This window comes from Mustela erminea, chromosome 3 (assembly GCF_009829155.1).
Source record: "Mustela erminea isolate mMusErm1 chromosome 3, mMusErm1.Pri, whole genome shotgun sequence".
NCBI lineage: Eukaryota > Metazoa > Chordata > Mammalia > Carnivora > Mustelidae > Mustela > Mustela erminea.
In genome coordinates this window covers 77,347,248-77,419,336 of record NC_045616.1, presented here as the reverse complement: position 1 = coordinate 77,419,336, position 72,089 = coordinate 77,347,248, and the positions used below count along the sequence as shown (strand labels likewise).

Genomic DNA, 72,089 nt, shown 5'->3' with positions numbered 1-72,089 from the left:
CTCTGCCACATATACATACATGTACATATGCACACACATAAACACACACACATACACTCAAATACACATACATCCATGTGTATATACATATATATGCACACAAGCACATATACCCACATGCAAATACACACCTAATTACTCTAGTACACAACACATGCAAGTGTGCCAGCAAACACAGATATGATTACACACATATACGAACACACAAACACACACACACACTTAGGTAAGCACATGCACATATGTACATATGTACACCTACTCATACAAATCACTTTAGGTGCTTCACCTCATTACTTAAATCTTTTCCCATTCTTCTCCTAACATCCTTAAGAACTTCCAGGATAAGGGGAAGGAAACAGGACTATGGTATTGATTCTCTCCTTTTGGAGTTTAAAGAATGTTTGCTGATATTTCCACTCCCATTTTGGATGAGTTACCCACAGTCTCCAGGCTAGTGGCTGTTAGGAAAGACCTTCCTCCCTAGCACTGTGTGGTCAGGAGTCATGTTTCTCCTGGTGGCTTTGCTAGGTGAGCGTTAAGATGGGCTGAGACCTGAGCTCATTCATTCAGAGTGAAGCTGCTGGGGCCAGGTCCCTGGTGGCCTCTCCACATGCTACAAACCTGAAGCCCAAACCGTCAGTAAATATGTGGACCATCCTATGTCACTGGCCTCCTTGTCCAAATAGGTGGAATGGATGGGACTACAGTTTTAGTGACATACATATCACTTAATCTAAATACCACATTTCTTCATGACAAAGGCTGTTAACTGTTGGAATTGTTTTCCGAGAGAAATTGTTGGATCTGTATAAAAGTATGTGAAAGTAGGGCATATTTCTCTTTCTCTGGAAGAGTGTCTAAGTGGATGAATGTCTAAGATAGCCATTTAGTGTTCTTCTAAGAACTAACATTGTCTGCAGCTTCCTGGGAAATGCCTCTTCAGCAGTTTGTAAACTCTTCTATGACTTCAAACACTAAATCTATGGAAATAAAAACCTAGATTTCAGGCAGTTTTCATCACATGCTCTTTGGGCATTTTGATCATTTTGCCTCAGTGGCAGAAGTGCTGAAGCACTTGTGGACCACAGTTATTTTAAGAGGGAAGTGTAAAATGAGTTTACAAATGGGAGCCAGCTAAAACTTAAATTCTAATGATAGTTGTAGTATTGATTTCTTTGGCAAGTCTCTCTTTTATTCTCTGTTTTTTTTTTCCTCAACAGGAAAACCTAAGGCATCCTTTGAAAATTTCATTAAGCCCTATTTATATAGAGCCTCGAAGATTGTTCCACTTTGTGAGAATGAAGTTACAGATTGCCTTTGAAGCTTCTGGTTGTACTTCTACCACTGAAAATGATTCACTACTGCTTAGCACTGTGGTCACTTGCTATTATCTTAAAAATATACTTATGACTTGGGAATTGTCAAGAATTTCTAGGAATTTGAGTTTATCATTGCCAAATCTTAAAGGCTATTATGTGTCATGAATTTGGAGACAGCAGATCTTGTATGGTGTTCCCTCTATCTGAAATAGTCTTCCCCACTGCCCTTCCTGACTTTTATCCATCCTTTTGGCCTTAGTATTAATGTAATTTCTTCTGGGGAGACTTACCGGATGCTGAGAATATATTAGCCCCTTCCATGTTCTTTTAAAATGTGTATCTTAGGGGCTTCTGGATGGTTCAGTTGATTAAGGGTCCAACGCTTGGTCTCAGCTCTGGTCTTGATCTCAGGGTCACGAGTTCAATCAAGCCCCATGCTGGGCTGCACACTGGGCATGATGTTTACTTAAAAAAAAAAAAAAGTGTGTATCTGAACTCACTTCATCCTTTGAGTAATTGTTGATGGTAGTCTGGTTGCCTCCCTTTATACCCAGCCTCTGTGCAATGAGCTCTCTGTGGCAGCAACTGGGATCAGCTGGGAATCCTGATTGTCATATCCCCTGTGTCTTGCAAAGTGTCTGACCTCTACCAGCTCTTAAGTGGTGAATGAATGAATGAATGGGTAAAAGAATGAATTTATTGAACATTTACTGAGTGTCAGGCAGCAAGTAAGGTACTGGGCAGAGCAGGGATGGGGGAAGGAAAAGTGAGATTTGGAGGGCTTAAGTTCTAGTGTCAGAGATGCATGAAGGAACTGATAATTAAGATTGTCAATTGCTCCAGTGCAGCTGGTACAAAAGGCTGAGGGAGCATAGGCTTGAGCATAGTTGTGGACATTAGGACATAGTTCAGGAAGCTCAGTGAATAATGTTTGATTATTCAAGTTTGGAACGTTTTGTAGTGTCTAAATGAGCTTAGGTATTTCAAAAGTTATGCATTAAGCAGATACAAATCAAGTAATTCATAGGAGATGGTTCCTAGGTGCTAGGACAAACGCTTTCACGTCCATTCCCATTTATTTTATTCTTTTTAAAAAATAATTAATTCTTCTTTAAAGTAGGCTCCATGCCCAGGATGAAGTCCAACATGGGGCTTGAACTCACAACCCTGAGATCAAAACCTGAACTGAGCTCAAGAGTTAGATGCTTAACTGCTTGAGCCGCCCAGGCACCCCAGTTCATTGTCAATGAAAAAATGATTTTAAATATGAAAAATGCGTGTGTGTTTTCCTTCTAACATGAGTGTCTAAGCTGGGCCTACATATGAATTAACAGGTAGGGTAAAACATAAATAATTGTATTTCTCTAAACTATAGCAAACTTCCCCTGAAAAACGGTGGTTTCCTTTCAAATAAACCAAAGTTGCTATAAAGAAATCCACTGATAGGAAAATGGCTGATAATTAATATCAACGTTCTGTCACTCTGGGTTCCTGTTATCCACCAGAAGCCCTCACAAGAGGCAAGTAATAAAGAGAGCTAAGTGTATGCTTTCAAAGGTACATGTAGCATTATGGTTTTGAGACTTGTCTGAAAGAAGAGCCATCCCTGAAAACACTCAGAGTTTCTTTCATCTTTGGCAGGCAATCTGTGCTGTGACCTTTCTCCATCCCTGCCAGGAGGGACAGCCTCAGGACTGCGGCAGCTGTACCAGACCTCTTTCATCCTCTGACACAGACCTGAGATGTCGCATCCCTGTGCCACTCCTCCTCCCCCGGGGCTTGTGGTGGCCATTCACAGGAAGCTGGTGTGGACTAGAAAGAAGCAGTGGGACTCTCTCTGGGCACATGCAGAGTCTGTGAAAATGAATTCAAACAGACAGAATGAGTGAGATCTCTGAGAAAACCTGAATCTGTGCTGAGAAAGCAAATTGCACAAAGGGAGTTTCTGCAAAGAACACACTTCTCAGTTCCCTCTCGTTCGTTACTGGAACTGTCATCTTGTCCTGAAACCTCCAATCTCAGAACCTGACAAGATGGTTCCCTGCCTCCTGCAACCTCCGAGAGCACAGAAATGTAATTCAGCCTCTGCACATGCTTCTCTGGACTTTGAGAAGGAGACATGACCAGTTCCTCTGTGCTCCAACCACCCACTCAGGCAGAATGTTTGAGGGCCTGTTGTGTGCTCGGCCCTATTTGAGGCACACCTCTAATGAAATCAATAGAAATACTAGCCTTGATAGAGCTTACATTCCAGTAAAGGAGACAGTTATCAAAATAAATAAACCAACTTCTCACATTACTTAGTGAGGAGCACTATAGCAGGTTAAGAGATGATGAAGGGTTGGGGTTGGGGGGAGCGAAGCAGGGTGGATGTGTGTCGCTTTAGAGTTGCCAAGGAAGAGACCTACAGGAATGAAGGGTTAGCCAAGTGGGTATCTAGATAAAGACATGTGATCTGTGGATAGAGTTGTAAGAGTTGTGAGGAGATGGGCTGGTGCCTGGAGCGGACTGAGCGTGGACAAGAGTGGAAGATGATGAGGCAGAGGGGCTACAGGGGGTGGAAGGTGGTACTGGTGGTCACTCCTGTGGGGCCAGGCTAAGTCTGTTGTTCTGGGAGCCATAAAGCTTTTGCAAGGCTCTGAGCACAAGAGTTCTGACCTGGAGTTACCTATGGTAGTCTCTTTCCTAGAAGGACAGGTCTGCCTTCAGAGAGCAATGGCGTATACATTTGTAATTATGTTCATATTTTAACAGGTCTTTATTCACTTTGAAATTAGAATTGCTGATTCCCGAGATTCAGTGAAAGCTTCAACCAGGGGGTCTCCCAAATAATGACACAGATTCCCACAGCTTCCCGGGATGCAGCCAGGGTAAGTCTAGTTTTGAAGGAAGAATCTAGCACAGCTGCCTTCTCTTGCACATTCTACTCCATGTTTCTTGTTGTTTGGAACTAGGCCTCCTGTTCCTTCCTTATTCCATATCTTGACCCCAAACTATTCTTCTGCTTCAAGAATACATTTTGTCAGATGGGAACTACCTCCTCCTTCCCCCTTTAAAAAGCCTGATGGTTTTGTTTGCTATTTGGGTCACACAGATTAGAGTAAAACTGGACTTGCTTCTTAAAATCCCTTTGCCTTTTCTCTTCTTTAAAATAGGAAATGGGATGCCTGGGTGGCTCAGTTGGTTAAGCGTCTGCCTTAGGCTCAGGTCGTGATCCCAGGGTCCTGGGATCGACTCCCGCATCAGACCCCCTGCTCAGCAGGGAGCCTGCTTCTTCCTCTGCCTGCTGCTCTCCCTACTTGTGCTCACACTCTTGCTCTCTCTCTCTCTGACAGATAAATAAAAATCTTTTTTTTTAAGGTAACTTACTAGCATTTAAAAACAAACAAACAAATGAATGAATAAATAAAATTGGGGGAAATACTTCCCTCCATGGGCTGATGGGAGTAATGGACGAGATTTCCCCATTAAAAGAGTGAAGAATTTCCTAGAACTTTTCTTTTTAGTTGATTTCTCTTTCCATTAAATATTCCTACTATTTGTTTCTAGCCCTATGGTTCCTGAATAGAAAAATGTCAATCTAATAGAAACAGTTTGGTCACATTTTGGGGGGCCTATCTATTAAAATGGTCGGCATCCTTTCTGGTAATCATTGTGTTACAGTCATGTATTAACTATGAATGCAGTTCACAAATATTTGATGAGCACTGCAGCGTACCAGGCATCCCAGATGTGGGGGGACACACCAAGTGGGATAAGTGTTCCAGTAGGGATCCTAGATGTTTAACAAGCAATAGCAAGACTTGTTAGTAGCACAAATAAAGAACTACACAGTATCGTAGATAAGACTCCAGGGGAGGCTTAAAAGAATCTGAACATTCTAATGCCTATAATAATACTTAGAGGTATTTGTTGTGGTTGTTACAAAAATCCCCCCCCCCCCTTCACTAATGTTTTCCTTTACCTATTTTAGGGGATTGTTTCATTTCCTAATTTAGGCTTTAAAATATGCTATCTTTTTATTCATTATTATGGTATACTTCAATCGTGCAAATGGAGGTGACAAAAACCAGTCTCCACACTTTCAGAAGCCCAGACCCATTGTAGTCCAAGAATAGGTTTTGGATTTGGTGAGAGCAATCAAAACTGACAAGATCAAACCACCTGGTTTCCCAATTACCCACGCTTTCTTCACCATGGCTTTATCAGCTCCCTGTGGGGCAAATGTTTCCAACTTGTTTCTTTTTTTTCTTTTCTTTTCTTTTTTTTCTTTTCTTTTCTTTTCTTTTCTTTCCTTTTCTTTTCTTTTCTTTTCTTTCACTGAAGTAAACCACCTTCTATCCCCAAATATGGAAAACAGCAAGGCTCTTAAATTATTCATTAGAATAGGATTTCTTTCCAGACAGCCAAGGGTAGGCTTAAAAAGTATCACTGACTATGTGTTAGGAGCACCGTTCTCACTGAAATGGAACTTGGCTATACAAAGAGTTGATGTCTAGTAACTTTTTTTTTTCTATTCATGATTGTCTTTTCTCTGTTAAAAGAATCATGTGGCTCTCCCCTAGCTGAAAATAGAAAAGAAGAAAATGATGTTAAAATGTTGTGTTTCCTGATAAGGAGAATCTGCAACACTTAGACATCTTAGGTGTAGGGGGAACCTCCTATCCTTATGTTGCTGTTGCGGAGCTAGGATATTTAGAAATATCTTGCTCTCCACAAATCATAGTCTCACATTGCTCCCAGTTTATGGCAGAATAGGTCTCACCTTCATAATATACTCACACAGCTCTTGGAATTACAACCTTTGTAACTAGAAACATGGTTTCCAAGCAGATAAGAAAGAGAAAGGAGCAAGGATTGGCTTCATCTTTTGTTCTTTTTTTTCAAAGTCTGATCCGAATCATCTGTCCCAAATCCCAAGAACCTTTGAAGGTGGGGACATGAGGCCATTGGAATGCTCGTCAACCCACATATTTATGTATGTGGAAAGTGGCTTCTGCTAGCAGTTCTTGTTGGCCATGGCCTGTAACTATCAGGGCCCTCCCTGCCTGTCATACCATACATACCTGAGAAAGCTGTGATTGCCTTCGATTTCCACTAGAGACCTCTAGCTGCTCACAGGAGGGCTGGGGAGTAGCCGGTCTCACCAATGGGCATTCCTCCACAAGTGTTAGAGGTTAAGAGTTTGCCAGGGGCCCCCAGGGAGAAGATGAAGTTCACCATCAAGGAAAAACACTTCTGTATTATCTTTTTCTTTCTCTCATTTCTTTTCTTCTTAAACACATTGACATTCATCTAGGCAGGCACGTTGTGAAAAATTGAAGAGGAAAGAATGTATTTTTAAAAAATGCCACAGGAATGACAAAACAGAGATTTTTCTAGGTAGAAAAGCACCTTCTCCAAAGAGTTGTCCACACTGACACTTGGAAGCCAGGTTCAGTTCTTGGCCTAGGAGAGTGTCCCCTGTCAGCTATAAGGCAGGATGTGTGCTGCTTAGAGGTGGTGAGACACAGGGCATTATTATGAAGCCGAACAAAATGCCCTTCATATTCCACCATGCCCCAGTGTTTTCCTGCAATGCCTAGGTAGCCTTCTCTTAGGTCCTTGCCAGCTTGAGTGTAGAGCCTGTAGCCATGACCCCATGTAACAGTCACGGATAGGACGCAGCTGTAAAGCGAGACTGGTAGATGAGGTTTCATCCTTTTCCCAAAAAGGCAAAACACATTCATCTCCACTTGTCTTTGAATGGTCTATAATAGAAACGGGCCAGAAGGGGGTATAATCTCCACTCATTTAACCTGTGCCCCTGTGAAAAATTGCTATAGCTTGGATTTCAGAAACTGAGTGTGACTAATTTTCCCCTCCACCATGGTTTTCACTATACAGCAGCACGAGAAAGAGAATCGAAATAGGATGAGGTCACTGAGTCTAGAAAGGCTCGCATGAGTTGACCCAAACTTCTCCAAAGACTCTCCAACATCTAGTTTTCTCTGAGATAGTTGTGAATTCTTTGTGTATGCTTTTAGGAAAAATCCTGCCTTTCCTTTACATAGACAGTTATCTGTTTACTCATTTCTTCATTCACTTATCAGATGCCCACAACGTGCCAGTCCCTGTGATTTGCAAGGAAAACGTAAATGGAGGTGCACAAGGACTTGAGTGGGAGTTTCTAACATCGGACCCATGGTGGATCCCTAAGATTGACTTTTTATTTTTTTTTAAGATTTTATTTATTTATTTGACAGACAGAGATCACAAGTAGGCAGAGAGGCAAGCAGAGACAGAGATGGGGGAAAGCAGGCTCCCTGCTGAGCAGAAAGCCTGATGCAGGGCTCGATCCCAGGACCCTGGGATCATGATCTGAGCCGAAGGCAGAGGCTTTAACCCACTGAGCCACCCAGGTGCCCCTAAGATTGACTTTTTAAAGATGTGTGTAATCCTCTTCAGGTGTATGTGTGTATGCATGCGCGTGTGCATGCACAAGAGCGAATTTCAAGATTTCAAACAATCCTTAAAGGAGTTGATGTAAAAAAAAAAAAAAAACAGAAAAAGAAAAAAGAAAAGCAAAAGAAATTAACCATTGCAGAGGCTGACAGTTATGTTTCAAAGACTGCATTAGAATTGCCATATACTAGAGCTCTGCACAGTATCCTGAGCTCACGGGTGGAGCGATCACAACTGTCCATGACACTGAGGTCAGGGAAGGCCACAGAAAGAAGCCAGCCATTTGTGTTTCAAGTGAAGGTTGAGTAGGAATTCACCAGGTGGCTCGAAGGGAGGGTAGCTGGAAGTCCGCAAGCCCGGCAGGGCAGCTCACCCCCACAGTCTGAGGCCATCCTACAAGTTGGAGCATGATTGGTATTTTCTTCACTGCAGCTTGACAAATGGAACGTGGCTTGTCATTAGTCAACGATTACAGTCAGAGGAGCTCCATAGGCATGCCCTGGCGGACCACAGATGGCCGAGACCACATGAATACATGGTATTCTGACCAGATGCAGAATGAATGCTCCAAGTTTGGTGGGGAAGGATCAAAAGGATTCCAAATGCTTGGTGCTGGGCCAGGATTGCCGGAGTGCCCAACCTCAGCACCAGGTTGTTGCTCTGAAGCTCTGACCTGCACTGGCATGTGGCCGGAGCCCTGCATGGGGGTGAGGAAAGCTGGTCCCGATGATTCTGACAGCCGCTTACTCAGTGCCTTCCCATTAGTGTCAGCTTCCTCTTCTCTGCATAACAGTTAGCATCTACTGAGAACATCTAAGTTCCCGCTGTTGTGCTAGGGGACTCACCTGCCTCCTTTCATTTAAGTCCCCCAGAACCTTACCAGGTAAGTTTTATCCTCTTCATTTTCCTAATACGGACATTATAGTCGGAAAACTTGAGTAACTCCATTGAGGTTAGGTAGCTCAGAAAGTGGTGACACCAGCCTGGGACCCCCATAGTCTCTGTGACTCCACAGCCCGTAAGCATTTTAGTTCATCTTATTCGTTCTGGATAAGTCTCCGTCTTGATAGTTCAACTGTGTTTGAAATGCCATCATCCTGAGGCTATTGACTTATCAGTGAAACAGCAGCTGCAAGTACAATTTGACGCTTAGCTCTGCAGAGCCAGAGTAACGTACCAGGCTTACACTGCTTGTGTGGGAAGTTAGAAAGCTGAGTTTCTCTGCAAGTGGGCCAGGTTTTGATGGTCAAGACAGAGTTTGATACGAAGTTTACATGATATTTTCGGGGCTCAGATTAATCTGTCTTCCTTTTTTTTTTTTTCTTTCAAAGATTTTATTTATTTGACAGAGAGAGATCACAAGCAGGCAAAGAGGCAGACAGAAAGCGAGAGACAGAGAGAGAGAGAGAGGAGAAAGCAGGCTCCCCGCCTAGCAGAGAGACCGATGTGGGACTTGATCCCAGGACCCTGAGATCATGACCTGAGCTGAAGGCAGAGGCTTAACCCACTGAGCCACCCAGGCGCCCCTAATTTGTCTTCCATTTGATCTCGTTATTTTCACTGAGATCTGACTATACCTTTAAAAGTAAGTAAGTTTGAAATAGAAATATATCTTTCAAAATATCTCAAGTTGCAAAAACAAATCTGGATTTGAATTTGTGGATTATTACTATATGAGGATCTACCTATAAGGTATTCCATTTGACCATAGCACAATGAATTAGAAACCTCAGGTCTTTTTTAAGGGAAGGAGGTTGATTGGTCTAAATGTTTTTGAACTTGCCTCGCAAAGAGTTGAACACAATACTTAATATTTTTTCTTTGTTTATTTTAAAGTAGCTTGTTCGATATGTTTTAGCTATCCCTAAAGCAAATGTCATCTGAAAAATGAGCAACCAACAAATGTAATCCTTTGATAACATCTTTGGCAACTTGAGTCATTTCAAATGAAAAGGGCAGTTCCAAGTAAATACCCACTCTTTAAACTGTGGGAATTTTACAAATACTAAAAAAAAATAATTCTGGGGATGGTGTTTTTTCCATATTAAAAATTGAACTTTAGTCCTATTAAAAGAGACTTGTCTCTGCTATATTTCCTAACCAGTACATTTAAACTTGAACAGTTCATATACCCACTATAGCATGGCACAGATACCAGTTATAGAATCCATTATGATGTGTGGATGTTGTGAAGTAGTAGCAATGAATAGGCCTGTTGCAAAGTAAGACTGATAGTCGTTCAATTAACTAATTAACTTTGTAATGGCAGACTCCAAAATCCTAGGTAATATTGGCAGATGCTATGCTTTTTTTTTTTTTTTGAAGATTTTATTTATTTATGATTGAGATAGTGAAAGAGGTAACACAAGCATAGGGGAGCTAGAGAGGGAGAAGCAGGCTCCCTGCTGAGCAGAAAGCCTGACTCAGGACTCCATACCAAGATGATGGAATCATGACCTGAGCCGAAGGCAGAGGCTCAACTGACTGAGCCGCCCAGGTGCTCTGCTATGCTTTTTTTTTTTTTTTTTTTTTTTTTAAGACAAGGCAGTTGACAAGGTATTTTTTCCTTTTTGAGATTTACAAGTCTTTCAACCTTTCAGAAGCACAGCAAGTAGGTGGCTAGAACTCTGCCACCCCAACTATTTAGTTAAAAATTGAAAAACTAGTCAATTTTGAGGTTGAAGAGCCAGATGCTTGGCATTCTGTCCTCAAGTTGCCTGAATTTTGACATTTTCATTGTAAATGAGAAAGAGTGGTGTCACAGGTGATAGGGACGATGCAGAAAGAAAGAGATCAAAGTAAAGGGAATCAGGTGTAGGGATAGTTGTGATTTTACCTAGGAATGTCGGTCTCTTGAGGAAGCTGCACTTGGATGGGTGGAGGAAAGGAGGTGAGGAGAGTAAGCCCTACAGATCCTTAGAGGAAAAACAGTGCAGGCAGCTGGAATGCTCACAGAGTTCCCAAAGATAGGAGCATATCTGCTATGATGTGAGGAGAGCAGTAAGACTAAACTCTGCGGGGTAGGATTTCAGACTGTCTTTAAAAATCAAAAATAGAAATCATCAAAAAACCTGCTCATCACCTCTTCCTTACTAGTTCTTCAAACAAAAGCTTAGCTTCATAAAAAACCGTGTGGTGATTGTCTGTGTCAACTTGACTGGGCCATGGGATGCTCATATCTGATAAAACGTTTTTTAGTGTGTGTGAGGGTGTTTCTGGGAGAGAAGAACATTTAAATGGTTGGACTCAGTCAGCAGATCACCCTCACTGATGTGGGTGGGGGTTGTCCAGTCCGTTGAGGGCTTGAATGGAAAAAGAAAAAAAAGAAAAAAAAAAAGGCAGAGGAAGGTTGGACGGGATTCATATTTTCTCTCTGCCTGACTGAACTGAGCGATCTCCCCTTGATCTGGGCACTCCTGGTTCTCAGATTCAGGCTGGAATCTACACCAGCCACTCTCTGGCTCACTGGCTTTGGAGCAACACCACTGGCTTTCCTGGGTCTCCACTTTGCAGACTACAGACTGTGGGACTTCTCAGCCTCCGTAATCACATGAGCCAGTAGTTTATAATATATATATATTCTTTTTCTCTGGAGAATGCTGGCTAACACCGCTTTATTACATATTAGAAATGGAAGACAGGATGGATTTGGCAATAGTTCCCAAGAACAGTGCAACTGATGTGTCATTGTTTATTTTTGAATTTTTGTTTTTCTCAGAAGAATATAAGCTGGCCCTCCCTTTAGGACAGTGTGCAGACATGGCTGCAAACAAGCACAGGCTGACCCATGGAGTGAAGTCGTGGTGCTTTTCCTGACCCAACAGTGTATGTAGAATGAATGTTGTTATTGTGTCCTGATCTGAGGATTAAATCCTCCCTAGGTATGTAGTGACAAAGCAGAGGAGAATTAAACCACACCTTTGAGGATGCATTTGGGCTCTTGGAAACATTCCTAACACTTCAGCCAGTTCTACTCGCTTCGCTATAATCAGAGCAGTAAAAAACACATTTGGAGAAAGTTTTTAACCATGATGACTCCTTCTCAAGGGAACTTATCAGCAAGATTGGGTAAGGTTAGGGAAGTAAACAGGGGCTTGATTAAAACCAGTGAGGATCAAATTGTGTTTATTAACATAAAACAAATATTGGTTTGGCTTTTTGTACATAATTTTGTTAAATTATGAATTTATGCATGCATTTATTTATTTATAAGAACATGTATGTAAAGATACATATCAAATAATGAGACCAAATAATATCTCTTAATGAGACCAAATAATATCTCTTAATCCTTATTTATATAACCCATGGAAAAATTCTTTCTGGTGTCCTTAGATTTACATTATGCCCACACTACCATATTTGAGGCTGTCATGAAATCTGGCATATAGATTGAAGCTATGTGTATGCAGAATAACTTGAATAGGATTTGAAGTCTAAGAAGAGAGTGTGTATGGAATACTTAAAGCATAGAAACAAAGGCCTACGTACAATGGCTTTTAACCATATTAGGTTAATCAGAGAGATTATTTATTTTTCTTTTTTTCCTTTTTCTTTTTTTTTTAGAGAGAGAGAGAGCATGGGGGTGGTGTGTGGGGCAGGGTGGAGGGAAGGGGCAGAGGGAGTGAGAGCGAGAGAATCTTAAGCAGGCTCCACACCCAGAGCAGAGGCCAAAGCTGGACTGGATTTCCATTGGCGTCTCCATCTCACGATCCTTGAGGTAAGACCTGAGTCAAAACAGGAATTGGATGCTTAACCAACTAAGCAACCTGGGTGCCCCAGAGAGAGATTATTTAAATCTGTCTTTTATTTCATAGACTCATAGACTGTTTAGCTGTTGATCTAAAATCAAAATATGTTTTCTCTTGGTAGGACATCAAAATAAATTCAATTATGGGTTATGTTTTATTAATGGGAATTTTTAAGATAGTTGTTAATTAGAATAAATGGCAAACGAACTTACTTTTTAAGATGGGAGAAAACTTTTGGAGGTGATGGATATATTTAAGGCATATACTCTGGTATGCTTACCTTCAAACTCATGAAATTGTGTACATTTTATAAATACAGCTTCTTGTATTTTGATCATACCTCAATAGGGTGGTTTAAAAAAGAAAAAAGAGCTTTCTTTTATAACAAAAATAGCTTCTCTTTTCTTTGATTATAAAAATAGTGAAGGTTTATTTCAAAGAACTTGGAAAATACAGTAATTTACATGGACAAAAATCCAAAAAACACCCCATTAACATACTACTCAAGGTAATTTTCAGCATTGTGATGCATTGTCTATACTCCTTTAATATGCATATTAATATTTTTATGTCTTAGGGAATTATGTGTGTAAATTACACACAAACTGAAAACATATTACATAAACAATTTTGTTTTCTAATTAACTGGCTTCTAATGAATTTATACTTAAGATTTTAAAAAGCACAAAATTCTGGTAGCTAAAAAGTGAAAGTCTCTCTTCACTCCATCTTCAACCTCTATTTTAAAACTTGAGGTAATGTTGGTGACTGTTGTTTTATACGTTTGTTCCAAATTGACTGACAGATATTACAATTGTATCATCCCACAGAAAACATTTTCATCATAAGCTTGTGATCATGCTATCTCATGGAAAGTCTTAAAAATAAGAGCTTAGGAGGTTTTATAACACATAATGAAGTACAGTGAAGGTCCCCTTTTTTGGTAAGACCATCCCAATATGTAATTTTTACTTTAAATCATTTACAACAGTCTGCCACTTTTCCAATTCCATACACCAAGTCTGTTTCCACATCCTGACAACCGTCTGCTGGCCACGTTGAGTCACCTCAGAAGCCAATTTCTTCCATAGGACGTTGTTCCACTGTAGCCTTCACTGCCTTTCCCACCCCAACATCTGAAGAGCAGGTGAACCTTCCTACAGAGGCCATGACCACTTTCCCTTGGGCCTTCACAAGCTCTAGCCTCTTTTGTTCTATCTGTGCATAAGATTCAAAGCCTCTCTCTTCTCATCTTGCTAGGCTTTAAAAATTTCTTCTGTGTTTAAATTGGTCCTTGCTAATACAAAGTTCCTTAATATTCTAAGTAATACAAACTTTCCTACTTCTCAAATTCCTGTTTTTACTTCCTTGCTCTCATCTTAAATATATAACTATCAGAAGGGAGATAACTACTTATTCCATCCTAATATCTTTGCTTTGATTGAAATAACTGTCAGGTCTTTCAAAAAAAAAATAACATTCTTTATGTATGCTATAATTTTATGACTGGGGATTTCCCTGTGCTTTCAGCTTCCTCATATGCATACTCATTTTTCTTAACATTAAATCTCGATGCAAGTTCATTCAAAGAAATTTTTGGCTCATTAAAAATATATATAGGGGCGCCTGGGTGGCTCAGTGGGTTAAGCCACTGCCTTCGGCTCAGGTCATGATCTCAGGGTCCTGGGATCGAGCCCCACGTCGGGCTCTCTGCTCAGTGGGGAGCCTGCTTCCCTCTCTCTCTGCCTGCCTCTCTGCTTTCTTGTGATCTCTACCTGTCAAATAAATAAATAAATAAAATCTTTAAAAATATATATATATATATATATCTCCTTTAATTAAACTCTCCTCTACATATCCATCCATGATGTGCTTGGTCATGAATGTTTTCCATTGGTATGTGTTTTCAACCAGCAACATGTCTGTTTTAAGAAGTTGTGTTTCACTCTCTTAAAGTGCTTTGGATTGTGCCGGAAGGATTCTTAGTAAATGCTTGTGATAAAGCAGTGAGGTCTTCAATAGAATGCTACTATGTATAGGATTACTAACTTCCTTTGGTGGATGGGGATGACACTTGATATCACCTGCTCACTCTCATATATAATGATTCAGGGGACATGTGAAATTCCTGAAACTTATCCCATCATCTCTGTTATCTCATTTTCCACCTCCTACCTCCTTTTATGATATACAGCATATGTATTACAGATACTTTATATAATTTCATAGTTTTTTAAAGAATTTTATTTATTTATTTGATAGAGAGATCACAAGTAGATTGGGGGTGGGGAGAGCATGCTGCCCGCTGAGCAGAGAGCAGATCAGCCCAATGGCCTGATCACAGGGCCCCAAGACCATGACTAGAGCCAAAGGCAGAGTCTCAACCCACTGAAGCACCCAGGTGCCCCCAATTTCATAGTTTTTAAAAAATATCTCAATTATTCCAGTCGAGCCTCTTAACTGATAAAAAATTTTAAACTAGAGACCCTAATGCTCTATGATCACAAGTGCTATGCAAGAAGAGATTAATTCTGTAGCTTACATTTCCCAAAATAAACAGAAAACAAAACAGAAAATCTCCATGAGTAGTAAGATTTGTACAGCTTTTACTATGACCTAAAGTGACTTTATAAATTATATCCCAAACTATAGAGGCTTATACTCATTAGTAATTCAGTAAGTAGATTCTAAAAATATAATAAATTCAATTAATATATTTAAAAGCTAATAAAATGAACAAGTGACTCAAAGTCATTTTAAGGCTGAAAAACTTCATATGAATTGTAACAGAAGCAAGAACAATCACATTTTCTGGTTCTGGAGGAGGACAAAAATGTTCCTACTGGACCACATTATTTTTTAGCATTTCCAAAAGATAGAGCCCAAACTAGGCCTTGATTGACTTCATAAGTAGGACTGGAAACAACCCAACCCATGAGTTTCCCCTGATGTATTTGCTGATGTAATCATAGGTGTCCAAGGTGTCCATGTACTCTGAAAATGTTACTCTAATGGGAGATCTGTCCCCTTCCAAATCTACTTTTGTCTTGACCCATCTTGACCCCAACCAAGTCTAATTTTTTTCTGCTCCCTTTCTTCTTCTCTCCCTATCATAAGCATCCATGCCCAGAGGAAGAGTATACTTTTACCAACACACAATTCTGAACCAGTGGAATTTGTTCTTACAATGGGGTCTTTTGTCCCAGTTTCCCCTTGTTAACATCCTCCTTCTTAATCCTTCCTGCTCAAGCTGCCATGTACAGGGAAAACCTGCTCTCATGGAAGAATCTGCCTTGTCTCTTGCCTCTGCATAAAAGCATGGGAGCGGTTTAAAGTATCACTTATTCCAGGGGCATTTGTCCTTGTTAATGGGTGTAACTTTAGAGTTTGCACGTTATTTCATGTTTATAGACTTTGAGAAATTCTCAAATTCCTTTGAGATAGGTATTCATAACCTCATTACGCAGATGAGTTAAAGCATATATGGCTCAGTGCCCCGTCTCTAGTCACAAGGCTAATAGGTACGGAGCCTGCGTGTGAGGATAGCTTTTGCTAAAATTAGTGGTTGAAACACAGACTAAGAGCCTTGTCTAAATAGAATAATCCTGATGTGAGAGAATTTCCGGCAGATCAGATATGGTGAAAAGAGAAAGGCAAACCTTTCTGGAATCTGTCAGATTTAGGTCGATTGTATTTAATTTCATTGTTACAGACGTATCTTTATAAATATCCAAATATAATTATCTGATACTGAGGTAATGCCATTTGATGGATGGGAAGAATTCTGTGGGATGGCGGCTTGAAAGCACCCTTCAGGCCTGAGCTTTTAGCTAGCAAGTCACATTGAAGACTACTGTGTTTCTTAACATGCAAATAATCTCCTAACTTTGTTTTCTTCTCCATTTCTTCGTGCCACTTTTTGTCTCCATATCTATCCTGATTTTGTTTGCATATGTCATCATGCTTAGTATTTCAAGGAAATGATGGATGGATCCCTGGCTTGATCATTTTACTCTTCTGCAGCCCAAAATCTGCCATAGAAACAATTCAGAACAAACTGACTTTTCAGCATACATGTTATGAACTGAATGTCTGTGTTCCTCCAAAATTCATATGCCAAAGTCCTAATCCCCAGCATGATGGTACTTGCAGGTGGAGCCTTTGGGAGATAGTAGGTTTAGATGGGTCATGATGGGATTAGCGTTCTCAGAGGCGAGACCAGAACTCCTATCCTCTGAGATCAATACTGTTAATGTATTGATTTAATATATGATAAAACAGGTGGGGAAAGGTAAGTTCTTACCTGAAATTTCATGCAGTGGAGGCAGATTTTAGCCCTAACAATTTGACTCCATTGTATAGTTTGCTATAATTCACAGTTCACTCAGTGGTGTGGAATGTAGCACCTGCACATAGGAAATAGCCTAACCTCAAGAATAAACTTATTGCCACAAGAGATCCTAGCATACAGCCTGAACTATGCAAGAGTTCTTTAAGTCTGTGGCACTTTACCAGGATACTATAGACTGAGTGGCTACATTTGCACTGTATTTTAATTATGTTTTCTTCCAAGTTGTCACCGGCATGATTTTGACGGCTGAATATTTTATTCTGAGCCCTGAAACTGAGATGAAGCTTAGTGATACCCTCAGTGATAATTATAGGAAAAGGGATGTTTGTGGTAGAAAATCCAGAACCATCCTGCAGGCCCACAAGCTGCAGTTTGACAGGCTTGCTTGAAGTTCTCACACTCGGAAAGGAAGTCCTACTTGCTCATGCGTTTGGCAGAGAGCCCATTGAAACTGCTTTTGTTTTGTTGAGAGCCACTGATCTGTGGGGAATGCTGGGATACAGAAGAGATCAAGAGGACACTTTACAAGGTCCGGGATACTGTAGAAACCTATAAAGGCAGCAGTTTTGGAATAGGTATGCAGGACATCAGGGTGCAGGAGCTATGTGGGGAAGCCTGGATGGGGGTGACCAAAGTTTCACTTCTAGGCTCTTGCAGGTTCTATATGGAATCATTCATTCCATGTTATTTTTTCAAAGATGGGGATAAAATAATAAAACTCTATTGACCTGAACCCTGTTTTTCAGTCTTCCTATTTGTGTTGTCTCTAATGCTGCAAGACGAAAATAAAATAGTAAGAAAAATAGTAACAGCTTCCATGTAAGGAGCATCTCTAATGGGCCAGGCACTGATTTAGGACTTTAATAGTTTATCTGATGGGCTTTTTACAGAACCCCACAGATTTTAATGCTTGATTTATATATCTAAGCAGAAATATGGGCTCAGAGAGAGTTCCTGATCACATAGCTATAAATAATAGAATTGATTTTCAAAGGTGTGTTTGTTTATTCTAAAGTCAATTCAAGAACAAAAACATTTGCCAATAACTAATAACTAATATATTGTATTCTCTAGTCCCATATAGAGTTCAACTTCTGTAGCCGTAATAACTGTCTCAGTAAACCAGTTAACTTCTTTTCATTAGGTAAGTTTTGTTACTTCTTTTAGGTCCTAGGAGTAAACTAGGGGTTATTTTTATCACCTGTCATAATCAAAGCATACCAGCTCACCACCAGTTTCACCAGGATCCTGGTGGGTCATATACCTCCCTTAGTCAAGCTAGAACGGTTACTCTGTTCTCATTTGTGAGACAGAATTTGTGTTTATTATCAATCAAAATGTCGTTGAGATTGCAAATATGCAGATGAACAATTTTAGAAATGTGTTTATATTCCATTTTGTTCTTTTAGGCTAGGTTTTGTGCTTGGTGGTTGAGAGATAATTGCACATTTTTTAGGACATCTCAAAGATATAACTGAATATCAAATTTCTCTTTATTCCATGAACTCTTTAAGTCATTTTTGATAAAAACTTTTACATTTCACGTTTTAATATCCAGTTTCATTTAGATACAATTTGACATTGCTTCAAACTCACATAAAGATAGAAACATTGAGATGAAACCACTGGTATTTATGAAAATTGCTTTGCTGGATTAGCCTATTTAGAACCCCTCAGCCCTGTGAGATAGAATTTCAGTCTAAATAGGTTTGCTTTCCTCAATTGATGAGTCCCAAATCCTAGTTTTTGGCACAGTTCCTTTGGATGAGGACTCAGTACTGAGCCTTGTCCCTAAGCCAGACAAATGAGACTTCTGTTTGAAATATAACATATATCTAAAACAATGCTTCCTGAACATTTTCATCTTTTGGATTGTGATCCATTTTGTGGTTACCACTAGAAATATTGCTGTTAAATCTTGAGAAGCAGACATGAGTATGCCTTTCTATTCTTCTATGGATGAAAGGCAGTTTCACCTCAGGGTTAAAGAAACAACAATGTTCTACTCAAATGGAGGGAAGGTAGAGAGATATCTGTTGTTTTATTTGATGAATTCTGGAATCAAGTCTTAGATTTGCCTTCACACTACCAAGTTAAAGAAATTAAGGATGATGCAAAATGCAGAATATTTAATATTAATTAATATGGATATTTAATATTTAAGTTTCAGATATATGGCATTATAATTTGATATTCATATACACTCCAAAGTGGCCACCATAATTCCCATTCTAGTTATCATTCATCTAGTTACCGTTCATCACCATACACTTGTACTCTTTCACCCATTTTTATCCACCCTTCAGCCCCCTTCTCCTTTGATAGCCATCAATCTGACCTTTGTGTCTGTGAGTTTGTATTTGTTTTGGGGGGTTTTTTTGGTGGTTGGCTTTTTAGATTCCACATATAAGTAAAACCATATAGTGTTTTTCGTCCTGTTTGACTTGTTTTACTTAGCAGGATGCCCTCAAGGTCCATCCATATTGTTACAAATGGCAAGATTTCTTTTTTTATGAGTGAGTGGTATTCCATTATATCTGTATGTATACATACCACACACATACACACATACCACATCTTCTTTATCCATTCATTCACTAGTGGACACTTAAGTTTTTTTTTTCCCACCATATCTTGGCTCTTGTAATTAATGCTGCAATGAGCACAGGGGTATGTATATTTCTTTGAGTTAGCTTTTATGTATTCTTTGGGTAAATACCCAGAAGTGAATAGTTGGACCATAAGGTAATTTTATTCTTAATTTTTTGAAGATGTCCATCCAGTTTTCCATAGTGGCTGCACCAATTTAAGTTCCCTTTTCTCTATATTCTCTCCAACACTTACAGTTTCTCTCTTTTTGATAAAACCTATTCAGAAAAGTGTGAGGTGATACCTCATTATGGTTTTGATTTGTATTTCCCTGATAATTAGTGATGTTGGACATCTTTCCATGTGCCTATTTCAATAAATGGTATTGGGAAAAATGGATGTGCGAAAGAATGAAACTGGATCATTATCTTACACCATATACAAAAATTAACTCAAAGTGAATAAAAGACTTGAATGTAAAACCTAGGCCATAAGTTTTCCAGAAGAAACAGGTGGTAAGTTCTTTGACATTTACCTTAGTGATGATGCTTTGGATATGATTACAAAGACAAGGGAAGCAAAGGCAAAAAGAAATAAAACTGACACATTCTACTTTATTAGTGATCCATTTTTACTACTTTTTCTTGAGAATCAGTATCTGAGGAAGGAGCAAGAACTAGTTGCTACTAGAATGCCTTGGCTATATCTGCCCGTAAAGAGTGATCAATGACATAAACAGAACTTTCTTGGGTCTGAAGGTATAGAGGCAGGTAAGAGGAGATTATCTAGTATTGACGTGGCAAACATTTCAAATCTCGGAGTCTGGGTATGCAGCCTGGGTAGCATGCTGAGTAGGAGATTGATTGCTTTATCAGTTATTTCTGGATGTTGATATGCCCAGGATATAATGGAGAGTGGTGTTATAATCATCTGACCTTCTGGACATCTCCCTCCATCCAGGCTGCCAAGACCAGCAGCATTGGATGGAACCAGAGGAAGTAATGGGGATAATGCCTACTCACTTACATCCTTACCGCATATCAATTCTTTGCACTCTTTATTAGATACTCTTGGAGTAGATAAGAATAAAAGCAACATTGAATTGAAGCCAAGTCTTCATTCTTGCCCATCACCAACATATGAGTGAACTTTGAAATCTGACTCTTTCATTTATAATTCACAGATTGTTGTATGGGCTAACAAATATCTTGAAGCCCAACTTATTTGACTTTAAATAAAAAGACAAATTCCTAAATATGATGATACATAAAGAAATAAACAGGTAATCCTTAGGTAAGAAACAAATTGTTTGCTCCCTGACTGTGAAATGCAGATATTCTGAATTACACACTGGTTCCATTTTTCCAACTCTAGGATGTACATAACGTGGACAAGGACAGGAAAAATATTTTAAAGCATGAATTTTACATAAAAAACATTAAATGAATGTAAGCAATAAAGACAAAAGCTGTGAGTAAACACAATTCAATTTGGGAGGATTTTTTTCATGCCCATAGAGAATTAATTGAAAAATATATATGTAGCTCTTAAAAGGTAGAAAGTGTGCAAAAAAACATCATTTTTCACAATAACAAAATCTTTGTTATTTTGAAGCTTTGAAGTTGCCAAGGTGCTGAAAATAAGACTTTCCAAAAATGTCTTGGCTATTCTCTAGTCCCAACTGCTATCCAATCTACAGTTTAACTCTAAAAACATTATTTGCTACATCAGGCTTCACTAACTGCCTTATTAAGAACATATTTTTCATTTTCCCAAGGCTTCAATATCATGATTATATTATTATATTATTCAAGACCATCATGGTTGCAAGAGATAGTGATGAAATTATAATTTTTCTAAGCCTTCAGGTATATGTGTACTTGAGGCCAAATATGGATTTGAAGAATCAATAGCTCTAACTGTTCAAAACATTCATTTTTGGGGGCTCCATGCCAGAATAGGGAGAGTGATATGCTTGTTGCTGGCTAATATTTAAGTTGTTGACTGGAGTTCAGAGTCAAATAGACCCTGGTACAAATCCCAATTCTGTCACTTACTAGTTTTCGGATATTGGGACATTACTAAACTTCTCTGAGCTTCTGTTTTTCTTATATATGAAATTGGTTAGCAGGAAAATTCGAAGATCAACAAGAAATCCAGCCGAGACCAAGTTCACCTACCAAGGAGTGCGGTTTCAATACCAAGGAGAGCAGCAGAATTCCAGAGGAGGAGAAAGCCAAGCACGGAACTCATGGCTTTTTCCCTGTGATTTTTTTTTAGTCTTGCAGTTAATTTAATTTTTTTCTTTTTCATTTTTTTTTTTTCTCGCCTTCGGGTAAATTTTTTTTTTTTAACTGTTACCTTTTTCTTTTTTAACGATTTTTTACTAGTTTATCTAATATGAGAGAGAAGACACATTACCACGTTCTTTTTTGGGGATGTTATAAAGCTCTGGAAAGAGCCAGATCATACAGAAGAGTTTGTGTAAGCAGCCAGATAAGCAATATACCGTGTAAGGTACTGAGTTGATCCAGAACATCTTGCTCTGTGGGTTGGGGTCTTTTCAGACAACATGATGACATAGAAAGAACTGGATAGAAAAATACCGAAAGAATAACTAAGAACATAAGCAGGAATACTTCTATTCCCGTTTGCTAAGTGAAGAGTAACACCAGATCTACTCAGTGATATCACCGCGAGTTCTGCTCTTTCTCAATCAAGAAATATTCAGTGGTATAATAGTGCGACACCAGAAGTGCTATGAATACATACTAATGTAAATATTAGAGACCTTTTTAGATTGCGCTTGAATTTTGTTTTACTCTGACATGTATTTTCAGACATGTGAATTACTGAAAGAATATGCTGAGTTTAAAAAGAAAAGACACATGAATTAAATTATACAATCAACAGAAGCCATAGATTCAGATCTGTATCAAAGAAATTAGACACATAGAGATTATTTAGGAGCTCTCAAAGCCTGAAGCAGAGAAATGTACAAGGCCAGGTCTCTAGGAAGCAAAAGAACAAAGAGCATTCTTGAGTATAATCATATACCAAGGAAATTTCTTAGCCCAACTTCTCAGTACATGATCCTACTCAGGGTCACTCAAGAAGAAAATTGCATATATACATGGTATTTTTCCTCTCTAGCGAAAATCTGAAAGCAATTTATCTTTCATAGTATGCAAAGGCAATAATAGAGTATATTTTCAAAGAAAAGGTTATGTTGCTTCAGGGAAGCTCTTGAGACTTAGCCAAAAAATTTTTTTTTCCAATTTAAAGCTGTTTTGTTCTCTAATAGTCCACAACAGATTAAAGCTATTATTAAACTGTTTTTCTTACTAAAAACCTTAACCTGAATTTTTTTCTTTTTCAAACTCAGGTCAAGATTAATTAACAAAATACAATATAAGGAAAATAATAGTCAAAAATAAAAGAGGTTAATGGTGAGACATTAAAGTTCTTCAAATTCTAAGGAAATATTGAACCCATGACTTATTTGTCTTTGGTCTTGTAATTTATGTCATTTATTTGTTTTAGTTTTCTTGAATCAACTCACTGTAATGATTTCAGCAGTATGTACATGCTGGGAAGAAAGAAATGTTTTTCAGAGATGCTACTTACCTATTCCAGTTCTGTTGCTCTGTAAAAAACCATCCCCAAATTTAGTGTCTTAAAACAACAACCACCATATTTTTCTGCTAGTCTTGTTCGGAGTCTTTTATGTTGCTGCAGTAAGATAGCAACTAAGCCTGGAATGTCTAAATGGCTCACTCACATGTCTGTTGAATGACAGGGGCATCTATATGGCTAGGACTTTTTCTCCACTTGGCCTCTCCCCTTGGCTAGACTGGACCTCTTTACATGGTGGTCAAGTTGCCAGAGGAGGCAAAATGGATTCTGTCTCTTGATGGGAAGAGGGTGAAGAATTTGAGGTCATCACACCTACCTTTAAATATTGTTATTTGCTGTGATGTCTTTTTCCTCTGTGTTTTTTTTTTTCTTTTCTTTTTCTTTTTCTTCCTTATCCTCAAATCTTATCATTTGTAGTCTATCTCCAAAGAAATGAGAGATTTCATACAGAGTTGCCTCTTTCCCTGTATGGTACCAAAACTTTGGCATTCCTAGAGGACCTCTTGGAAACCAGGAGCATGGTTTCGACCCCAGGCTGAGTATCAACAAATAAGGGTTAGCTCAGTGATGATGGTCAAGTCTGTGAGATTGCTGAAAAAGTGTAAGGGAAGCTGGTTTAAAAGAGACCCCAAATATTGGCCAGGATCCAGCCTGAGCCCTGCCAAGTCCACGATGTGAATGTTCAACAAACAGACACATTACTGCTGACTCTGCTTGCCAGGACAAGGCAACTCTGTTCTTCCCTCTCCACACCCACAGCATAGCACATCCCTAGATAATGACAGGTTTCATCTTTGTTAAGTAAATCACATTGGTGTTACAGCACTTCCATAAACTCCTTGACCTTTCCAAATTTGCAAAAAACAAAGCATTATGAGTATTTCACCATGAAGTTTAAACCAGTTGCTTAGGGTGTTTTCTTAAATGGTCATATCTGTAGGTACACCCTAATCTTAACTATTGCATAATAAATAATGTGAATTTTTATCAAAGAGCAGCATTGATTTTTCTTTGAGGTAGATATGGGGTAATTCTTTCTTCTTTTTTTTTCTGAGAAGACTAAGGAATCCTGGAAATCATAGTTCTAATCAGTATTCCTAGATATAAAGCTTGCATTTTTTTTTTTTTTGCACAACTTTTGACATTAGTCACTACCAACCCAATAACTAGTTTCTGAATCTTGAAGTGGCCTTAATTATAAAATGCATATGGAGATTTTCAGTCATTATTCTAACAATTTTTAGCCTGATCAACATAAATCAAACCAGTTTCAGTAGAAATCAGTAAAGAGTATTGTTGACATTATGAAGATCATTCCGTATTATGCTGGTTAAGTGAATGACTTTGGCTTGAGGATTTTACTGATCCTTCAAAGGGGAATTTAGAGTGAGGTTGGAGAAACAGATCCCTTACCTAGCAATGGAGACAGTAAGGTCTGACAAAACAGCCTGGACAAACTCATAACCAAGTCCGTATCCAATGGCGAAATTGAGGGCAGAGTTTTGGTTATAAAATGTTGTTGACTATTCTATGATACTGGAATGATAAGTACCAAAATGAGTACTAAGGTCCTAAATAAAAGATGAGTAGAGGATGAAGGGGATAGTTATCTTAATAAAAATGACTTCCAGGGCACCTGGGTGGCTCAGTGGGTTAAGCCTCTGCCTTCGGCTCAGGTCATGATCTCAGGGTCCTGGGATCGAGCCCCACATCGGGCTCTCTGCTCAGCAGGGAACCTGCTTCCTTCTCTCTCTCTCTGTCTGCCTCTCTGACTACTTGTGATTTCTCTCTGTCAAATAAATAAATAAAATCTTTAAAAAAAAAATGACTTCCATTCTTTCTTTATCTCATCAAATGTCTTTGTGACCTCACAATGGAAAGGTATTGTATTTAGGGATAAGTACCAGGGCTTCATGCAGAAGTAGAAATTTTGAAAGAAAGCAGGAATCAGTAGGAGATAAAAGCTATCCTATGAAGAAGAGACCTATATACCTTTGATTTTAGTCCCCTTGATGATGCTGGTATCTTCTTTCTTTATTCTGCTTAGTGTCTTAGCATTTTAATTATTATTTTTCTCTCATTTGTAATTACATGCATGTACTTAGGCTGGTCCTTTATCCTTTCTCTGACTGTATATTGAGCACTTGAAGAGCAGCAAAGCCATTTTCTATTCCCATTGTCATTTTCTCTTCCCTAATCATTTTTGGGGTTCTTTGGGATCTAGTATATACTCTTAATTGGTAAAGGGAAATTGCCATATTCTAAATTAACATGAAGAGTGTGAACCTGTTCAAAATTCCATGATGACCATTGAGGGAAGATAATGACTTCTACACTTTGTGCCACAATTTGTACATGTGATGGTTAAGCAAGGAAACAGATCTGTTTTTGAGTCCAGGTTTCATTGGAACTAACTACAGGCAGCCTACATAATGTTGTAAGCCTAGGTAGTATCACCAATAACACGAGGATAATAATAATATATATCTCATTATGTGGTTAAAAGAATTAATTGAGGTAATATATGCAAAGCATTCAAAGTGTCTGGATAAAGTTGGACTCAGTAAGTGTTAGCTCTGTTCATTATCATCATTATCATCATAATTGCACTGTGCCTACCCTTTTTATGTGCTCCAGTCTTTGAAATTTACAACACCCACTGATGTTGGCCCATATTTAAAAAAAAAAAAAAACCCAGCTAGCATGATCCTGAGCCAAGTAAGTATGTAGTTAAAAGTATCTCTTTTGAAAAATTTTGTCATTTTCTAGTCATTGCTATGAAGGCTTTTATGAAACTTAAAATCATATGCCTGCTCTTTCTTTTGTATTGAACATACCACCATTTGAAGACACCAACATTTACAAATCTCAATTTGTAAATGACTGTATTACTCTTTCCATTGTACTTTTGTCACAATACCTGCTTGGAATTTTATCTCACTGGATGACATTTCTACTGCTCATTGTCCTTTTTTAGGATTGTTATTAACCATGTGTGCCCAAGCCCCAAGGTCATTTGGTGGTGACATGTTATAAATAACATTATTACTGTAATTAAAAGGTTGTATCAGAGTGGCTTGGGAGGGATATGTCCTCACCTTTGGCTTGCAGTCAGGCTCGGGTCACTGAGTTCTGTAACACTATTTACTGTAGCTGACCAAATACTCTTCTTTTGGATAAGGTGATAATTTTCACAATAGACCTACATGGTACTTGACTGGTGTGATTTGGTCTTATTCCAAGTAAATTGTAAAATCAAAAATATTCATTGGTGGCTTACTGTGCCTTTTAATTTGGTTTTATCTGGATTCTTCAAACTTTATAAGAATCTATCAAAACTATATAGGTCTCCAAATTTAACCTTGTCAATATATAAAATAAAATATTTACATATTAGAGAAATAACAAAATATGATCATAATGAAATACATTGTTTAATTACTTTGTAATATATTATCTTGTCCCATCAATGAGTAACATGGTGACCATTAATCTGAATTTATTTCCAGCATTTCTGCCTCCTCCCTCACTAGCAGATAAGTTGCCATTGCTATAGATAGAACAATCAGGGGCAGAATGTTCTGGGGTTTGGGTATGTGTACTTATCTCTGTAATTTTACAAAAAAAAAATCTGATTCTCTATGTCTTCCTTCCCTACTGCCTTTGGCACCTACAGAGGGGCTCTATCTTTCTCCCTACTTCTCCTTCTCTTTTTTGTTAGTTGTGTATTGTCTCCATATTAATACAGGTCATTGCATGAAAAAAAAAAAAACCCCAGAAAGAATAAAATAGAAGTTCTCTTACACTCCTATAAAACCTATTTTTAAAACTTTATTTGCTTTACTTTTTATTTCTTCTTTTATTTTTCTAATGATTCAAAGTTAAAGTGAGTAGAATTCTGTAATGAACATGGGTTTGCATACAGAATGAGTAAAGATTATTTTTGCATTATTCAAGTAAAATATTTAAAGTGGATAAGATAGAGTAATATTTGAAAACTGACCTCCCTGACTAGTTTTAAATATCTTTAAATAAGGGTGTTTGAGATTTAATTTGTTCAGGTTGAGAAATACTTTGAAGATAAATAATCTAATGGGTATTTATTCAGTCAATACTGAATAAAATAGGTGAGTTAGTATATATTTCTACTCATAACATAGTAGCCCCTCCTGATAATTAATGCAATGATCTACTGTGCTTTATGGATATTATAGAAGGGATGGATATTTAACCATTAGTAATGAAACATCTATAACACTCAATTATTCAGCTGACTCCTTCACTGAATCATCAACATTTATTAGAGCTATACACAATAGTTTTTTAATGGGTTTAATGCAGAACTATAAAGATTTTAAGTTAATTATTGATAGTTATTTATGAAAGTTATTTGAAATTTTTCATATAATTCTATTCTTTTCCAGTCTAGATATGAAAGGAATGAGAAAAGATATGATCCAAGAGCTATGAACATACTTTGGGAAGACTATTAAAGGAATGTATCATAATGTGTCACTGGTAAAAAAAAAATTTATATCAAATTTTAATTTAATTGCATGACCATATTCATTAAAATATACCTTTGCTGTAAAATGAAATAAGAAAACTATTTAAAAATAGGGCAATTTATTCTACTACCATATTTACATTTTGATTTTATTGGCCCCTAAGAGAATTCATTTCAAGTCCAGGAAATATTCTGTTTTTTGACTCGGTCACTTAAGGTCAACCCTGAGAAAGACTGTCTTGGTTAAGCACCAACATTTCCATTATGGCATCTAGATTAACATGCAGTAAATTTATATAGGACAAGATGACCCAACAAAAACATATTTCCAATTCACTCCATATTTCAATTTGTGCTAGCTATTTGATTACACATTAACAAATTATAATAAATTTCTCTCACGAGAATTTGGTTCAATGTCAATCTGACTTAAAAAAAAAACCAAACCCAAAGCTGCCCAGTCAAATTAATTCTGCCTTGACATACTTGTCATTAGCTATTGAAATTTGATCTCCTAATGCTTAATGTATTTATTGTTCTTCATTGCACCTTAATGTGAACAGATTGTATTTTATTGAGGAAAAACTTGTAGTATCTCTATCAGCTTAATATTTAAAAATGTGAAAAAGATTCCGTATTTCTGTGTGGCCCCATAGTACCTTGTTGTTTTTGTGTCTCATTTATTCTTTTGGTCTGGCCAAGAGCAGGGCAATGAAAGAGGGGGAATGGAAGGCATTCTGGTATCTTTTGCTGACTCCTCAATAGTTGGGGTTTGTACAAGATCGCAGATCAGAAAGGATTTTAAACTCTAGTGCATTTGAGCTTACAACTTCTGCTTGAGCTATGTGACAAGTTTGAGATGCCCTTCCAAATGCGCCCAGCTTAAGTTACAAAAAAATGTTAATAGCTTTGACCTCTTCAACTATTACATGAAGAAAAGTCTCTACTTACTTAAGGGCCACCCTATTGTAATCTCTATCTTTGAAGTGAGTCACGTATTTATTTCCTCTCAGGAAAGTTTAAACCAAAATATGCTTCATCGGTAGGATTACTTTTTACTTGAAGAACTCCAGGCATCTGAGATTTGGGCAGGATGATTAAAAGATACCAAATTAATGCATTAATTTGAAAAATGTGTGCAAAATACTAACCTAAGTTACTACCAACCCACCGAGTCTTCACGTACTCTCCTGTGTTCTAGCAAATAGGTGTTTTGTTTGCAAACTGAATGCAAGTGAATATGTTGAAACTGAGTTTTTGACATAACCACCTTAGACAATGGCCTATACCTTCCTAAAAACAAGAGATTGTGATTGCTGATAAAACAAGCCAATGGACAACCTAAATACTGTTTAACTGATGAAAACCTTATCTGTTAAGCTTACATTAGATTTAAGAATATTTGAAATATATTACAAGTTAGGAGTATTTGAAATGAGGACTTACCAGGATTGTTCACTGTGATATCAGGGATGTTCAGTATGGAAGGCCCTAGAATTCAAACTACTCCTTAGGAAACAGAACCTAGTCCTAAATCATGTCTCTGATCATCTTGTAGGCCCTTTCCATTAAATTGTAATAACAGTGATAATGAAACATTTATAAATTTTTGCTCCATTAAGGAGTTTTGATGAGCTGTTGTTATCAGAGAACATTTAAAATCTGACAGAATCATCTCTGAGGCTGTTTCCTGTCCTAGATATTTCCTTAGATCCATAACAATGAATGTTGGTTGACTGACAGATTAGAATCAGAGACAAATGGAAATGTATACTTGACTTTCCTCTATTGTATTTTATTGGTGTTCATTTTTAAATCTGTCAAATCAGAACCTTGTGTGGTCTTTCATAGTTGAACTTGAATTGCAGTGCTTTTTTTGTTTGTTGATAACATCATTCAACTAATGGAGTGATGGATATTGTGAAATATGGAGGCTCTGTTTTCTGATTTCACTTATCAAATGCATGAGACATACAAAAGACTAAGAAATTGATGTTTCATGCTTTTTCTTTCTTTTTTTTTTTTAAGATTTTATTTGTTTATTTGACAGGCAGAAATCACAAGTAGGCAGAGAGGCAGGCAGAGGGAGAGGGGGAAGCAGGCTCCCCACTGAGCAGAGAGCCTGATGTGGGGCTTGATCCCCGGACCCTGAGATCATGACCTGAGCCGAAGGCAGAGGCTTAACCATCTAAGCACCCAGGTGCCCCAATGTTTCATTATTTTTCTATCAGTGAGGTTCCATGACTTCATATCAGCCTCTGAGTGTAGCTAAGTAATCATTGTAGATGTCTCCATTTTTAGGTTCTGGGCTGGTAACACTCTCTGTAATAATTTTTATTAAATTGTATGTATTAATTTGTATGTTTGTATATGTTAGTGTCAGGTGATAATACTCTTCAGTGGAGAAAGTAAACAGTGCTCAATTTTTCCATTGCCAGAAACTAGTTTGCCTATCAGGAAGGCACCCTATTAGACAGACTGACCCAGTTGATTCTACCAATGTTGAGTTAAAATTAATGAAAGGCAGGTTTCCTAAAGAAGCTAAAAAACATCTTGTGTGAAATACTAAGACCCTGAATGTCAGAGCCTGAGCTCTTCAAATAATGGTGTTTTATTTAACAGATGGCCGTTTTTCCCCATATAAACACTTGGATGCATTGTTGCATGGAGCTAGTGGTCCTTGGTAGTTGACACACTCTCTGTTCTTCACGTAAAGTGTTTAATTGTGTGGACTGATATACTTAAACAGATACGACTAGGATTCCCTAGAAAAGTGGATTTACACATTTTTGACCATGACCAACAGTGTGGAAAGCATTCTGTTCCCCATCATGTCCTAAAACATACACACACATAAGAGTCCTATGTAAGTAAAATGAAATCACAAATACTTAACATAAAGATGTTCTACCTGTGATTCTGGCCTATTCTTATGTAACTTTTTAAAATGCTAACTTCTGTTGTTTTCCTTTTATATGTGAAAAAATGTATATATAACTTGATTGAGTCAAAAGAATACATAAACACTTTATGATGCATAGTCATAAAATAAATGCCTTCACATAGAATATTATGAACACTAGTAGAACCCTCTCTGTTCTTCTTAGTATCAACCCCTGCCTTGTGCACAGAGGTTGATACTCTCCTAAAGTTCTTTTAATTGTACACTTGCTTTTCTTTTTAGATTTATCACATCTATTTAAATTCTCAAACAGTGCATTTAACTTTGATTATAAATACTAGGTATTCTTCTTTGCCTTTTTTTCTTCCCTAAATGTTGTGTTTCAAAGATCAACCATTTTATTCATTCAATTAACATCTCTTTATTGAATGCAGACTGTATGCCAGATCTCCTGCCACGTGCTTTGTGTACATCACACAAAGAAGGATTTCCACTCTTAAGGAATGTAGGCTCTATTGGGAAGAGACTGATAATAGATGTAGTAAGTAAATATATCTTAGAAGGAGAGGTCTGTTAAGGAAAGAGTAGAGTAGGATTAGGATAATCCAAAGTACTAAGAATCCAGAGGTAGATGGCAGTCTTGGAAGGACTGCTCATGACGGGCCTTGTTGAGGAGCTTGCTTTTGACCAAAATAAGCAGCCAAGCAACCATGCCAACAAGTTGCAGATGAGTGTGGTGGTAATTTACTTACTTTCACTGCTGTATAGTATTGTATGGTATAAATGTACCATACTTAATCCTTTCCCTTCTTTGACTAGTTGTGACATTAGAAATAGTCTTCTGTTATCTCCTGGGACACATGTATAAGGATTTCTCTAGAAGTAGAATTTCTAAGACACAGAGTATTCAAAGTTTAACTTAAGATAGGGCCAAATTTATTTTCCATGCAGTTAGCTAATTTTCACTCCCAGGAACAATGCTTAAGATTTCCTACAGTCCATGTTTGACATTCAACATTATCACATTTTAAAATTTTGCCATATAGTGGCTCTAAAGTATTTTTTTAGCTTTAATTTACTTCATATCTATTGAAGTGAGTACCTTTTAATATAAATAATGGCCTTTCCTGTCTTCTCTACTGTCTCTGAGTTTTGCCCATTTTCTGCCAGATTATTTTTATTTTTTCTCATTATTTATATAATCCAGATCATCTCCACATCTCAAGATCGTTAACTTAGTTACATCTACAATCACTTTTTTTTTTTTTGGCCAACTAAGGTAATATTCCCAGGTTCTGAAGATTAGGACATGTACATACCTTTTTGAGGGCCACCATTCAGCCCTCTAAAGTAGGTTTGGTATATTTCTTGTACTCCAGCATTACTTTCCAGCCATATGTTCCTTTATTTCTGTGCAAAATTCCTACTGATTTGAAACTGAAGCCATCTTGTTATGCTATCCTATGCTTTCCTTTTTTGTTTTAATTTGCAATTTTTCTCATCTTCAAATTTGCATCTTCATGGATAACTCAATTAATACTCATTTTCTATGTGTCATCCTGACATCACTACTACCTTCACCTCCTCTCCAGTGGGACCACCCATACAATAACTACCCTAGGGCCTTGTTATGACTCCAGGTTTTTACCTCCTTACCTTTACATGTCATTTTTAAGTTCTACACATCAACATGTCCTTCCAGGTTTCTTATTCATTTAACTTGCGCCACATGCGTTCTTTAGCATCACTGATTCCTGGAGCTTCCTGATCCCCCTTTTCATCCTCTTCCTAAGTTCCCTCTTCACTGGAATGCTGTCTGGCTCACAACAAGGCTCTATAATTTCTGTCTGGTGGTGGCAGCAGAAGTGCGAGTGCCCACATTCATATTCCATCAGCTCAACCACTTCCTTGCCAATATTTTTAATTCTCTTGTCCCTTCGCCCTTCCATTCCTTTACTTGACCAACTCCAAACCTTAAATAATTACAACAGAACTGACATAGTCCTTACCTTTGGACCTTCAGGCTGGTTGCAGAGAGAGACATGAATTAGTCATGAAGAATGTCATTAGTATTCTGAAAGCAAATGTACAGGAAGCTAGTCTAGGGGAGATTAAGTATTCCTGAAGAGGTGACATCAAAACTGAGACATGGACAGTGCTAACAACTGGCTAACTGAAGAGTGAAGGGAAGAGAGTTGCAGCAGTTGGAGAAACATGCACGAAGGCCAGATTATCAGGTTATTCTGGTCTCAGTTTAGGCACTACTTTCTCTGGGATGCCTCCCCTGACTTCCTGTGTCTAAGTCAGGCATCCTTTCTTTGTGCTTCCTCAGGAATCTTCAGTTCTCTTTTCTCAGCATGTCTCAAAATATGTTTGCCTGTTTTCTTGACTTTCTTCCCTACTGGGATCTGGAAGGAGTTTCGTGTTTGACTTGTTCCTCAAAATATCCTTGTGGCTACAAAGCATCTGACATATAAGAGAAGCTTAAGAAAATCAGTCAACTAATTGAATAGATCAGGGGGTGAAAAGGTTCCAAAGGGCAACAACTCTGTGGATGTAGATAGAGGCCAAGAGATTTGCTTTGCCTTTGTTGTGGTCATATTAATGGATGTATTCAAATTGGGTGAATTCAAGGCAATGCATTCCTGAGCATGGCCATTATTTGAGGCACTGTTGAAATATCACTTACTCTTCTTCACTCACATGTTACAGTGATACTACTCTTATTTATCAAAGGAAATCTCATGCAAAATAAATAATGTGCAGAGTATGTTTGGGTAGCATTTGAATACTCTTTTGGAGCAAGGATATTGTTTTTATATGTGTGTATCATTAGGACCGTTTCTTTCTCTCTCTCTCTCTCTCTCTTTTTTTTTTTCCTTGCTGGATCACTGCAAGGTTTCGGAATCTGTAGCCATGAGGGATTTGGAATTTGCCCTTCAAGAGAAGGGCAGTTCTCAATAGTACCTCAGTGTGTCATAGTCACTTATATTACCACCAAAAAATGATACTAATGTTTTCAGAGCTCTTGCAGTATTATCATGGTTTTGGAAGAAAAGAGAGCAGTTGGGCAGCCTAGAAATTTCAGTGAAAACAGACCATTAGCACATCAACCTGTGGGACTGATGACAGATCAAGGGTTTTACCCCTTTTAGACACGTTAATGCAGTTGTAGGCTTGTAAGAGCCCTTTAGAGGAAAGAGATTGGAGGAGGAGGTGCTGGCAGACACTGTTTTATTGTTTAGATTATTTTTGATGAAAATCTTTACTTTGAAGTTGTGGCATTAGTTAGGAATTTCCCTGCCAAGAGTTGACATCCTAAAACATTATCAAAGCAAATCTCATAATTTTGCTATGAAGGCACCAAATTTCCAGTCACCTTGGAGAAGAAAAGTGTGTACCAGTTCACTTCCTGCACTGAAAAAGGGTATAACCATCCACAAGAGGTGCTAAATTATAGACATTGTGGCCTTTACATCAATGGAGAATAAAGATTGGTTGCAGGCTTCTTGACACAATACTTCTGAAAGTTGAGTTAGCACACACAATTTCCAGCATGGTACTTTCATGGCAGGATTTATAACTTTGGCTTTAGTTATCATCATTTATAATGTCATTTAGGGGAAAACTGCAACTATCACATTATTCTATTTTTTTTAATAATTAAGGGGCAGTAAAGTGGAATGAACACTAGACTGAGAAATTTCAAGTTCTTAGGTAAGAACTCTTAGGTAAGTGCAGTCACTAACTAATTTGGCAGACATCTTGGATAAACTACTATAGGTGTTTAGCAGTTCAACTAAAAAATGTGAAGAATGGACTCTCTGTCAACTGATCTCAAGTTGTATCCCTCAAAAATGTCCCTAACACTCCTGAAAGACCACTCAGTGGGGAGCAGAGAAGATACTTATATGGGGCTACATATTTCTAATTCCATTTTGACTAGAATCGCCACTTTCATCTCCTTAAATACTGGGCTTTCTTGGAATATTTTCTTTGGACAAATGGGTCCTCTGTTCATTTCTTTTTTTAAACAGTGGACTAGATGACCTTCAAGGGCCATAACCCATTGTTCTGTTCCGAGTCATTGTTTAAAACTTTCATAAATTCACATATTAAATTCCTTAAAAATTCACCTTAAGATGTTTCCAGAATAAGTCAGACTTAAAAAAAAAAAAATTCTCAGGAAGCCTGGGTGGCTCAGTTGATTAAGCAGCTGCCTTAGGCTCGGGTCATGATCCCAGCATCCTGGGATCGAGTCCCACATCGGGCTCCTTGCTCGGCAGGGAGCCTGCTTCTCCCTCTGCCTCTGCCTGCCATTCTGTCTGCCTATGCTTGCTCTCTTTCCCTCTCTCTCTCTGACAAATAAATAAAACCAAAAAAAAAAAAAAACCTCAAGGAAAATCATTTTAAATAATGTCATAAATGCCTCAATCTACAGTTTATCTTAAAAATGAGAATAAAAATGTTTATCTTATTTTATAGCTTATCATGAATATTCATCTGAAATTAGATATTATCCTCAGAATAGAGCACCAGAAAGCACAAGAAGTGGCTTCTTATTCTGAGACTAATTGACTGAAAGCTAATTAAAAAAATTTTTTTTTCAACCAGTACTGTTTGAATATCTACTGTATACTAGCCAGGTACTTTTAGGTTTTGAGAATAAAACAACCCAAATGTCTCTGATCTTCAAGATATAGTTCAGTGGGAAAGATAGACACATGGATGATTAATTATAAAATAATAATGTATATGCAGAGATAGAAGTATATTGCATATAATTTTAAAACGGTAGTAAAGCAATAAGATCTGTGTTCCATTATTTCATTATTTAGTATTATTATGGCTTCGAGCCTTATGACTTGCTTGAATTATGGCTCCACTCTTTTGTCTCTCTGTGTGTATGTGTACATGAAATGAGAAGAGGAAAAGTATCTGCTTCTTAGGAATTTTGTTGTGCCGGTTAAGTGTTACAACCACTGTCAAATACTTGGCACAAGGTCTGCATTAACTACTACCTACATGGGAACTGTTGTATTATGTAGATTTTTTTCAATTTTTGTTTCCTGCGTACTAAGTATATGGAGATAATTTGTTCCTGTATACCTTGGAAGAGGATGCCCCGACTGCTTTTGTTTCAGACTCTCTCTTCAAAGGTGTTATAGAGCAAATAGCCTTGGAAAATGGAGATGGTATCTCCTCCTAGACCAGTATATTCCATTAAAATAAAGACAATCTCTCTATCAGGGGCAAAAGTTAGGCCAGTTTATTGCCCATTATAAAGGATTCGAGTTTTCCCACACCTGGGTTTCCTTTTCTGTAGCACAATGTACAGCATGTGTACGTATCTCTTGGCCCACTTTGTGTCACCGTGTGGTAAGTGGGGCTTGGACAGCTTGTCTACCTGCTGATATTCTGTGAGTGCTAAAGTCTTGTCTCTGAACCAGGAGTCCTGTGTCTTTTTACAGCATCCATGACAGTGTCAGGCTAACCTGCCTGCAAGAAGGATATCATCTCAGACCTTTCATAGTTCTTGATTGAATAGAGATTCTGAGGGAGAGATCTTACCCCATTCAGAGGTTTTTTAAACCATATTTCCTTTCTTTTTCAACAGTTTGTTATGAAAAAGTTTAAACATGGGGCGCCTGGGTGGCTCAGTGGGTTAAAGCTTCTGCCTTCAGCTCAGGTCATGGTCTTGGGGTCCTGGGATCAAGCTCCGCATGGGGCTCTCTGCTCAGCGGGGAGCCTGCTTCCTCCTCTTTCTCTCTGCCTGCCTCTCTGCCTACTTGTGATCTCTATCTGTCAAATAAACAAATAGAATCTTTTTTAAAAAAAAGTTTAAACATATGTCTAGGGGAACATCTATATACCCACCGTTTAGATGATATCAGCAACAATTTAGTATGCTGCAGAAGGTTTTTTCTGAAAATAAAGAATAACATTTTTATTTTTCTGTGATGATTATAACTGACATCTGTACCTCACAAAACTTTAGGTCTCATAATTAGAGATCAGAACACTGAGCCTCACCAAAGGTTTAGGAGCTTGCCTGAAGTCCTACTGGTAGAAATTATTTCAGCTTCTCAGTTACTTGATTCCATATTTCTGGTTTTTAATAAAAGAGTACATATTCATTTCATAAAATCAGGCAGGAATGACATTGACTCCACCTTTTTGCGTTGAGGTGAAGAGTGCTTAAACCTGGGACTAAAGATAGAATCAAGCTCACTGTCTTATTTAATCTGAATTATCTCTCACTGAAAATATAAACACCCAATTTAGGGACATCTTGAACTTGCTGATGGCTGCTCCTTTGAGGGTCCCTACCTCTGCTTTAACTGACGCCATCAGATTTATCTGTACTAGAAACACTGCTGTTACTCTGGTAGACCCTCAGTTTCCCCACGGGGTTCATGAGCAGCTGTGAGGAATTTTTTCCCTTGCCTTCACTACCAGGATGGGTACAGGAAGGGAATACAGAAGCTCTGGGATGCAAGGGAGGAGAAGCTGTCCAGTGTCAGGAAGGTCTGTCGTGGTCTGAAATGAAAGTAGAAGATAATAATGCAGGTAGTTGTGAATCAAGTGGCATTTATGGTCTGGTCTGGGGCCCATCCAAAATTTGTTCATGCTATTTTACGGGAAATACATTGACTTGTAAGTAAACTTCTGTTGATAACATGGGAAATTGTAAGTTGGAGTTAAATAGGTATATATAATCCTTAGTCTTTAACACTAACATTTGTAACTTTATAAGAAATATCATTCTTACTGCCTGTGAGTATATCATGACACACCGGCCAGGAGCAGGCCTTATTGAGTTACTTGCATAATGTGTTCATTTTGAACCCCAGAATTGTGTTCACACCCATCAGTGGGTCCACTCAATGAGATTCTTTGTTGGGGTCCATAAAAACAGCAATACTTTCGACTGATTATGTAAAACTGGTACTTAGGACAGTTAGATGACATAGTGGGAGGTACTAAAAATATTCACTGATGAAATGATTGAGTGAATGAACCTATATTACAGGAACAATTACATATGAATATATGTAAATATATACCACATTTCATCACTGTTAAGATGCAATATTTTTCACATTCTAATTAATATCTCTCAAAGTAAGATGAATCTTAAATTGATAATGTTGGCGGCATTTTTTTCTTTCAGATAAAATTAATGATACATTTTCAGTGTATATATTTTTTTATCTTAATGAAATGCACTTTTTATTTCTTCTTTACCTGTGTATTGTGTATTCCTATTGAATAAGCCTGTCCCTTCATTACTTGAAGAGGTACTGTATTCATTTCTCATAATGCATAATTTAAAATAGAACATTTTCATTAGCTTTGCTTTTAATAGTTTGAAACATGTGTTCATATCTGCTACCATTCATTTGCATAGTGAGTGGGGTATAAAAACGTTCTCTCTGAGAAGCATTCTACAAAACTGTCAGCTGCAATTGCATGCTGACATAGGAATCAGAAGTTAGTCTCTTCTAGCATTGGGTAGGGTGTGGGCATTCAAGGGCCATCCTGGGATTGAACAGACTGAGCTCCACCTCAAGAAAATTTTTACTCATTACTCAGTGGTCACTTTCTGTGCAGTCTCTTAAGGGTTCCATCACCTCTGCAATATCTAGACTTTAAATTCTTAGCTTTTGACTCCCAGTTCTGCGTGGGCTTTTTTATCTGTCTTTATGTTCATTATTTAAGTGTTGCTGTTACAGTGGTGGTAGAATGCTGTCTGAATTGTCATGGCAACCAGAAACTCATTTGTCTTGCCGTTGGTTATCAATTGTTACTTTATAAATCCATTAGATAAAAAGTTTCCACCTGTCAGATCTAATCAATCTTGTAGGGATGATTTTTCCCCCTACCGCAGATATTTTAAGAGTAATTAGATATCAGATTGCCAAACATTTTCTTCATGGGTTAGAGTACCAATAGCCTAAAGACAATGACTGTTCAATGAGATTGGGGACAATAATATGTCAATTCAAAACTCAGAGTCCCTGGCCATTTATCTAGTTTATTTTCCCCTTTTTACTTTTATGTGATAATTAAATGTAATTACAGGGAATTTTCAAGTGTATAGTACTCATATCCTAAGTGCAATACTTTAACGTATCAGCCTGAGGAAATTCACTGCCTTATTCTTTGTAGATTAAAATGGGTCTTTTTAATTTTGTTCAAAATTTTGTAGCTTCCTCTACTAATGGTATTAACTATACCTTGAAAGAGAGGCTAAGTAGTGTTTCTTTTCCTTCAATTCCTGGAATACAGAGCAGCATAGGAGATGGAAAGCTATGACAAACTGCCTCGCTATCTACGTTGAAAGTAGAAACGTGTGCTTTTATAAAGGATTTAATTCACAGTGTTTCAAACCAATATGCTTGGGTTGGAATTATTGCCTTTGCTTTTAATGATAGTGGATGTATATAGATGCAGAATGATTATTGATTGCTTTGATGTGATTTATGATGGCCTGATTGGATATCACCATGGATGACAGACACAGTCTTCTGGGCTTTCCATTGTATCTCAGTGGGCTCTTAGAATGGAGGAAACAGGAGTAGGATTTTTGCTCTGGCAGTTCAGTGGATGGGACTATACAGAGATAGTTCATGCCATGTGTTATGTACCATGGATGTGCATTCTGTAAATAGTTTATGAGTCATCAACTTATTGGGCAATATCCTAGTTCATTTTTTTTTTTATGGAGAATATAGTATCTTCTTTAGTTTTTATTAATCTTTATGCTAGGTGCTTTCCTTTTCATTTAAAGGCTCTCTGGATAATTCAGACAGTAAAAAAGAAATGAGTGTGGTTTAGAAATACCTGAATTGTCTGCTAGTCTTGAATTCTCCTAAGCTTGGTATGCTCAAACAAGGGCGCACATCAAAGAATCTCTGTCAATAAGAATGTTAAAGATTCCTAGACCTCCTGATTCAGAAACTTCCACAGGTAGATCCCTGTCTTTTTAAATATATTTCAGATGTCCCTGGTCCCTCACTCTGGCTAAGAACCACAGACCTATTAAATACTCTGCTACTGATTTATTTGGTGTATACCTGATAGTTTGCAAAGTGCCTTCTTTTTATCCTTACACCACTTTGTGAGATAAATAGAGCATGGGCAGTGTGCATGGATGTACAAGTTGGTTCACTGCTTATGAGGTGAGGGTACATGTGATGCTTTAAACTTGGTCCACACAGGCAAGAACTTGAGTTTGAGCCTGCATCAGGCCAGATTTGCCCACAGGGGACATCTTATAATCCTCACCAAGGTGTGCCATGGGCTAGCAGCACCACTGACGTAAGCAAGCCAGGGATTATTATCTCCATTTATGACATGAAGAACTTGAAAGGTTCAGAGAGAATCAATAGGTTTTCAAAGCTTCACAGGTAATGAGCAGCCAGCTCAGATGAAGTCACTTGACTTAATCCAGTGCTTTTTCTGTCATACTAGAAATCATTTCTGTACATTCTTTTAGACACCCATGTAATTACACCAAAATATTTTAGCAAATGCTCTGGTTGTTCATTGAAACTGTTTCTTGGCCACGTAACTGCATAGAAAGGATTTCTCTTTCTCATTAATCGGGAGAAACTCAATCAACTTTGTGACTTGTGTTTGAAAACAATCATATAAAGAAAACACCATTCTAATAATGAGAACATCATTAAAATTTCTGGGAGTTTTCATAAAGACAATGATGTGCATAAGATCATTATTTTTTTAATTAAAAAATTTTTAAAAATTTATTTCTTTTCAGTGTAACAGAATTCATTGTTTATGCACCATACCCAGTGCTCCATGCAATACATGCCCTCCGTAATACCTACCACCTGGTTCCCCCAACCTCCCGCCCCCCCTGCTTTGAAACCCTCAGATGTTTTTCAGAGTCCATAGTCTCTCATGGTTCATCTCCCCTTCCAATTTCCCTCAACTCCCTTCTCTCAATCTCCCCTTGTCCTCCATGTTATTTGTTATGCTCCCCAAATAAGTGAAACTATATGATAATTGACTCTCTCTGCTTTACTTATTTCACTCAGCATAATCTCTTCTAGTCCTGTCCATGTTGCTACAAAAGTTGGGTATTCATCCTTTCTGATGGAGTCTTAATACTCTATAGTGTATATGAACCACATCTTCCTCATCCATTTGTCCGTTGAAGGGCATCTTGGTTCTTTCCACAGTTTGGCGACTGTGGCCATTGCTCTATAAACATTGGGGTACAGATAGCCCTTCTTTTCACTACATCTGTATCTTTGGGGTAAATACCCAGTAGTGCAATTGCAAGGTCATAGGAAAGCTCTATTTTTAATTTCTTAAGGAATTTCCACACTGTTCTCCAAAGTGGCTGCACCAACTTGCATTCCCACCAACAGTGTAAGAGGGTTCCCCTTCACAGGCTCTCCAACACATGTTGTTTCCTGTCTTGCTAATTTTGGCCATTCTAACTGGTGTAAGGTGGTATCCCAATGTTGTTTTAATTTGAATTTCCCTGATGGCTAGTGATGATGAACATTTTTTCATTTGTATGTCTTTATTGGAGAAGTGTCTGTTCATGTCTTCTGCCCATTTTTTGACATGATCATCTGTTTTGTGTGTGTTGAGTTTGAGAAATTCTTTATAGATCCTGGAAACAGTCCACAAAACAAAGAGGCAACCCACAGAATGGGAGAAGATATTCACAAATGACAGTATAAGATCATTCATTTTTTTTTAAGATTTTATTTATTTATTTGACAGAGAGATCACAAGTAGGCAGAGAGGCAAGCAGCGAGAGAGAGGAGGAAGCAGGCTCCCCATGGAGCAGAGAGCCCAATGCGGGACTAGATCCCAGGACCCTGAGATCATGACCTGATCCGAAGGCAGAGGCTTAACCCACTGAGCCACCCAGGCACCCCGTATAAGATCATTCTTAATGACATGATTGTTTCGTGATAACTTAGAAGCAGTGGTTGACTGGAGGTGAGAAAACTCAGCTTTGTCCTGATATTCCCCCTGACTTCATCAAAATTATTTACTTACATTATAGATAAATCCTTAAATAAAAGTATTGTTTAATGGAAACAATTATCCAGATATATAAATATCCAAATAGTTATCTGCCAAAGAAGCAAGAATCTGTGTTCTTTCAGATGCCAATTTTGTGTGGCTTGTTATTAAATGTTTATGTGTATCAGTTGTTGCTAGAAAACAAAAATAAAGCCCCTATTTTTTATCTAGAGCCTTTGCCACTTAAGAGTATGGTGTCAGGACTAGTGACATCAGCATCATTTGAGAATTTGTTGGATATGAGGATTCTCAGACCCACCCAAACCTAATGAATCAGAATCTGGATTTTACCAAGAATACGAATTGACTTCTGCACACATCAAAGTTTGAGAAACCCTGGTTTGGAGTGGTGTATGTTCTAGCACTGATGTAGAATTCTATTATGATACAGGCAGCTGTTGATGAGATGTGCCCAGGGAGGGCATCAGTCTGTCCACATATCAACAATGTACTTGGAACATACCACTGTTCATCAGCTGGAGATCTCTGTGAGGGTAGATGGGGGCTTATCATTAAGAAATCTCTCTCTTGGGGTGCTTGGATACCTCGGTTGGTTAAGTGTCTGCCTTCAACTCCGGTCATGATCCCAGAGATGCACTCTCTCTCAAATAAATAAAATCTTGAAAAAAAAAAAAAAAAGGGACACATCCCTCCTAATGTTTCTTCCATCTGGTACACACCTTGGAACGTACCATTTCCAAGCTCCATTTTAAAGCTCTGAGGTGTTGAGGGCCCATGTCATCCATCATGGAGCCTCAGCTGTGGATCTGTTTGAACAGGCACACAAGCTCATTAGTGTTATCTGAGTGAAGGGGGCTGTTTTGTGACATCACTTGAGTCTTTCAGATTTTTGGTGCTTTCTGCTTTCCTGGTTTACTCATTGACCCTTCTTCTCCAACCCAGAGGATTTCTGACTTTTACCTCTCTACACACCTCCAACAGTCTGGGCCAGACTTCTGCATGCTGGGGTCTGGTCTGAATATTTTATCAAGTCTCCCCTATTTGGACATCCTGAGACTCAGTACCCCTCTCCAGTTCTGAAAATTGTCTGTCTCCTCTTGCTCTGGCTGATGGTGGACTCTACTGTCCATGGGGAGGTGGCTACTAGTGTGCTGTAAGTAGGACTGCTCCTACCCGGAGGTGAACCCACCTTCTGATCCTTCTCTTCCAGGCTGGCTCTGCTTCAAGCCAGTCCATAGGCCTTTGGCATCCCTTGCCTTGCACAGAGGTCCAGGCCCATTAGCCTCTCTTCTGTAGAATGAGCATGAGAGTATGAATGAGCTACAAAAAAGGGACGGCTATGAACACATTAGTCAAGGGGGGCTGAATGGGTTTAATTTCAGCTGTCAGTACAGCCAATTCTGCTAAATAAAAGCACAAGCAACACACAGTCTCATTTGGTTAATAGAAAAAGCTGAATCTCACAGTCAATCAGGTTGGCTTTTCTATGATCCAACCAGTTGTGGAGATAAAATAATGTGTCTTATTCTCCTAACATGATGCCTGGTCTACAGCATGTGTATTCATAAGAGCTAGTTCTCTTTCTCCTGGCAGTTAGTTCAAATAAAAGTAAAAAGGACTGTTTTGATGTGGTGGGTAAACCTGGCTTTAGTGACTATATTCTGTCTGGGTTCCTGGGGACGTAGATTAAGTGTCATAAGGAAAATCTGAGGCCATTCAATTCTACTGGACAGCCCACCATTTCAGTCAGCAACACATCATCAAGAAATGTCTTTTTTGGGGGGTGGGGGGACAATGGTTTTCCCGTAATTGATAAAAGCTACAGAACAGTCTTTGCAAAACCCAGGGTCTCTCTAGAAGTGTGATGCCAGCTTGCGAATGAACAGTATGCATTCTGTTCAACTTGGTTCAAATCATTGAGCATCTGGTTTATGCAGATAATAGAGAGCATTTGTCCAGACACCTGGCATGTGTAAATTGCTTCTCATTTTTATACTTGCAAATGAGGAATCCAAGACCCCTACAAGGTTATGAATAAATAACAGGGCTAAAGGCTTACAGACCAAAGTCATCATTAAAATAAACAAGGTTTTGCTCAAGATTTAAAAAGACAGCCACTCTGCAAGTAGTATATTCCCAGTTCTTCACTGTCATCTTTGTGGTGTATGTTCACCAGTCATTTCTTTTTCTCTCTATCTCTCCTTTTTAAGAGATTGTACTCATTGCCTCATTTTGATGGCCTCTGACAGTTGGTGCATTAAGGAAATACTGTTTAATATAGTGAGCTTGCTTGGTATGAGGATGTCGTTAGAGGCCTTTGACTTTGTCCCTTTGGTAAAGTCTCATAAAAGAGTTGGCCCTGGATGAAATTCTGAGTGTATCCTTCCATTCCCTGAGGTTCTTCTTCCTCTACCCTGACTTTTCCTTTTGGGGGATTGCCTCCCCCAAGTGTTCTTTTTCTTCTCCCCCTTTGAAAATGTGCTTTCAGGAGAAATGCAGAAAAACTCATCATGAGCAGACAGCTGTTAAAATTATATTCCTTTTGCTGAGAATATTGATATTTTTAACTGGAGACAAGAAACCACATGTCAAAGGAAAAAAAAAAAGAAATCTGTTACTTGCAGAATGTTAAGCATTAGTAAGCAGGTGGAGAAGATATTTCGATGGGAGAATGAGATCTTAAGTTCTGTTAACTCCACACAGGCTCTTTGCTTTGCCCTATGAATAAGAATGGCTGTTCTTCAGGGTTGGAAAGTCAGGACTGAGGTGAACTGGTGCAGGAGATGAGTGGTCTGTGTGAAGATTAGTGGGGAGACAGAGAAAGTAGAAATAACTGAAACGCTAAGGGGTTCGAGTTATCTAATTAGTTAAGAAATTAAGGCTTTACGCTGAGAGATGGAAAACAAAATTACTTACAATTCCTACTTAATGCATAAAGGCTATCCTCAAAATCCACTGTACTTGCAATGTAAAGGCATTCTTTTGAAGAGTGATAAGTCCTTATGTAAGAGCTTCTAATAATTCTTCATTTAAAAAATATCTTCAGTTGTTTTGTGCTGGATTTGCTTAAGTAATGCACTTTTGCGCGGGGAAACAAACCTTAGGTCATAAAATTTAATCAGCTATTGTATGGTAGCCAGCTTCTAAGATGGCCCCAGTAACTCTTACCTCCTTGTGTTCACATATTTATGTCAGCTTTCCCCATGTTGAATATTGTTGATCTGTGCGGGATAGATCAAGCATATTATGGAAGTGACACTCTGTGGCTTTTGCAAGGTTAGGTGACAAACCTATAGAAGCTTCTGTCTCATACCTCTGCACAGCTTGCCCGGAGGAAGTTAGATGCCTTGTAATAAGAACATACAAGCAGCCCCAGTGGAAAGCCCATAAGGAGAGGAGGAAGCGGGGTCTCCTGCTATCATTCAGCTTCAACTTGCCAGCCAAATGAATGACTCCCACTGGAAGCAGATTCTCCAGACTCAGTCAAGGCTTTGGAGGACACCCTAGATGACATCTCAACGGGATCCTCATAAGAGAGCCTAAACCACAACCGCCTACACATACCGATTCCAAGTTCCTGAATCACAAAAGCTATGAAAGATAATAAATGTTTATTGTTACTTTAAGCCAGTAATTTTGAGGGTAATTTGCTACAAAGCAATAGATGATTTATACATATGGATAAGACAAGGATCTAGGCTAGACCTTGGGATAGTAAAGTCAATGAAGTCAGTAAATGTGACTCACTGATGTACTATGGCCAAGCGTAATTCTAGACACTGTAGTTAGAATTTTAAAAAAATGCAATATCCCCCCTTCTGAGATAAATGTTGGTATGACTGGACAAATGAAGTTTATCCACATCACCAAAGAGAGAGCACAGGGAAAGATGTGCTCGTGTTCTGCAGATATTATGAGCTATAGGAAGGAGGACAGTTTGGGTATACCAGACAGACAGTTAGTGACTTGTGGAGAAGGCACTAGAGGTGTCCCACAAAAGAGTCAGGACCATGTGAATGGATTTGAGAGAGGCTTTTCTGGTGGGAAGAATGTAATCTTAAGGTATGGGGATGGAAATGAGCAGGCTCATTGTGGGAAGATTAGTGTCGGTATGTATGTGTGTGTGTGTGTACGTGTGGAATGACAGTTTCCGATTTTCTGATCTTGGAATATAATCTGAGAAATAGAAAATATTAAAAATTCCTAAACATTATAAGTCATCTTGGAATCCGATTTTAAGAAGCCTAATTTGATTTTACACTATAGGATGAGTTAGGAGAATGTGAAAATCACTGAGAGGTTCTCATGGTGATCCAGGTCTGAGAGAAATTTAGTTGGAGGCAATGGAGATGAAGAATGTGGGAAAATCTATGAGAGGTGAGGACGAAAGTGCCCAGTGACAATCTCTTTTCCCTTGAACTGCAAACAGCATAGTGTCAGGAACAGTGTCCCCACTGCCTAGCACATGACTGGCATTAGTAAATGCAATATGTGTTTGTTAAATAAAGAAATAAAATGGAGCCCGTCCTTGGTAGAGACGCCAACACATTGATAGTTAATCAGTAGTTGGCACAGCTGAGACCTCAGGAAGTGTGAACAGCTTCCCTCCAAGTCTGTGTTCCTGTTCACTGGCCTTCTTTCAGGTGTGGACTCGCTGCCATGTTACTTGCTGTTCAGGGTTTTCCTCATGACACTGCTTGCCATGCTTGGGCCAGCCGCTCCTGGGTCAGAAAGGTAATGACAGATCTCAGGATTATTTTGCTAGTATCTGGCTCTCCAACAACTTGTAAATAAGCTCCACAGGAGAGGTACCATGTGTGCTAGAATCTTTATTACTTCCCCAGTGCATTTTATTGTCCACATCTAAGTGAGGGATGAGATATCAAGTATTTCTGTTCTTGACCTCTGCCATATGCATTTGCTCACTGCCTAGAATACCCCCATACTCTCCATTTCTCTTCCTGAACAGCTCTTCAATGCACACCTCATATTCTCTCTGTCCAGAAAACACTTGCTGTAGTCAACCCGAAGCTGCTGTCTTTAGAACAGCTCCTTCATGGTTAGCCCTTGGCTGGCATCAGGAGTATGAATTTCTGCAGACTTCCCACCATTCCCTAACTGTGAAGAGTGGTTGATTGTACCTAGACTATTTGTACACACGCTGGACACCTGCTTGCTTTTGGGAGCCTGGAGATTTGGTACATGTGAGGCAGAGAGTGCCTGTGTGGCCAGACCCCAGTAAAACTTTGGGGCATTCGGTCTCTAATGAGTTTCCTGACAGACGCCATTTCACACATGCTGTTGCAATTCAGTGCTGTGACTCTCTGGGGAGACGACTCTTGGAAGTGGCACCTCATTCCCTCCGGCCTTCGCTTCATGTGCCTTTTCCCTTTGCCGATTTTGTTTTGTGTATTTGTGCTGTAATAAGTCATAGCTGCAAATCTAACTATCCGCTGAGTTCTATGAGTCCTAGCAAATCACAGAAGCTGAGGGTGGTTCAGGGAATCCCTGACCCACCTTCCATTGGCAGTGGCTCTCACAATAGATACTGGATATGACCATTTCTCACGCACTCCTCTGCTTCCACTTTTGTCAAAAACCTTATCATCTCTCCCTTAGCTGACTCTCCTAAGTAGTCTCCCTCTTTCTACTCATCCTTTTTTCTACAACAGAGCAGAGTGAATGGTTTAAAATGTAAATATGACCTGTCACTCAGCCGCTCAAACCACCTAATGACCAGATATCCCACACAAAGAAAAAGCAAATTGCTTACATGACTAAGTGTCCCAGCCTGCGTATCCTCCTTCCCCGCCTCATCCACTTCCCTCTGACCTGTGGGTTTGGGTTTGCCTGCTCTTCCTCACAAGCACAGCCCCCCCTCCAAGCCTTCACACCCACAGTCATCTCATCCTATGATGTTCTGCCCAGAAGGATTTCTGTAGCTTGGCCCTTCAGTACCTTTTGACTTTTGTACAAGGCCCTCCCCAGCCCCCTCCCTAAAATGTAAACCCTCTCTCTGTTCTCCTCATCCTTCTTGACTTTTCTTCATTCACACTTGTCCACCTCCCATATGTGTTTACCTTGTTTGTTGTCTGCGTCTCTGGTATGTAACTTTCATGATAGGATTTTTGTCTCTTGTGCTCCTTGATGTATCTCCAGGGACCACAACAGTTCCTGACACCCTGACATACAGAAGGAACTCAATAAACACTTGTTGAATGAATGCATAAATTAATGAATGGATAATACACAACCTAGCTCCAAATCTCACCTTTTCTGTACAGCTTTTCTGAATTCTCCAGAACCATTTGTCTATATCTTTTTTTTTTTTTTTTTTGTAATTTATCTCATTTTCCTTGTTTGCTACTCTTAGTTGACAATCATTTCATTAATTCTCTTTGTGGTCTCTGTACCTAGGATAGTGCCTGGCATGTTGTAATCATTAAAACAAGGACAACAGCAATAACACATTTTTCAATGAATGAATGAATAAATAAATAAAAAAGCTTTTATTATGATGGGAAATTGCTTCCCGAGTGATGATTCCATATTATACTGCCACTAGCAGTATATGAGTAAGGTGCTTTCATTAAGATAAGTGAAGATTTGGGTTTGTTTTGCTAACTCTATCATGCTAAGTGTTTATATTATATTTTTGTTTGTTCTTTTGATTGCTATTGCTTAACTCTTTTCACTTCTTCTTATTAAATCTGTAAATCTATTCTGCTTGACCCAGTTTACTGTAGAAGAAATGAAAAAAACAAAACAAACAAAAAACCAACATTTTCCAAAGACTATGGACATTAATTGATTTTCTCATCACCAAACTTGGCGAGCGTGTATGAGTCACAGTCCCAGATGCCTCTGGGGCCGGTCAGGCAGCATAAATTTGTGAACCTGGAAGTGAAGGTCCTGTCAGTGAAGACAACAAGATGTGCAATCTCCGCTGTCCACAGCAGCTGGGACTCAGGACAGCTAATTGGTGCCTTGTGGGGAAGCAGGGCCAGTGTTGCCCAAGTTCCTTTTCCAAAATTACATCTTTTATTTCATAGGCCTCATAGGTGAAAACCTTGAGGGGGAAATACAGAGTAACATCAGCAGTAGAAATAATCGCCTAAAAGGTAATGAAATGGTAAAATGCTGTGAAGTAATCAACGACATGTAACAAGAGAAGCTGTGATACGCACTGGCCACCCTGGAGAGTGTTGAACGTAGTGTGTATTTCATATTGAGGCCTCCGGGAAGCCCTGGAATGGCTTATGATGCTTAAGAATTCTTTTGTCTTTCTTTCTTTCTTTTTTTTTTTAAAGCCCCCTCTGTCAGATTTCCAAAGTGTAATGATTGTAGTTGGTAAAAGGCCGCTGTTACATTTGATTTAGAACATGGTGATTCATTTATAGCAGCTATCAAATCCCCGGTGGGTATAGAGGGGAAGCTTCTGGCCAGCAGAAAGCACGTGCTGAGCACATTTTCTCAACCACCCGAGAGAGCGGACTGTCTCATTTTCATCACCAGCTGCCCTCTGCAAACACCAGCCTGGAGTTTTGGGCCATCTCACTAGGGCTCTTATGAAAATCTGTATTCTTGAAGAAATCACTTTGTTTTCAAAGAGTTGCTTGCCAGAAAAGGGGAGCGACATGAATAATACAGGAGCGCCCATCATTTGACAGTTCCCTTGGCGGTCAGTTCTAGTTGCCTTCCTATGGTGAGCAGCATCTGTTATACAGACTTCAAGTTTGCTGCTCACAAAAGGACAATTGAGAAGCTATTGAACGCACCTTGAGACTCCTCTCAGATTCTGTAGGTGGCATTCCCAAAGCTCAGCTCTTTGGCAATAACCTTGTGTTAATCGTTAAAAAATGCTTCCTTCTTGAAATGTGACGGTTTCTATAGCTGCGTAGGGAATCTCGTGACACAGGAACAGGGCGCACCTGCCTTTTTCTGAAAATATCTCATGGTTATTACAACTTAAAATTCCAGAGCAGGCAACACTGACTGAGTTTGGAGCTCTCCACCAGGTGCTGTGCAAGGATTTAAAAGTGGGAAGAGTTTGGTTTATCTTGCTTAGCAGGAGGTAGCTCCAGAGATACCTGATAGGGGCTTATTCGGTTTTACTTAGGGCATGATTATTATGTTGGTATATTAAGAAAATTACCAAAACCCATTTTCATAATATCATGTAATGACTGTACTTTATCACAGCACTGTTGTCGGGTAATCTTAACATTATTGCCTTATCCATCACGCCAGCAACATTGTTTTCATATCCTATCTCTCCTTCATTTCCTCTCTCAAACAAGGCAACAAGTAACGCAAGCTCCCTTTAACTTTCCAGGGGCAAAGCTTTACAATAATTGATTTTTATTCCTTTTTAAATATTTTTTAAACTTAGAATGATTTCCTTGATGTTTGACTAGGGTCTTATACACATCCTTGTCAAAGACATACAGCTACTTAGGAAGTGGTTGCAACTTCTTAAATCAAAACAAAAAAACAAACAAAAACCAAGCCAGAAAGCACAGTAATGAGAGGCTTGAAGGACTGGTCATTAATTTGTAAGAATGTAAGAGATTCAGAGGCTTCTATGCATGGGGTATGGGCTTGGTAGGTTAAAAACATTCATTGTTTCTGTACGCCGACCTTACTCAGTGAGTAATATGTTTCTCTTTCTACAAAAAAGAAAAAACAAAAGCAAGTAGTCAGGGACAGAACTGTATCTATCAGCCTTGCTATGTGAAACTAAATACTTTATTTTTGCAAAAAGCAGAAGAGATTCAGGATAAATCTACACAGGTAAATTAACTGAGATTTTATTGCAAAAGAAACAAGTTCAACAAACCAATTCACTATCGTACTGATTATGCTGTGTTCATCTTTAGCTGCTCGTCATAGTGACATTGACTTTTTTTTTTTTTTTTCCCAGTGTCACAAGATCATGGGCTTCCACATGAGTTCTGTATCCTTTAAAATAGACATCTTGGGGATGCTCGACATGAAGAAAATAAATTAAATGTTTCAACGACTCTTTCCTTTGGATTGCCTTGAGAGTGTCTGGCACTGTTTTAACATTTTCAGTGGTGACAAGTTCTCTGTCTTTAGAGACTGGTTTTGAAAAAGTGAAGAAAAAAAAGAAAAAAAAAAAAAAAAGGAAAAAGCTGTCCAGAGTTAAGTCTAGAGAGTAAGGTAATAATTGCTTTACTTGAATTTTAATTGAGATATGAATATAAAATAAAAACCACAATTTTCCCTTCCTTCCCACTTCTTTTCCTTCCACATGTCTAGAACCTGGCTGAGGATGACTGAAATGTCAGGCACTGGCTGGCCTTTTCTCCCCAAAGGACCTCTCCAAGTGTCTAGCACCTACTTCCTCACAGTCTCAGCAGCAGTGGGTGATTTCCTCAGAGGGAGCACTCCAGGAAGCAAGAGGCAAAAGTTGTCAGTCTCAGAGGCCTGAGCCCAGGCACTGAGGCACCATCTCTGCAGCCACATTCTTTGTGTAAAAGCAGTTTCAAAGAGCCAGCCCACATTCAAGGCAAGAGACACAAACCTCAGAACTGAAGAAGAATGTCAAAGAATCCGGGGTGTAATCTTAATCCACCACAAAACCTAAGGCTATCCAAATAGAACATCTATCCTCTGGATTTTTCTCTTTTGAAAACATCAGAAATGTTCAGGGTGTTCTGTGAAATGTGACGTGTAGATTTGTCTCAGGATACTGCATGTAAATGCTCAAGATCTGGACACATTTATTTTAATAATTTTATTTTAATACAGAGATTAATTTATATATCTACATGGCAGACTCATTCTAGAAAGTAATCTGTCAGCAAATTTTGGGTACTTTCTTTGGAAAATAATGATCAGATAGATTAATACAGTTTACCTATTCTATGATGTAAATCATGTATTCCTCTCTATTCATGTTCATGTTCATTTCCTTTCTTGAAATATTCTATTTCTATTCGTGCTTGCTTTGCTTCCTGAAATTTCTGTTTGTCCATGCCTTCAGTTAAGCCTTTTCTCATCCCCACGTCAGATATTTTCTTTATTTCTTCTAACTTCCTATAATTTTTTTTTTTTGACTTCTCTTATGATTCTTCACATACTTTACCTTGGACTAAAGCTACTTATTTACTCATTATCTTTTCACCCCTAATAAGCTCCTGGGAGTTGGAACTGTTTCTCATTTATTTTTTTCATCTGATGCTGTGCTTTAGTGTGGTGTCCTGCCCAGAGGAAGTGCTCGAGAAGTATGGTTCAAGATGAATTATTGAAAGACTAATGCATCAGGGTTTCTGTTGATTGTGCCACTTTTATAGAAAGATCAATTATTCTAAAAGATGTGGTAAATGGAGCACTTAACCTGGCTAGAATAGTGTCAAGTGCTTTCCATGCAACATCCGTTCAGCGGTTATTAAACTAATTCCCCAGCACTTGCCTAAGCACTATGCTAGGCCACCAACTAAATGCAGCTTTCTCACTCAAGGAACACACCTTCTGGTGGAGGAATTGGACATCACACAACAAAACTGTAGATAATCATGTAGTAGGATTATGATAAATGCCATTATCAAGAAGCACAGCGTGCTGGGGAAGGTAGAATAGGGAGATCTAACCAAGCCAGAGGACTGGTTGTTAAGGAAGGCTTCTGTGTGAAGGTGACTTTTGAGTGAATTTTTAGGGATGACAACGATGGCCTCATCTTAATTGTTGGAACCTGGGAACATGTTAAATTACATAGCAAATGGGACTTTGTAAATGTGACTAAATTAAGAACTGTGAGTTGGGAAGATTATTCTGTATTATCTGGGTGCGCCCAGTATAGTCACAGGGATCCCTAATAAAATGGAGGCAAATAGATTAGAGTTTTAAAAGAGAGATTGGCAGCAGCTATGCTCTGACTTTGAAGGTGGAAGAAGGGACCGAGAATTAAGAAGTGCAGTGGTTTCTAGAAGCTGGAAAAGACAAGGGAACAAACTCTCCCCTCAAGCTTTCAGAAGGACCCCATCCCTACCAACATCTTGATTGTATCCCAATAAGATCTATTTCAAAATTCTGATCTCTCAAAATGCCAATTTGTTGTTTTAAGCCATTAAGTTTGTGGCAATGTGTTACAGTAGAAATAAGATACAAATATGTGATGGAAGAAATAGTTTTAGCTAGTAAAATTTTTATGTGCAAGATTTGTGCACAGGAAGGTGTGTTATTTATGCATATGGCTCTTAAACAACGATCTGCTCGTATTGATTGAGGGTGCTTTTACCGATGAGGACAAAACATGCACAGAACCTAAATTCATACCAGTAATCACTTTATTTCTCTTTTTTCTTAACATGGTAATATTTTTTCCCCTTGTTTGTTTTAAGACTAGTTAAAAAAAAAAAGGCATAAATAAACTGAAAAGTTCTTTGAGGAAAAGATTTTCCAAGATGTTTCTGTGTCTGGCATGATGAAACTTCCCCAGTAAAAATGATAACTGGAAACCACAAAGCTCTTCAAAGTTCATGCAGAATGAGAGCCTGGCCTTTGGGGCACAAGGATAGCATCTGCCATCACCATGATTTTGTGCCTGAAAAATTACCTGCTTGTCCTAGAAAGGTGATTTTCAGGCAAGAATTTCTAGTATAATCTACTCCAGTTAATATGATATTTTAGAAATTTGGGGTAATTCTGCATTATTCTTGGTACTGAACAGCTTCTCTCCCTCCCTCCTTTCTTATTTTATAGACATGTGGCCAACTGATCTCTCCCTAAAACCATTTACTCTGTAGTTAATAGTGGAGCATTTTGGCTTGGCTGCACATAAGTTTTCATTGTGCCTGTTTGTGTATGATTCGCTTGTCAGAAAGTGAAATCTAAAACATTTAACAAACACCCTTCTGGGAATAAACATGGAGACAAAGATTATAATATGAAATTCAATATAAAAAGAGTAAAATTCTAACTTAGTATTAGGAATTGTTGTGCTTTCTTTAAGTTTACTAACTTTCTGTATTTTATAGTAAGCTCTTAAGAGTCTTTAATACCATAATAACACTCTGAATACAAGATGCTAAAGTTACTAATATCCCTTAATTATTGAATATTTTTATTAAAATTCTCTTAAAATAAAATTGTTTGGTAATAAAGCATGGCTATCAATACTGCTCTATTAATAAAGTAATTATTTCTATACAGGAAGAAAAATATTTGCTTGGAATCCTAACTTAGGCCCTACAAAACTGAGGAAAATTGCTATTTTAGTTGAAGCTTATTATAATTTCAAGTTTATTACAATAGAATTGAAATTGCTCTAAAATAACATATTCCCTGCTCAGCATTCGGGCTAGGACTGTGATAGACTAACTGTTTACATTTGAGCCCTTTAGTAATTTTTACTTTCTTCCTCTCTAAACATGCCTGAAGTATGCAATTAACTTCCATTATTTAACCCAGAGCTTTACTTCCCTAGGTAGGCAGAGAGCAAGTCATTGTCAAAACAGGGTTGTGGGGTGTTGCATGTAGTTTGGAAAATCTCTTTTGTGGTTCTGATGCAGGCCACCCCACCTCTCCACTCAACTCTCTCTCTTTTTAAAGATTTTATTTATTTTTTTGACAGAGAGATAGAGAACACAAGTAGGCAGAGCAAGAGACAGAGAGAGAGGCAGACTCTCCCTGAGCAGGGAGCGTGACGTGGGGCTCAATCCCAGGACCCTGGGATCAGGACCGGAGCTGAAGGCAGATGCTTAACCTACTGAGCCACCCAGGCACCCCTCCACTCAACCCAATAAAGAAAGTGCCTTTGTAGAATATCTCTTACTTTATAGAAACTTGAAGGCAAATAACCTCTCAATGAGGCAAAGGTTGATAACCATAATCATAATCCCAAGAAACTGGAGTTACTGCCTCTCCACCTACTTGTGATCTCTGTCTGTCAAATAAAAAAATTAATTAATTAAAATAAATTAAAAAAAACATTTTATTTATGCATACTTTACTGTAAGAATATGGAATACAGGGCGCCTGGGTGGCTCAATGGATTAAAGCCTCTGCCTTCGGCTCAAGTTGTGATCCCAGGACCCTGGAATCGAGCCCCACATTGGGCTCTCTGCTCTGTGGGGATCTTGCTTCCCATTCTCTTTTTCTGTCTCTCTGCATACTTGTGATTTCTCTCTCTCTGTCAAATAAATAAATAAATAATATTTTAAAAAAGAACATGGTATATAATACATATAACATAAAAGTTATGTGTGAACTGACTGTTTATATTATTGATTAGTTGAGCATAAAGTGGAGGGTCTATTTCTGGGCTCTCTATTCTGTACCATTGATCTACATGTCTATTTTTGTGCCAGTACCATACTGTCTTGATGATCACAGCTTTGTAATAGTGCTTGAAGTCTGGAATGGTGATGCCGCCAGCTTTGGTTTTCCTTTTCAACATTCTTCTGGCTATTTGGGGTCTTTTCTGGTTCCATATAAATTTTAGAATTATTTGTTCCATTTCTTTGAAAGATTTGATGGTATTTTGATAGTATTGCAATCAATGTGTAGATTGCTCTGGGTAGCATAGACATTTTACCAATATTTGTTCTTGCAACCTAGGAGCATGAAATGTTTTTCCATTTCTTTGTGTCTTCCTCAATTTCTTTCATGAGTATTTTAAAGTTTTCTGAGTACAGATTCTTTGCCTCTTCGGTTAGGCTTATTCCTAGGATTCCTAAGTATCTTATGGTTTTTGGTGCAATTGTAAATGGGATCAACACCTTAATTTCTCTTTCTTCTGTCTGGTTGTTGGTGTATAGAAATGCAGCTGATTTCTGTGCATTGATTTTATATCCTGGCACTTTACTGAATTCCTGTATGAGTTCTACAAGTTTTGGAGTGGAGTCTTTTGGGTTTTCTAAATAAAGTAGCATATCTGCAAAGAGTGAGAGTTTGACTTCTTCTTTGCTGATCCAGATGCCTTTTAATTCTTTTTGTTGTCTGATTGCCAAGGCTAGGACTTCTAGTACTACGTTGAATAGCAGTGGTAATAGTGGACATCCTTGCCATGTTCCTGACCTTGGGGGAAAAGATCTCAGTTTTTCCCCCACTGAGAATGATATTTGCTGTGGGTTTTCATAGATGGCTTTGATGGTATTGAGGTACGTACCCTCTATCCCTACACTGTGAAGAGTTTTGATCAAGAAAAGACTTGGGCAAATGCTTTTGCGCATATATTGAGAGTATCATATAGTTCTTGTTCTTCTTTTATTAATGTTTTGTAGAACACTGATTGATTTGCAGATGTTGAGCCAACCTTGCAGCCCAGGAATAAACCTCACTTGGTCTTGGTGAATAATCCTTTTAATGTCCATTGGATCCTACTGGCTAGTATTTTGGTGAGAATTTTTGCATCTGTATTCATCAGGGATGTTGGTCTGTAATTCTCTTTTTTGATGGGATCTTTAATCTGGTTTTGGGATTAAAGAAATGCTGGCCTCATAAAATGAGTTTGGAAGTGTTCCTTCCCTTTCTATTTTTTGGAACAGTTTCAAAAGAATAGGTATTAATTCTTCTTTAAATGTTTGGTAGAATTCCCCTGGGAAGCCATCTGGCCCTGGGCTCTTGTTTGTTGGGAGATTTTTGATGACTGCTTCAATCTTCTTGCTAGTTATGGGTCTGTTCAGCTTTTCTATTTCTTCCTGGTTCAGTTTTGGTAGTTTATATGTCTCTAGGAATGTATCTATTTCTTCCAGATTGTCAAATTTGTTGGCGTAGAGTTGCTCATAGTATATTCTTATAATTGTTTGTGTTTCTTTGGTGTTGGTTGTGATCTCTCCTCTTTCCTTCATGATTTTATTAATTTGGATCCTTTCTTTTTCTTTTTGATAAGTCTGGCCAGGGATTTATCAATCTTATTAATTCTTTCAAAGAACCATCTCCTAGTTTCGTTGATTTGTTCTATTGTTCTTTTTGTTTCTATTCCATTGGTTTCTGCTCTGATCTTTATGATTTCTCTTCTCCTGCTGGATTTAGGCTTTCTTTGCCATTCTTTCTGCAGCTCCTTTAGGTGCAGGGTTAGGTTGTATACTTGAGAACTTTCTTATTTCTTGAGAAAGGCTTGTATCACTATATACTTTCCTCTCAGGACTGCCTTTGCTGCATCCCAAAGATTTTAAACAGTTGTGTTTTCATTTTCATTTGTTTCCATGAATTTTTTTCAATTCTTCTTTAATTTCCTGGTTGGCCCATTCATTCTTTAGTAAGGTGCTCTTTAGCCTCCATGTATTTGAGTTCTTTCCAACTTTCTTCTTGTGATTGAGTTCTAGCTTCAGAGCACTATGGTCTGAAAATATGGACAGAATAATTCCGATCTTTTGGTACTGGTTGAGACCTGATTTGTGTCCCAGGATGGGATCTATTCTGGAGAATGTTCCGTGTGGACTAGAGAAGAATGTGTATTCTGTTGCTTTGGGATGGAATGTTCTGAATATATGTGATGTCCATCTGATCCAGTGTGTCATTTAAAGCCTTTATTTCCTTGTTAATCATTTGCTTAGATGATCTGTCCATTTCAGTGAGGGGAGTGTTAAAGTCCCCTACTATTATTGTATTATTGTTGATGTGTTTCTTTGATTTTGTTATTTGTTTTATATAATTGGCTGTTCCCATGTTAGGGGCATAGATATTTAAAGTTGTTAGATCTTGTTGGACAGACCCTTTAAGTATGATATAGTGTCCTTCTTCATCTCTTGTTATAGTCTTTGGCTTAAAATCTAATTTATCTGATATAAGGATTGCCACCCCAGCTTGTTTTTGATGTCCATTAGCATGGTAAATTGTTTTCCACCCCCATACTTTAAATCTGGAGTTGTCTTTGGGTCTAAAATGAGCTACTCATAGACAGCATATCGATGGGTCTTTCTTTCCTTCTTTTATTTTTTTAATCCATTCTGATACTCTGTGTCTTTTGATTGGGGCTTTTAGCCCATTTACATTCAGGGTAGCTATTGAAAGATATGAATTTAGTGCCACTGTATTTCCTGTAAGGTGACTGTTACTGTATGTTGTCTCTGTTCTTTTCTGGTCTATTTCTTTTAGGCTCTCTCTTTGCTTAGAGGACCCCTTTCAATATTTCCTGTGGGGCTGGTTTGCAAATTCTTTTCATTTTTGTTTATCCTGGAAGCTTTTTTCTTTCCTTCTATTTTCAATGATAGCCTAGCTGCATACAGTATTCTTGGCTACATATTCTTCCCGTTTAGTGCTCTGAATAGGTCATGCCAGTCCTTTCTGACCTGCCAAGTCTCAGTGGATATGTCTGCTGTCTACCTAATATTTCTACCATTGTATGTTACAGAACTCTCGTCCAGAGCTCCTTTCAGGATTTTCTCTGTCACTAAGACTTGTAAGTTTCACTATTAGATCATGGGGTGTGGACCTATTTTTATTGATTTTGAGAGGGTTCTCTGTGTCTCCTGGGTTTTGATGCTTGTTCTCTTTACCTTATTAGGGTAATTATTATAATTTGCTCCAATATACCTTTTGCCCCTCTGTCTCTTTCTTCTTCTGGGATCCCAATTATTCTAATATTGTTTCATCTTATGGTATCACTTATCTCTTGAATTCTTCCCTCGTGGTCCAGTAGTTGTTTGTCTCTCTTTTGCTCAGCTTCTTTATTCTCCGTCATTTGATCTTCTGTATCACTAATTCTCTCTTCTGCCTCATTTATCCTAGGAGTAAGAGCCTCCATTTTTTATTGCACCTTCTTAATAGCTTTTTTAATTTCAACTTGGTTAGATTTTAGTTCTTTTATTTCTCCAGAAAGGGATTTTATTTCTCCAGAAAGGGATTCTCTAATATCTTCCATGCCTTTTTTGAGCCCAGCTAGCACCTTGATAATGGTCATTCTGAACTCTAGTTCTGACATATTACCAATGTCCATATTGATTAGGTCCCTAGCCATTGGTATTCCCTCTTGTTCTTTTTTTTTTTTTTTTTTTTTTTTTGTGGTGAGTTTTTCCACCTTGTCATTTTATCCAGATAAGAATATATGAACGAGGGACACCTGGGTGGCTCAGTCAGTTAAGCTGTTGCCTTCACTCAGGTAATGATCCCAGGGTCCTGGGATTGAGTCCCACATCAGGCTTCTTACTTGGCAGGGAGCCTGCTTCTCTCTCTGCCTCTGCCTGCCACTCTGCCTGTTTGTGTGCTTTCTCTCTCTCTCTCTCTCTTTCAGACAAACAAATAAATAAAATCTGATGAGCAAAATAAGTCAAGCAGAGGGAGTCAATTATCATATGGTTTCACTTATTTGTGGAGCATAACAAATAACATGGAGGACATGGGGAGATGGAGAGGGGAAGGGAGTTGAGGGAAATTGGAAGGGGAGGTGAACCATGAGAGACTATGGACTCTGAAAAACAACCTGAGGGTTTTGAAGGGGTGAGGGGTGGGAGGTTGGGGGAGCCAGGTGGTGGGTATTAAGGAGGGCAAGTATTGCATGGAGCACTGGGTGTGGTGCAAAAACAATGAATACTGTTACACTGAAAAGGAAAAAAAGAAAAGAATATATGAATGAGAGTGTAAAATACTAAAAGTATGGCAAAGACCTTAGAATAATATACGTTAACCAAATCAGAAGATACCCCAAACCATGGGACGATGTGGTGGGAAATACACACACACACATACACACACACACACACACATACATATACACACACATACACACACACACACATACACATACATATACATACATATAAGTATGTATATATATTAGACTGCTGAATAGAACAGAGATACCCACTTGATTTTAGTATTCTGGTCTCTTAGAAGAAACTACCCCCCAAAATTTTAAAGAAATAAAAATATATATATTTTATATATATATAAAAAATAAGGGTAAACACGATGAAGGGATGGAATATGACTGTAAAGATGAAAATTTAAAAAGATTCTAAGCAAGGAATTGATAAGATAAGTTAGTTGGAAAAAGAAAAAAAAAAGAGGAGAGAATGTGATCAGGCTGGAGCTAGATTTATGGTATGTTTTGATCTATTAGCAGAAATTATATCTGAGGGGCACCTGGTGGCTCAGTTAGTTAAAGCCTCTGCCTTCAGCTCAGGTCATGATCTCAGGGTCCTGGGATCAAGCCCCGAATAGGGCTCTCTGCTCAGTGGGAAGCCTGCTTCCCCCCTCTCTCTCTCTGCCTGCCTCTCTGCCTGCTTATGATCTGTCAAATAAATAAATAAAATCTTTTTAAAAAAAGAAATTATATCTGAAAATTTTAAAGGAAAAAACCTATATGTATACAAAAATAAAGTTAAATACAATGAAGGGATAAAATATGACTATAAAAATGAAAATTTAAAAAGTTTTTTTTTAAGTTATTGATAAGATAAAATAGTTTAAAAACGTTAAAAGAGGAGAGAGGAAAAGTTAAAAATACAGAATAAGAAAAAAAATCAAATTAAAAAAATTAACTTTGCAAGACTAAAGGATCATGGGAAAAAGCCATGAATTCTATGTGTTGCTTTCCCTTAACTCTGGAGTTCGGCAGTTCTCATTGATCAATGAACTTGGTTTTGGCTAGAAGTTCTTGCTGATTTTCTGGGAGAAGGGCCTATTGCAGTGATTCTCAGATGTCTTTGCCTGAGGCAGAATTGCACCCCCCTTGCCAAGGGCCAGGCTAAGTAATCTGCTCGGATTCATTCTCTGGAGCTTTTGTTCCTTGAATGCTTTCTGTAGAGCTTTGGAGGATGGGAATGAAGATAGAGGCTTTGCAATCTCTGGCCTGGAAGAGCCAAGAGCTCAGGGCCCCCCTCCTCAGTGTGCCCTCAGAGAAAAACAGTCAATCCCTCTTGTCTCCCTGGTCTCCAGCCACACTCTGAGCTTACCCAGTCTGTGACCAAGCATTTGTATCTCTGGCACATGGTTCTGTTTGGAGTCTCCAAACCCAGCAGACTCCTGCTGTGTGCTCCTGTGCCACTCCTCCTAGAGGAGGAAGGGGGGCTCTCTGAATCTGCCACTTTTGGGGTCCTTGCTCTAAGAGCAGTAGCTGACTGTGACTTGGATCATGGTTTAAGGTAACCAACAGCTGAGAGCCCCCACCTTGGATTCCATCTCTGCTGCCAGCTTTCCTGCTCTGATACCTGGCAACTCTGCCACACTCAGGCACCCCCAGTCTTTCTGTGACCCCATAGGTCCTGAGACTACACTGTCCCTGTGAGGGCTCCACCCCTGCTTAGCCTCTGGAGCAATGTTCCTCAGCGGAGCAGACTTCTAAAAGTTCAGATTCTGTCTTCTGCTGCTCTACTGCTTGCTGGGAGCTGGCCCCACCCCCCGTGGTCTATCTTCCCAAATGTTGCCTCTGATTTCTTCTCTGCACATTCTACCCTCCAGAAAGTGGTCGATTTTCTGTTCCTAGAATTACTGCTCTTCTCCTCTTCGATCTCCTGTTGAGTTTGTAAGTGTTCAGAATGGTTTGATAACTATCTAGCTGAACTCCTGGGACCTACAGCTATTTCAGTTTCCTACTCCTCTGCCATCTTGTTTCCTCTCCCATTTATTTATTGTTGACACTTAGGTTGTTTCCATGTCTTGGCTATTATGAATAATTTTGCAATAAATTCTGGAGTTTAGGTAACTCTTCAAGATAGTGATTTTATTTCCTTTTATTGTATACTGAGAAGTAGAACTGCTGGATCATATGGCTGTTCTGACATTTTTCAGGAATGTCCATGCTGTTTTGCATAATGGTGGTACCTGTTAATGTTCCAGTCAACACTACATGAGGGTTCCCTTTTCTCCACATACTTGCCAACACATGGCATCAGTTATCTTTTTGATAATAGCCATTCTGACTGGTGTGAATTGACATCTTTTTGTGGTTTGGATTTGCATTTCTCTGATGCTTAGTGATATTGAACAACTTTTCAAATACCTGTTGGTCATTTCTACATCTTAGGAAAAATGTCTGTTTAGGTCCTTTGCCTTTTTTGAAATCAGATTACTAGTGTTTTTTGCTATTGATTTGTATTAATTCCTTATATATGTTTTATAATAACCCTTATTCTGGTGTATGGTAACAAATATTTCCTCCCATTCTGTAGGTTGCCTTTTCATTTGGTTGATTTTGTTGTTGTTGTTGCACAGAAGCTTTTTCCTTTGATGTATTTCCACTTGTTTGTTTTTGCTTTTGTTGCTTGTGCTTTTGGAGTCATATCCAAAAATTATTGTCAAGACCAATGTGAAGGAGATCTTTTCCTATGTTTTCTTATAGGATTTTTACAATTTTAGGTTTACGTTTAAGTTTTTTATCCATTTTGAGTTAGTTCTTGTGGGTGGTGTAAGACAGGGGTTCAGTTTCATTTATAAGCATGTGAGTATCCCATTTTTCCCACTATCATTTATTTTAAAGACTATTCTTTCCTCATTGAATATTCTTGGCTCCCTAATCAAACATTAGTTTACTGTGAATACATGAATTTATTTCTATCACTTCTGTTCCATAGGTCTGTATGTATGCTTTTATGCCAACATCATTCCGTGTAATACTATAGCTTTATACCAGGAAATATGGTGCCTCCAGCCTTATTTTACTTTTTAAGGTTGCTTTGGCTATTTGGGGTATTTTGTAGTTCCATACATATTTTAGGATTTTTTTTTCTCTTGCTGTAAAAAAAATGGAGTTTTTGATAGAGATTGCTTTCAATCTGTAGGTGACTTTGTAGTGGTATGGATACTTCAACAATATTAATTCTCCATGAACATTGGATATCTTTTCATTTATTTCTGTCTTCTTCAGTTTCTTTATTCAGTGTTTTATTGTTTTCAGTGTATAGATATTTCACTTCCTTACTTAAAAGTAACTATCTCATATTTCAGATTGGGAAACACAAGCTCAACTACAATTACTAAGAAGCTCATGAAAAGACAAGGAAATATGAAGCCCAGATGGAAAAATTCATTATTTGCCTCTCCTTATAGTTTCTTCTCAAAAGTAACTGTTTACATTGCTGGTGAAAATACCCAGTGTGTTCCTGGACATTTTAATGAAATATACCTCATTGCTGGGCTTTCAAATATCATTAAAAAATTCTCATATAAGTAAGATGATGTACTCATGGTCATGGAAATCCTTTTGGGAAGTACTGTTTAAAGAGGAAGCTAATTTTCTATCAGTTATTTTGCTGTGCTCTTCTTCCACCAAATAGGGACATCAAGTATGAACCCAAGAAAATATTTTCTTAAAAAGTTTTAGTGGGGGAAAGCTAGAGTTGGTTCTACATTTATCAAAGTAATAACCTTGAAAATCAAGGGCTTCTTGCTGTTAATAGCTCTGTTAATAATTCAAGGTTTTCTGTCTGTGGCATTTTAAAGAAGGCCCTTCAGATGTATGGTCATGTTTATAAAATGATTCACTCTGGTCTTACTGTTCTGAAAATATGATTGCCATTTGACTCTAAGTAAGATTATATTTATTGTTAGGTTTTTAACCTTCTTTAAACTTATCTTCAGACATTTCAATATGTGTCTTTTAGCTTCCTGTTGATTTCCATTTTTATTATTATTTTTTTCTCCATCCTACTGAGAAAGAGAAATGGCCAAGGAATATATGTTGGTTAGAGTTGGTATTGGATTTGACCTTGATAGGTAGCCTAGAAGTTGGTTATCCTAGACACATGTTTGATTCAACACTGCCAGTTGTACTGGTAGCACATTCAATCTCGATTGATATCTGCACCAAGTTCTATAGGATTGCTCAGGGTGGTGATATTTGAGTTGAAGCTCCAATGATGGGACTATTGTACCAATAAGATGAGTAGTGTAGTCAAACATGCAAACTCAGGTGTAAGGCGCTTGCGTTTTTATAATTCCTGGGAACTTTAAACATACTTAAATGGAGTGGAAACCCTATTTCTTGAAGGTAATGCTTTAATTTTCCTTAATTTCCCATCATGAATATTTGAAAGAAGTTCAAAGAGCATTGTAAATGAATACCAGCCTATCAGCTCATGAAATATTGCTGATGTCAAATGAAAAAATTGCAACAAATATCAATGATACAATTAACACTGCTATACTGTGAAATTTTCTTAGGAAGCCAGGGGATGCATCACTGTGTCAGAGCAGATACAGCAATGAATGGTTAAGGACAGGTATGCATTTTAAGTTCTGGTAGAAGTCTTTGCTTCATTTACCTTGGATTAGATGAAGTGATTTAAAGTACTTGGTTGAATTTTTTTTAATATAGAAAAATAAACCATGTTAACAAATCATCTAAAAAATTCTCATTTAAAACAGGAATAAAAGCAATAAAACATATAAACTGTTTGGAAAATAGGAATAGTAAAAAGTAGACATTCATGAGTAAATTGGCTTCAATTTGATTTGCTTCTGTTGTGAGTTACAAATTAAGAAAACATGTTTACAATTGTTTGAATTATGCTTAACTATATTAGTCTTTTCCTTGGAATGCAGAGAACATGTATAGCCTTTTAATCAGTGTCTCTAGGGCAGCAGAATCCTCCTATTGGAAAAGGGAGGGTGGAATTCATTAGAGCCCTTGCAAAAAGTGCTTAAGCAGGACAAAAAAGGATGATAGCTATGGGGGAAGATAAGTGGCCATCACACTAGTATCATCCACTAGGATCTGTAAAGTATTGCTGGCTAGTGAACAGAACCAGAAGAAAAGGATCATTTTCTCTACGATTACTGCCTCCCCCCACCACTGCCCACCCACCTAAGTGATGGTAATGCTTGCAGTAGGTCCATTTGGCTGATCTTCTGAAGACCTTCCCCTGGTGCCTACTTTGAAGAATTTTAGGAGACAGGACTATTCTAAATAGAGCTTTAAATACAGCTTCTGGCTAACTTAGATTCTTTGAGACTTAGTTTTCCTTATCCTTAAAATAATTACCATTTTCCTACCCACTTCCAGGAAAGCTGTAAAAGCCAAATAATATATAGTAGAAGGCTTTGAAAATTGCCTAATAGTATCTGACTATTAAGATGGTGATATCATAATACATACCATACTTATTATCTACCAGGGATAGTTTTAGGTGCTTTATATGCATTATTTTGTTTAATCATTAAAACAACTCTATGAAGTAGGTAATGTCATCATCATCTCTGTTTTGTAGGTAATAATTTAAAAACAGAGAGACTAAATTTTTCCAAGGTCACAGTAAGTGGTAGAGTCCAAAGTTAATTCTGGACAATCTAGCTTGGAAGCCATGAATCTCTATTCCACTGCCCCTTTTTCCTGATAACCCCCCACTGAGGATAACAGTGACAACAGGTATGAGAATAATGAAACTCACTACTGATGATAAGTATCTAATTTAGGAAATTGCTTTTTGCACCAAATACGCCAAACATCTGATAGCCTGACACTAGATACTAACTCTCTTATAAATTCTTAATCTGTACAGTGAATAGAACTAACCTGGGAAGATTCCTTCAAACTTGCCCTCCAGTTTTCTAACTCTGATTTATGAAATGATATACATTATGGAGTATAACATTTAAAAAGACATTTCAGGTCAAGGAGTCTTGAACTTTTAGTAAATAGATGTATTGCTAACTGGGCTCCCTATTTCACTGCATGTCATCTTTGGGTCTTTGGGAAAATGGATGAGCTAAGCTTTTTTTCAGTGCTCCAGATTTCACTGTCACGTGCCCATTCCTAAAAATGTTAATATTCTTGAGAGAGTTATAGTTTTAAAAGGTTTAAACTTGGGGCGCCTGGGTGGCTCAGTGGGTTAAGCCGCTGCCTTCGGCTCAGGTCATGATCTCAGGGTCCTGGGATCGAGTCCCACATCGGGCTCTCTGCTCAGCAGGGAGCCTGCTTCCTCCTCTCTCTCTGTGATCTCTTCCCTTCCTCTCACCTACTGTGATCTCTCTCTGTCAAATAAATAAATAAAATCTTTAAAAAAAATAAATAAGTTATTATAGGTGGTATATATCTGTCAGAAATTATTCAAGTCACAGCTGAGAAGGGAACAGCCCTCTATTACAAATATAAGAGCCTTAAATGGAGGACAAAGTGTAGAAGTCTGGTATTAAATCTTTGTCATGGTGCCTGGGTGGCTCAGTTGGTTAAGTGTCTTTGGCTCAGGCCATGATCCCAGGGTCCTGGGATGAAGACCTGCTTCTTCCTCTGCCCCCCCTGCCCCACCCTGCCACTCCTCTCCCCTCTCCTTCCCTCTTCTCTCTTCCCCAACACCCCTCCCCACCCATGGTGCACACGTGCACTCTCTCTCTCTCTCTCAAATAAATAAATAAAATCTTTTTTTTTTTTTTAAGATTTTACTTATTTATTTGAGAGAGAGATAACATGAGCAAGGTGAGGGGCAGAGGGAGAAGCAGGCTCTCTGCTGAGCTGGGAGCCTGATGCAGGTCTCAATCTCAGAGACCCTGGTATTATGACCTGAGCAGAAGGCAGATGCTTAACCAACTGAGCTACCCAGGTGCCCCAATAAATAAAGTCCTTAAAAATAAATAAATAAATCTTTTTCCAAAGATGGTGAACCTTGGGTAGGCAGGAGACAACCAGCAGGCATTGGTAATGGGATCAGGGAGAAAGTATTAATTAAAAGTTTGGAGGATTATCAAGAGGGAGATGTGTGAAACAGGTACCAACAAAGCAAACTTCACAATTTGGGACTTTCACAAAAATTAAAGTCTTTTCATATTCACAGATAAAGACAGACTGTATGGATGCTTATGCTAGCACAACGGAGAACACATGAGAGAGATCATCAAAAGAACTGAGAGTCATTTGGCTTTTCAACATGCAGTTGGAGAAAGACTGTGATGTTTCAGGATCCATTTCTTTCTTTATTAAACTCTCTTGTTTGTAAAAACAGAGATCTGCTCAAGTTTCTTTTAGAAGAAAAAAGAGTGTTGTTTTAAGAATGTACCAGATCTAAAACTTGGACTGGAAAGGGTTAGACGCTAAAGCCCGTCTGGGATTGCTAACTCTCTCCAGCAGCCCCTGACCACCTCTCTTCTGCCTGCCTTCTCATAGTTTCCTATGGCCGGGGTGACTGGTGGCTCTGCTCTCTACATGCCTTTCTAGCTTTAGCTTGTCTGCTAACTACCTCATTCTTACAGCACTTCCTGTTATACATTGTTAAGATAGGGAAGCTGATGGACCACGTTTCCATACCAATTTTCTTTGTAAGTTCCTAGCCAATTTATGGGTCAACTATCTTTGGGTTGGGTAGGTGAGAAAAGAAAAGTGAAAGCTCTGAGTGAAAAATATGTATACCTAAGTGCTTCCTCCCATAGGGAATGAGAACAATTCATGACCTTCCCTAGAAAAAAAGGGGTCAATCTGGCCAAATAATATTTCTTAACATCAGTCAAACTTTGTGTATAAATTATGGATGAAATACATGCATATATAACTGGATCTATAAGTATAACCTCTAAACTTTAAATATAAGTATTTAAATATAAAATTTAGAGGCTAAAACTCAAAAGGAAAAATAAAGCCTCTGTTCTCAGGTTTCAAGTGAATGACTGATCATCTTTGTAGACAAAAAAACCCAAAAAACAAAAAACAAAAAAACAAAACAAACAAACAAAAAAACCCAGATTACTTCCCCCAGGGTCTTAGAATTAGCTGGTGTTACAGACTCACTTCTGTCCCACCAAAATTCCTGTGTTGAAACCCTAACCCCTAAAGTGACTATATTTAGAGACAGAGAATTTAAGGATGTCATTAAGGTTAAATGAGTCATAAGGCTGTCACCCTATCCCCCAGGAATGGTGTTCTTCATTAGGAGAGGAAGAGCCTCCATAAGTACACATGCAAAGGAAAAAACCATATGAAGTTTAGGAGATGGCCATCTGCAAGCCAAGGAGAGAGTCCTGGTGAGAAACCAACTCTTTCTGCACTTTGATCTTGGACTTCTAGCCTCTGGAAGAGTGAGAAAATAAATTGCTGTTGTTGAAGTCACCCAGTCAGTGAGATTATGTTGTGGTACCCCAAGCAGACTATTATAGCTAGGTTGACTTTTTGTGGGTCTGATGTTTATTACATCTTGTCTGATGGAACTACAGACTTAGTAGGTAAGCTGGATCCTGTAACATATACACAGCTAAGTGAACTTATGGGGCCACTTTGTCTTCTCATTTCATATTCAGCTTATTGCAAAGGGCTGCATTAATATACAGAAACATGATTACCAACTATACCTGTCATTAGGTGTACTATAGGTAACAGCAATATAGTCTTTGTTCATCTACCAGTCTCTATTTCTCACTGGGCCAATAGAAAAAAAAAAAATCCATACTAAAGCAGAAACTAAATTTGGTTTCCCTTTATGTGTAGAAAAACAAGGGATGTTATTTCTTTGTGTCTGAAAATATTTTCATGTAATGACTACTAAAAGATTCTCAGAAGAAGGTACTTCAGTCAAACATTTTAATTCTCTTACTAAGGGTTCCTTTACTCTCCCTCCTAGGTTCCTTCAATCTGGAATAAAAGGAGGTCACATTTAATAGTCTGGTGCAGTCCCTTCCAGGTAGTTTCTGGAAGCCCAGTTTCACTTACCTCAAAATTCCCTTCTTCAATTATTGCTCATCTTTAAAATGTGCTATTAAATGTTAATATTTTAAATTTTAAAAAGGAGCCTTTTTTTAAAGAGATCATGCTGATACTTACAGATGAAATGAAAAAGTAGTTGAGATTTGCTTCAAACCCAACCCAGGGTGGGTTGAAGGACGGGAGCTATAGATATGACAAGTTTGGTCATGGGTGGAGAATTCTTGAAGCTTCATGATTGTACAGGAAAGTTCCTTATATAATTTTCTCAGATCTTGTATAAATTTGAAAATTTTCACAAGTTAAGTAATTTTCTTCTTTCCAGAGCAAGAGATCTCAGGAGTGTATTTTGTGTGTTCTGAAATGTCATCACTAACTCATTAAGGCTATCATCGTTTATTGCATTTTCAAGTTTTGAGCTCATCAGTTCTTGTCCCCATATTACTTGCTTCTGTCATACTAAGCCAAGGTTCTTCAGCTTTTCTCTGACAATCACTTGACTGAGGTTATGATCTATTAGCAGTGACAGATCTTTCATAACATCTTCTCATCTACCTTTAGATGTTTCCTCCCCTTTATAACTCTTTTTCTCTGTGTTATGCTATTTAGGAGGTGACTGTCACTTCTCTTTTCAGGGTGTAGGACAGAAGTATCAGTCAACTTCTTAACTGCACTCAGAATAATTTCTCTCTCTAATTTTCCAAACTGTGCCTTACTATCCTCCCTCTTCCCCCCAGTAAGTACTGGACAAAGTTTTTTGTCCTTGATTCTCTGTAACTACAGTGTACATTTACTCCCTCCAGGATTCTCTCTGGGAGATCACGGGCTATTGACCTCTGTTTCCCCAATTTCTGGAGGGGAAATCCTTATCTTCCACTCAGTAAATGAACCCCCATTCAAACAAAGCTCCTACTGGGCCATGACATGCAGCCACCACAACTCACTTAGAGTTACGTGAGTTCTTCATATCTGTACACACATAGACACACAGACACGCAAAAACACACATGGGCACACACTTAGGGAGAGAGAAAGAAAGTGCATGCAATAGAATGTTTCTAAAACCTTACGAACTGTGATTCTTGGTCAATCCAGTTATATGTGACTCATATATGACTCAGTGGTATAATTGGACAGATAGAGATTCTGGGTAGCTATAGCTTTACCTCCATAAAAATAGATCCCTACCAAAGTTAGTTCTGGATTACTTTAGGAATGGTTCTGGTGTCAGGCTGGTAAACACAGCCCAAATGGCTTGGGGCACTGGAATTTAAGAATGACTTTCTTCTTTTCTCTAAGAACATGATGTTCTTTGGTGACACAGGAAGCTCTGGGGATGGGAACAGGCAGCTTCCCCTAAGAGACCATATGTTCCACATCGACATGGAGGCTGGTATGACGAGAGTAGGTGGAGCACACTCTCATCCCAAGCTGGCACTCATAATCCCAAGAACAGGCTGTGGCCTTGATGACAGATAGAATTATGCTGCCAACCTTCCTTCTCTGGAGCTTATCCCTGTGTCTTTTGACAGTGTCTACCTTGGTTAAGACTTATTCAAGAGATAAGACAATTTTCTACTAGCAAATAAGTTCTAGAAAAGGAAATCAAAGTTTCACTATGCACATTAAAATGATTAAATTTACTGAATATCCTTCCAAGGCGAACAGTCTGATTCTGACTCATTCCTAGTTATTTTTTCTTTGACTATTCATTCCTGAGAAAGGGGACCATTTAAGACCATTAATGACTAATGAGACTTTAATCATACCCTGATACACAGATTATTTGGCGATTAAGTAGCTTCTTCGGGGGTGGTGTTACAGAGTGGGAGAAGCATGGTAAAGAAAGTTTCCAATGAAAGAGCAATTTTTCTTTCAAAGATAAATGCAGTTGGAAAAATACTTCAGGAAAAATATGGCCTGGCTTTATATGATAAACTCCTTGATAGATGGTTTCCTTCCTGAAAGGTCTCTGGTAAAGCTAGTCCACCTTCCCTTGGTAGTCTTAGCTGATATTTAAGAACATTTATAGGCAGATAGTTCTTCCTCATAACTAACCTCCATTTCTTCCTTGTTTCCCCTTTTCTGGCCTGGAGGAAATGGAACCCTCTAGTCACTCTGCTTCACTCAAATCAATGAAGACAGTCCTTCTGCATACAAGTTAAATAAGTACAGTTCCTTAAATATTGACCTAAAGGACTTGTCTCCTAATACTTACATTGTTTTTACTTTTTATTTCTTGGACCCTTAATCAGTTTTCACAGGTACTCTTGTAAGTTATACGACATAGTGCTCTGGGTCCTGAATATTAACTATAAGAGTGAATAATTTTTCCTCCCTGTTCTACTATTTTTAAGTAACAAATTGAAAATCATAGTTAACATGTAGTATATCTTAATACCTGATTTTCTGCCACAGTTCTGAAAAACTAGTAACATGAGTCCATAAACTTTCTGATATATATTTATTCTTTTAGGTTCTGAGTTGCCTTTGATTTTGGTTTGTTAATTCAAACTAAAATTTGATCATTTTCTTTTTAAGAATAAATCCATTTTTTCCTGCTTTTTGATGAACATTGATGACTTCATGCCCATAAACATTGTAGTAAAGCTGGGAATTAGAATTTAAGAATTATATCACCCTGACCCTTTAAAATCAATTCTGTCAGTGAAACTTGTTTATCACACCAGTATGACAGCCTAGATGGACACCTAAAATTCCCCCACTTTATGCAAAAATGAATCATCAGGTTTTTAATTGTGATCTTATATTGTTTTTGGAAAAGATATTTGCTAGGAGACTATTCAAGTGATGGTATAATCAGAGAAACACAACCCAACCCAAACATAAATTCATACAGCTATAGATTCTGTATTTATTTTTTTATGATGCACCCACAATAGTGCTATCAAGCTTTACCCCCAAATTCTTGTCCATAGACTCCCTCAAATTTGTTTTTAAAATTCTTCAACATTAGCCTTTGTTATTTGTGTTCACTTCTGTCTTTTGGAACTTAAACATTCTTGTTTTGTCCATAATAGTCTTTCTTAAAAATGGATCCTAGAAACTAAAGATTCCTATTGGCTTTACATCAAATTTTAATGAGTATTTCTCATTTCCTTTTGATCTCTTGTCTGCAACTCGATTTGAATGAGAATCAGAATAGGTAGAAAATAAGCACAAATGATCTTTCTTTCTTTCTTTCTTTCTTTCTTTCTTTCTTTCTTTCTTTTTAAGACAAGCTGTTAGCTCAGACAGAATGTTGTTCATGATGTTCACTAAGAGCTGTGAAGTTGCCTCAGTCTTCCATTCCAGGGAAGACAAATATGAACCAGAAGCATGATTATGTATGTACCAGAATTCTCTCTTACTGAGCTTTTGGAAACATCAGTGAATTGAGAAATGCAGAATAGTACTCTATGCTATCATGACATTTATCTTTCTGATACTATAGTCTAGTGTCCTGAGTACATTTTCCCAGACCCATTCAGAGAAATGGGACCAACAGTGTGGGAAGTCAGCTCCAGAGAAGCAGAGTGCAGAAGTCCACCATCTGCAGTAACACAGATCACACATTAATATGGCGCTCCTCTCTTCACAAGTCCATTCATATATATTCTATTTTCTGATCCTCATAACATCACTAGGTAGGGGGATCCCCAGGTAAAGAGATAGGAAAGGCTAAGGGATTTCTCCAAGTTCACTGGCTATTAAGTGGCTGAACAGTGGTTCTGACATTGCCCAGCATCCTCCTCATCAGACTTGAGCCTCTTTCAAGAGGCTTGCTAACTAAGCTTACAACATACTATTTTTAGATGGAATTCTCTTGATAAGTATTATCTGAGGCATTCTTCATTAATTCTAATAATCCCATGAGGCTGGGGAAAAGTAGTGAGGCCTCCTCTATGTATTAGGTCACTAAGGGGCAAAATGAGGAAAGTCTCAGAGATATATATCAGATATATAGCAGAATAGGTTCATATTAGTAGAGACTCGTGTTCATGTTGGACTGAGGTCCACTAAGGA

The 72,089-nt window shown here is 38.2% G+C and overlaps 1 long non-coding RNA gene across 1 annotated transcript; it reads left to right on the top strand.

The window, feature by feature from the left end:
• The first annotated feature begins 25,003 nt into the window (after positions 1-25,003).
• On the top strand, positions 25,004-51,090 carry LOC116586346. The gene is made up of 3 exons (XR_004283995.1): positions 25,004-25,114; positions 27,523-27,611; positions 50,460-51,090. It is a non-coding gene; the product is annotated as an uncharacterized LOC116586346 (long non-coding RNA).
• The last annotated feature ends 20,999 nt before the right edge of the window (positions 51,091-72,089 follow it).